General features: G+C 41.9%; 1 protein-coding gene across 1 annotated transcript; it reads right to left on the reverse strand.

Annotated features, from left to right (window-relative positions):
• Window positions 1-20169: 20169 nt before the first annotated feature.
• Window positions 20170-58692, reverse strand: LOC147899138 (ribosomal RNA small subunit methyltransferase J). Its single transcript, XM_087378117.1, has 7 exons — window positions 58648-58692; window positions 57659-58507; window positions 57393-57491; window positions 44685-44862; window positions 44175-44272; window positions 44021-44088; window positions 20170-20701 (listed from the first exon to the last, which is right to left on the reverse strand). The coding sequence occupies exons 2-7, from the start codon at window positions 58115-58117 to the stop codon at window positions 20587-20589; spliced, it is 1017 nt and encodes a 338-aa protein (XP_087234243.1). The 5' UTR covers window positions 58118-58507; window positions 58648-58692; the 3' UTR covers window positions 20170-20586.
• Between the last annotated feature and the right edge of the window lie 3542 nt (window positions 58693-62234).

Raw genomic sequence — 62234 nt, forward strand, 5'->3', positions numbered from 1 at the left:
GTCTCTTTTTGTAGCCACTCAGTATGTCACTAAGTGGGCTGAAGCTATCGCCCTCCCTGCTGCAAATGGCAACGCAGTTTCAAATTTCATATTTGAACGTATCTGCACAAGGTTTGGGACACCCATGGAGATAATATCTGACCATGGGAGTCCATTCTTAAATGAAGCAGTGGAGTTACTCATGGATCGCATGGGTATTGATCATCACACTTCTAGCATCTATTATCCAGCATCCATGGGTCAAATAGAGCGGACCAATGGCCTCCTTTGTAAAACCATCGGAAAAATGGCCGCAGGGAACAGGAGCCAATGGGATCAGAAGGTCACTGAAGCCGTGTGGGCTTACAACATCACTCATAAAACATCTACAGGTCACACTCCTTTTGAGTTGATGTATGGTACTGAGGCAGTTTTACCACTAGAGATAGAGATTCCGGCCTTGAGATTGGCACATGAACAGAGGATGACAAAAGATGAACATGTAGAGGCCAGATTGGTACAACTTGAGAAGTTAGATGAAACCCGATGCCTTGCACTACACCAAACAGAGATCCAAAAGAATCGACAAAAGGCCCGATTGGATGCTAAGATTCGCAAGGGATGGGAAAGACACTTTGCTGAGGGGGATGTTGTGCTATGCTTTGATAACAGATTGGACCACCAAATGGATAAGAAGTTTTTGCCACTATGGACTGGTCCATACAAAGTCATCAAGGAACGTAGCAATGGGTCTGTACAAGTTCAGGAGATGCATGAACCATATGGCAAGAAGGTGATCAACAAGCATTACCTCAAGCCTTTCTTTGTGCGTGATGGACCCAGGCATGGAAATGCTGTGCATTCCCTGCCTGGGGGGGGGAACTATTATGGATAAAATTGTCTAAGGAAAAAGGCATTAATATGTATGTGTGTTTGTATATGTGGCAATAGTATAATAAAATATGGTGTGCATAGGGCCCAAGGTTGAGGTGGTAGGGCATGACCATGTGCCACCCTTCCATGTAAGAGGACCCATAAGGTGTGTTGTACATAATCCATGATAGTAATATTATAAAATGTAAGGTGGCATGGCTCCTCCATGTGCCACCCCTCCACCTAGGCTGCATTTAGTGAGATATGGCCCAAAGTCCATGGGAGAAGCAATATAAAATAGGTGGAGATGGATATTATATTGAGTTATTCCCTCCATATGGGATAGACCCATGTGGGGGAGGTATAGAAGGTCCAAGAGAGCAAGTTAAATAATGGGGAAAGTAGGATGAGGTGGCAAGATTCCTTGTGCCAACCCTCCACTTGTCCTCCTAGAGGTTTGAACATATTATAAAATTGGAAAGAGACCAAGGGAGTATCATAGACTTGAGATATGGGGCTTGATTTATGTGGAAAATTGAGGCAAAGGGTTGTCGCACACAATTGAGAGTGCGTAACTGCCTAGCCCACATGGGAGGCTTTTCCACACACACCATGCATGTGGGAGGATACATTAATTGGGAGAGACCCCCTCTTTTTGCTATAAAAGGATGGGGCTATTCCTTGATGAGACACGCTCTTTCTTGTAAAGCCACCTAGCTAGTATTTTGATATTTCCCTCTCATCCCTTCTTTCAAATAAAGTATGGTTCTCTTCCCTTGATGTCTCCATCTCTACATTCCTCCTCCTATCATGTACATGCTTCTCTTCCCCCTCTCCTTTTCCCCTTGTGTCATAGTCTCCCTCTTCCTTCCCTCCACTTCTAATTATTTTTCCCCTCCTGTGACAATGGTTCGCCCTCACGATCTCCTTTTCTCTAAGGCCCTCGAGCGTCACCATGCTTAGCCTCTAGCCTCTGGTCTTGATTTCTTTTCCGGCTAACAGTACTAAATTGTCTTCTTTGAAAAAAAAAAAAGTAAATTGTCTTTTTGTTTATCCATACTTAGATACGATGGTGGTCTCTTTTCAAAATGTAGAAGAGTAAAACTTGGTTGTATACTACCTGGGTATATAACTTTAGGGACTGACTATACATTTGGCTTTTCTATATAACCTGAGTTTTAAAGCAATAATTTGCCATTTATACGTCCTTGGATATGATTGCTTCACTCAGTTGGACCTTATAATTTGAAAATGTTGCATTTAGTTGGATTCGAAGGTTCTATTTTCTTATGACTTCTTCACTGATGACATGCGATTAGATGTAATTCTAACCGTGTGATGTGTTCTTACAGTCTATCTCAACTGAATGCTAGTTCTCATTCTAAACTTATTGTTACTATAGCCTGATAAACGAATTGAATGCTAATCTAAGCTTGTGAAGTAGATGCAAATTCATTATTATTACAGTCTGATTCTGGCTCAATGCTAATCTGAGCCTGTGAATGATCCCTCATGCACAATCATTGTTATTACAGTCTCATTCCGACTGAATGCTAATCTGAACCTATGAATTAGATGGTACCTCATGCACAATCATTGTCACTAAAACAAGCTCGATGGTTGCTTGGGATTAGTATATTATTTGGGATTTACATTTTCCCTTGTTTGGGATTTATTGATTGGGATTTACTAAAACAAGTGCGGTAGTTGTTTGCGATTTACTAAAGGTTATACTTTGTGGGGGTTGCAAGTAATCCTAAACCAACAAAAATGCATTTCATTGCCAGTGCCTACCTCCTCTGGCCAGTGCCTACCTCCTCTAGCCTTAATTGGTGGTTGAGCTGACCCAATCACGATTGCATGATGTTCCAACCACCGAGCTCTAGTTTAGGACAATCACATTAAGTCCAAGCCAACCACCAAGCTCTGGATTAGGACAATCACATTAAGTCCAAGCCAACCTGGCTTTGGTGTTTGAGCTAAACCAGCCACATGGTTGCATGATATTCCAACCATCAAGCTGGTTTAGGACAATCACATAATTGGTGTTTGAGCTGACCCAACCATAATTGCATGATGTTCCAACCACCGAGCTAGTTTAGAAAAATCACATTAAGTCCAAGCCAGCCTAGCTCTAGTGTTTGAGCTGAACCAACCACACGGTTGCATGATATTCCAACCACTGGGCTAGTTTAGGACAATCACATAATTGGTGTTTGAGCTGACCCAACCACAATTGCATGATGTTCCTACCACCAAGTCGGCTTAGGACAATCACATTAAGTCCAAGCCAAACCTTGTTAGTGTTTGAGTTAAACCAGCCACACGGTTGCCTCATGCACAATCATTGTTATTATAGTTTGATTTCAACTAAATGCTAATCTGAACCTATGAATTAGATGGTCCCTCATGCATAGTCAGTGTCACTAAAACAAGCTTGGTGTTTATTTGGAATTAGTATACTGTTTGGGATTTACATTTTCCCTTGTTTGGGATTTATTGATTGGGATTTACTGAAATAAGTGCGGTGGTTGTTTGGGATTTACTAAAGGTTATATTTTGTGAGGGTTGCAGGTAATCCTAAATCAACAAAAATGCATTTCATTGCCAGTGCCAATATGCGGAGATGCCCAATGTGTGGCTTATATCCAATGAATGCTTCATAAGGTGTCATACTTGAATCGGTTTGGTAGGAAGCCGATTAAGAAAATAGTTTACAGTGGCTATTGCTTCTACCCAATACTGATTCGAAAGATGCTTCTTAGTAAGCATTGCTCTAGCACTATCTGCTAAAGTACCATTCCTCCTTTCAGCTCTTGCATTCTATTGAGGAGTATCTGCACATGTGAATTGTCTTTGAATGCTGTGACTTCTGCAAAAGTTCATGAATGTTGAAGACATGTATATGGCTCCTCTCTCTGATCTCATTACTTTGATCTTTCTACCTATCTGGTTTTCTACCATGGCTTTGTATTCTTGAAATTTGGAAAACACTTCAGATTTCTCTTTCAGAAAGTAGACCCAACATGTTATATTTGTTGTAGTCGTCGATGAAAGTCAAGTAGTAAAGTGAACCATTGATGTTGCATGTCTAGGCATAACCCCATACATTTGTATGAATCAAATCAAGAATACCTCTTGCTTGAGAGGTGCTTCTGCCAAAGTTGGTTTGCTTTTGTTTGTCGAAGCAGCATGCTTCGCAAATTTTTCCAAGAAACCGTAGCTTAGGAATCCCGATTGCCATATTCTAATTCTTGAGATCTAGCAAGCTCTTGAAATTAACATGACCATATCTCTTTTGCCATTTTGCAGAGTGGCATTTTTTGCGGGTGAGATGACATGGCATGCAAATTTGGTATCGTAGGTAGCATTCTATACAAGCGTCCTTCCTTGACTCCTTTTCCTACTAGGTGAAATCTTTTGGATATTAATGCATTAATCTCCATCGAAGATGACTCAGTAGTTGTGTTCCATCATTTGACCTACTAACAAGAGGTTCTTGCTGAGCTTTGGAACGTAGAGTACATCTTTCACAAATCCTTTCATACTAGTGAAATTGTTCATAAAGATGATGCATGTCTAGATTCATTGTATTATTTGCTGTGTAGATGACATTCTTTTGACCTTTGGAACCATTCCAGTGTTGGAATTTCTCATTGGATGACAATTCACTGGACTAGATTCTCATATCCTAGTCCATTCAGGATGACTTGAACCATTTTTGCAAGATTCATAGTCTCTCCTACTGCTGCGACTTAATTGTTGTAGTCTTTGATCATGAGTATGTAAGCATGACCGGTTTCGCTACTGCTATTGCAAAAACTCTAGCTGATTTGGTTTCTCAATGTGAGAATCTTGGAATTGTTCTTTGACTCGTAGAGAGCTGCAAACATGTCCCATGCTTCTTTTGATGTCTTGTTGACCTATCCTAGCATGACATCTTGCATATTCTGCTTGATCAGATGATATGCATACTTATCTTTCTTATCCCATTCTTCCTGTGCTCGGGCAATGGCAAGATCTTCTATGAGTGTGGAAACTATTTGTGTAGCTGGAGATCCCATTGTAGATCTTACTACTAGTGCTATGACAACAGGTGGAGTAGAGCTACTACTGGCTGGACCATCCAATGTTGTAGGTGTAGATCCATCAACATACTCTGATTTGTCCTAAAGTACAAGAATGGTCTCCATTCAGTATTTCCATGTGCCATAATTGGAGTTCTCTAGCTTAGCAGATGCCTCCATATTGAGGTTGCTAGTCATAGACATGGTGTAAGAAATGTACTCAAAGAGTCGTGAAAATCACTGTCTGAATTAACTGCAAAACACTGATTGTGGCAAGTGAAATCTGAACTATCGATGAAGGTAGAACTACAATATATATAATCCAATCTAAATTACAAGGCTTGTGGAAAATGATGCCAAGAATAGCCAAGAGTAGATGGAGGTCAAGACGAGCTTTCTTGCATGGGGATTTGCATGAGGAAATTTACATGGTACAGCCGGAAGGCTTTGAAGAAAAGAGAAAAGAGCATTTGGTTTGCAAGCTAAAAAAGAGTCTCTATGGTCTTAAGCAAGAGCCTAGAGAATGATATCGAAAGTTTAATTCTTTCATTCAGTCTCAAGGTTTGAGAAGAAGTGAGATTGATCTCACTGCCTCTACACTAAAAGGGCTAAGGATAATAGCCTGATACTCCAGACACTTTATGTGGATGATATGCTATTAGCTATCAAGAATAGTTATGAGTTGGATACATTGAAGGCCACATTGCATGAGGCCTTTGACATGAAGGATTTGGGACTTGCAAGTCATATTCTTGGTACGTGCATCACGCATGACTAGAGTAGGAAACTCCTTTGGCTTTCAGAGAAGGAGTATGTTACAAAAGTATTGCAGCATTTCAATATGGAGAGGGGGAAGGTAGTAAGTACTCCATTGCCTCCATATGTGAAACTTGTGTGGACTAAATGCCACTGTACCTTAACCCCAGTTATGTACAATACTCAAACACATATATATATGGATGACATAGAAGATTAGGATGTTTTGCACCCACTAAATCTTGTGTGGCTCTCTTCTGGTTCTCCCTCTCTCTCACCTTCTTCCATTCTGCTACTGTTATCAAGATCTCTCAACTAGTATCAGAGTGCAGGTGTTCTAGCTAAGCCCACATGTGAGCTTGGAGCTTGAAGTCTATTGCTACAACTCTATGGAAGAAAGGAGAAGCTCTATTGGGTGATTTTACCTGCATCCTAGTGTGCAGAGACCTTGCTAAAACCTTTGGAAATTCTCTGAGTGTTTTTGGAGCAAAAAGAGACATTTTTTGATAATTCCCATGTTCCTTTCGACTACTACTGAGAGTCCGGAATGACCTGTAGAGGAAACCATTACCTCCTTTTGGTGTCCATTTCACTTTGGGAGTTTGAAAACACCTTCATTCTTGAATTTGGCATTATTTTGTTGGATTTTTGACTCACTGTCTCTGCTTTAACATGTTTTTGCCAGTGTGTTGAAAGTCGAGTTTGAAGCAACCATTTGCAAATTTGTCAGTTTTGGTGGACTCAAGAGGTCCTAAAACTTTTATGTTGCTCATCATTTGCACTCCAGTGGTGTTTACAAATAGGTCTATTTGCAAAAACGTTTTTTGGTTCGTGTGTTGGACCTGGTGATTGGGACCACAATTTTGAAAACCATCTATTCCATTTTTTTTTAGAGGAAAAAAAACCCCTACCTGCCAGCTCTTACATAATTCCATGAAGATTTGGAGAATTTCCGTCTCTCTAAGGCACCGAATCGTCTATTTCTCTGTGAGTTCTCTGTTAAAAATCCATTCAAAGGTTCAAACCTTTTATTTTTGGATTATAGGTCAATTGCAAGGGTTGTTGTTTCCCATTCATCGGTTGAGATTTGGAGTTCCACCAGCAAAAGAGAGATATTTGCATATTGTCTTGCTAGAGAGTGAGAGAGACAGATTGATTGGCCCATTAACATCTTTCTTTGCTTTCTATGTAGATATCTTTCCCTCTATCAAAGTTGAAATCCAACCTCTGGATAGTCTCACGGCAATATTTCAAGATTTCCATTCAAATATTAGGGAATTAATGTTCTCAGGATGGAGTGTTGCCTCCTTGACAAAGTCTAGTATTTTTTTCTATAATTCGTGTTACCAAGTTCTTCAAAGAGAAGGTGCATATGGAAGCCTACGTCTTATTCCTCTCCCTAGCTTTGATAGTCCAGAATGGCCTCTTCCTGATCCATTCTCTATAGATGCATTTAGAATGAAGATGAGATCAGATATTCAATCATCACTGACGTTTACTTTCAGTTCAGATGACATGGCAGATGATGTGGTTGTGATGATGTGGTAGTCGATGATGACATGGCAGATAAGGTGAGATGATCCTATGTCTCGCATGAGTCTTCGTATAGGGAGTGGGTGTTGATAATGTTGCAATGGTAGAGTACGAGGGCTTGCTAACTAGAGTTGAGGTAGCAAATGCCTTCATCTTGGGAAGTTCCATATTGGCCTGCATAAATATGAGTGCCCCAATGCTGTAACTAATCTCCAAGTTGTGTAGGGGTTCATCCCAACCCAGGTGGGGGCTAGGAAATTTGGACTACGAACCTAGGACTAAAAAGAAGTCGAAATGCATTAGGAAAAAAGGGAAGTCATTTTGGGGCCTTTGGAAAATCCCTCTCCACCAATCATAAGGGGGCCAAGGTCACATTGAGAAAAGAGAGAAAATACAAAATAGTTTCACATAATAAGAGAAAGAGACAAAACTTTATGGATGTACAATTGTATAAACCTGACAAGGATTCATTTTCAAAAAAGATCACAGACTCAAATATGATTTCCCTCCTAAACAAGTTTTTGTGCTTGTACAAATCAAAGCTTCAAATGTGCTTCCTTGAGTCTAGGATTGGGCCTATTTTTCCCTCTAGTTCTCCTATTTGCACTTTCCATCCATGGCAATAGGCACCCCAAGGTGTCTTTCTTGCCTCAATGGTCTTTGTTGCTTGTGTTCATACTTTTCCTCCTAGTTCTCTCGCTTGCATTTCACCCATTTGCAAGTTTGGTTCTCTTGAATCATGAATCATCCATGGCAACAGGAAACCCAAGGCATCCCAATGTGAAGCGGTGTGTAACTCAGAATTTAGAAGACTAAGACATAGAGGTGAGAGTTTCTTCTCGGCAACCTACAACATGCATATCATCTATAGAGTTTGCCGATAGGATGAATGTAGATGGTCGCTGGCAAAAGATGGTTGTGTCGAAAGGTAGTTGGGTGCTAATGCAGCCAACAAGGTAAAACTCAATGTATGCATACCAATCACTATTTTTGTTGACCTGTTTAACAAGTATCTAATCAAGGTGTGCAAAACAATGATCATCTACAAAACAACTGGAAATGAAGAGAACCTTGACTTCTTGGATGATGGTTGGGATAAATCAATGTCTAACAAGGTCTACTGTGAGGTGGTGCCAAGTACAGTTACCATTAAGTATATGATTGCAAGCCATAATTTTATATTTTCTTTTTACTACAAATGCAGAAGGTTCATTGCGGATATATTAGGACCAAGACCTTAACTTGTTTATCCCTGAAACCAAAGTATTGGAGATCAAGTTCTATGAAGATGGAATATTGGTAAGTGTAATCTCAATAGGACAGTGTTGTATGCTAGTTCAATTGCACCATGACTTTCGTATGGAGATAGGATAGTATTTTGAAAGAGTTCTCATTCATTATCAACAACAAAAAGGTACATAGAATGTTTACACATTGGTTCTTTATTATCTTCATTTGTTATATTTACATGAATTGCATAGGAGGGAGAGCACAATTCAATAGCTATTGCGTAGGAGGGAGAGCACAATTCAATGCAAAAGCATTGCTAGAGAACATGTTTATATTACTTCTCAGTAACCATATTACTTCTCAATAATAATATATAGGATTTATCATGTTTATATTACTATCAGTAACAATATATAGGATTTCTCATGATTTTTGTACATGGAATGTACTTCTCGATGATTTAGTGACCAACAGCCACACTAATCTTAGTGATTGTGTACAGGTGTAGATATCTATTGTGGTCCAACTCATAAAGAAGGCTGATCCTCATTCATAGGCTGTTGCTTTTCTGGATCTTGTTCTAAATGCAATTTCTATTGCTGGCAGTAGTGGATACTTTAAGCTTCCGCTATACCTAGATGCTCCTCAGTATGCAACTGGAGCATGTGATGCACTTGCACGATCCTCTATCTTCTCCTCATGCACTAGCTCCTCCTGTACCATATGCTCCTACACCTCATCATCATATGTTCTTGATCTTTCTCCTTCTGTACTCTGAACTATTGGATAAGCATACTAGAGAACCTCTGCTACTAGTCTAGCTTTGTACTCTCAATTATTGGGGAAACATACTGGAATAGCTGTGCTATTAGTCTAGCTCTAAAGCTATATACATACTTCGAATTATAACATGCCTCTTTTTGTTGTAGCAAAAAGTAATGCAAAATGATTTTTTTTAATCCTATATGAAACTTTTGTACATGAATTATTTATAATGGAAAGCTTATGGTTTTTGCAAATGATGAGGTTTTGATCTTCAATAATTTTACTGATTCTCCATATGCTATCTTTAAAGCCTTGTAAGAAGGTATGCTTGAGTCTTAATATGAATTCAATATTTCTACCATAGACTAATGCTACATGTTATACACACTGCAAATAAGAGAAAGAATAATTCTATGTAAAGACATCCCAAATGGGATTAATCATAGAGAGAAATCAAAACTTATATTACATGTCAATTGTATCAATACAAAATCAGTGATACATAAGCAAAGACATCCCAAATGGGATTGTTGAGAAAAATTTAAACTCATATTATAGGTATTGTATCAATACAATGAGTGAGTCATCATCAAAATCTAAAGTCCAACTATGATGACAATATCTACTCCTATCTAGATGAAGTTGGGGGCTACTATGAAGGCTACTCATCAAGCTATTGTGAAGGCTACTCATCAGGCTAAGGATGCTCATCAAGCTACTTTGGATTAGGCTACTATGGATCCTCTATATGCATCTGATAATGGCCCTCACTGGAAAGCTTCTCTTCCACTTTGGGATTGTAAAATTTTGTGAAAATCTAGAGACAAAGTTGTAGTGAGCTTAAGAGAGCGATTTGGAATGTTGGGCATCCCCCCAAACCTCAGAATCGCTTTCCTAGGCACTTGTGTTATGAGAATAGTTTGTCCTGAAGTAGAGGCATCAATTTCTTCCTATTTATCTATGTTGGAAGCATGTATCATTGTGTCAATCAGTGTTTTGAAATGTGCTTGGATACATTGCTGGTTATGTTATCTTTCAGCTGTGTTGGACTTCTAATCAATTTAGTGGAATGTGAGAGATAAACATATTGTGTCAAGCAGTTTTAAGAAAGAGATTTGGCATGGTGGACAACTCCCAACCCTCCAAATCGCTTTCTTAAGCACACTTTTGCATATGTTTCTTGTTGCATGTTTTATCTTGCTCTTATTCCTCTACATGGCCAATAGGGAATACTGTTGATTTTCTACCTTGCTGGCTATGTCATGTTTCAGTTGTGTTGTACTTATGATCAATTTAGTGGAATGCGAGAGATAAATAGATTATGTGGGACTGTTTTTAAATAATGTGCTTAAGAAAGCGATTTGGACTTTTGAACAACTCCCAACCCTCCAAATGGCTTTCTTTAGCACACTTTAGCATATGTTTCTTGTTGCATGTTTTGTCTTGCTCTCCTTATTCATAGGGCCAATAGGGACTACTTCTCTAATTAAGTTCTTGCTTGTAGGATAGAAGACTATCATGGCAAGGACAAAGCAAAGAACCAGGGTGGGTGGTAAGGGACCTCCCATTGCTCAAGCTACCACTGCTTTTATTCCTAGTGCCACTGTCAGAGGTTCTCATAAGAGGAAAGGGAAGTCAGTGCATATCCTCAAACAGGCAAAGAAGGTTTTTCCAAAAGATATCAATGCTTATGGAGATAAGGAAGGCAAATAAGGCCATGGGATATGCAATACCAAAGGCTCCCTTTCAAAGGCTTGTGAGGGAGATCTGTGATGACAATCAATTAGGATATAGATGGCATAGGTCTGCACTATTTGCCCTCCAAGAGTTAGTGAATATTGAATGATAGAATTCTTCCAGGATAGCATGATTATTGCTTCTCATACTCATAGGGTCATCTTGATGGTGAAGGACTTTGAGACACTAAAGAGAGTTCATTATAGATTTGACAGACTTCTTCATCCTTATGATTGAGTGGACCTAAAAATGAGGGATATTATATTTGTGCCACCAGCAAGGAAACTAAAGGATGAAGGGATACATATAGAGGAGGTAAAACACTATCAAAGTATGTAAGATCATGCTAAACCTAGTGTAAATAGATGAGCATAAGAACACAGAGGCTCAAAGCATAGAAGAAACTCCATGAAAAAGATGATGAGTAACTATGAATCAATCTATTTCAAATCTATATAGACCATACCTGGAGAGAGCATTTAGAATGTTTGTTGTAGAATGCCTTGAGAGATCTTTATAAAGGCAACAAATCATGTTTGGAGAGATTTCTCTCTCTATAAAAGGCTCTCTCTATAAAAGGTTAATTGCCTGCTGGTAGATTTGTTTCTCATCTTGTTGTTGATGTGTGCAATCCATCAGCAGCCCGGTTAAACATTAGTCATTGAGTCGGTTAGTCGTTTTACGACGAAGTCTATCATTGCTGTCCGAGTCTACCTTTGAGTTGCAAGAGGGACATTTCTTGTGTGCATCTAAGTTGAGTCTACAAGCTTGTAGCCGCAGAGCTTACCTTCTCAAAAGGCAACATAGCTCGGATCTCAAATCTCCTAGCTCATTTGTTGTGTCAACAAAGCATTGCTCAAGCTCCTTGTATTGTAGAGAAAGCAGAGGTGGAGCCAAAACATAAGAGAATTTGCCACCTTTGAATGTGAGCAAATGATTGTCTATATAGTCATAGGAATTCCACCTTGCAAATTTGTTTGCTCCACCCGGTCCTATTGCTTGTTTTGGTTAGAGTTTGCAATAGCCTCTTGCAAAGTAGCTTTAGGAGACAAAGGGCATCTTATATGAATTCTACATGAAGGGCGCGGCTCTCTATCGACCTCTCAATCAAGTCTCTCACACTATAGGAATCCAAACTGAGAGGTTCTTGAGCCTAAAGGAAGACCTCTTCACCTTCTATAAGAAGAATGCTCATAAACGACTCTCAATCACCCTAAAACTAATCTAGGCTTAGACTTGCTCTAATACCATGTCAAAGTATGTAAAATCATGCTAAACCTAGTGCAACTAGATGAGCATAAGAACTACGGAGGGTCAAAGCATAAAAGAAACTCCATGAAAGAGATGATGAGCAACTATGAATCAATCTATATAGACCATACAATGAGAGGCTTCTTTTATAGAGAGAGCCTTTAGAATAGTCAAGAATTGTGGGATTCTTTGATCCACATCTCTCCTTGTGGATGTCCTTAATCCACATCCTCACATCATGTAGTCCACATCCTGGGATGGCTACTTTAATACATTCCTACACCATACCTTAGCCTCTAATTATGTGCTCATGGCACCATATCTCAACACGCACAGCAAGGACACAAGGGGCAAGGCTACTTAATGCATAGCAAGGACACAAGGGGCAAGGATACTTATGAGCAGGCCATGATAGAGCAAAGGGATGCTTCCAATAGGCAATCCATCCAAGAGACCTCCCTAAGGGACCTTAGAAATAATCAAAAGATAACTGCATTGGGATCAAATTTTATACTCAAGTTTTAAGATGCCACTTCTGTGAGAGATATAACACTGACCTAAGACTTTTTGTGAGCTTTGAGGTCACAAGGCATGGAGATGAATCGTGGAGTGCGGTTGATGGATTTGGAGCATGCGCGACGAGATGAGATAGTAGAGAGATGATTTGGAGCGTGGGAGCAGAATTAGACAGTAGAGAGCTCGAGTAAATAGACAAATGAGATACTGGGAGAGGTATATGCACCTACCTTCAAAAATAATCAGGCCACATTGGAATGTGTGTACATGTGTGTGCCATAAATAGAAGGAATGTACATTTAGTCCCTAGGTACGACTATCATACATTCCATAAATAGAAGCATGTCATAACAAATGCATCATCACTGAGAATCATGCCCCATCAACAGCTATAGTATAGACCTTGGGAGTCGTGCCCACGGGATACAAGGTTGGACTGGCCTACTTCACACCTCCTACTCTTCGATTCTCACTTCCCTACCTTTGTTCTCCCTTTTGACCTCCTATAGCACCATCGCACTCTCCTCTTTCCCATGACGTACGCTCTTCCACCTCGACTCTGAGAATGCAGCAAGCAGCAACAGCTCTGGCTGCGTTGGGAATGGAGTAGCACCTAGGAGGTATGCCCTGACCAAATGCTTGGAAGAATGCAATTTTTTTCAAAAATGCCTGGCCAATAGGCCATATCCTTTTCTTTAGCACAATCCTAGGATTGTGCTTAAGAAAGTGATTTTAGGGAGTGGAGGCTTGGCCAATAGGCTAAATCGCTTTCTTAAGCACAATCTTGAAAATATGCTTAAGAAAGCGATTTGATCTATTGGCCAGTCCTCCACTTCCTGAAATCGCTTTCTTAAGCACAATCCTGTAAATGTGCTTAAGAAAGCGATTTTGGGCTCTAGAGACATGGCCAACGAGCAAAATCACTTTGTTCAGCACATTCTTGAGTATCCCTTGGATTAGATTATTTCTTAGGTTTAGCAATATAAACTATTATATCTCCTTTCAAATCAAAGGGATCCAGGTAGAGTATCCCAAAAAAGGAGGCTGGATTTCACCTCCTAGATTGTGTCCAGGCAAAAGCCTATACTCAGTAGAATCATCAGTCTTTGTGTCAAGAGTCCTATTCCTTTACTGGTTCTATTTTGACTGAATGTAGATACTATGTAAATCAAAAGTGTGCTTAAGAAAGCAATTTTTCCTTTAGAAATTTTGTCCAATAAAAAGGAGGAGAACTCGAGAAAAAAATGTCCTTGAAAGAGAAACTGGCACACTTGAACAATAGCTAGAGACCTTATGAGGGCATTAAATGTATATGAATAAAAACTGCAAACATTTGCTTAGGAAAGAATAAATTCCAGATTTGTGCGCAAGAAAGCAATTTGGCCTGTTGGACACCAACATCCAAAATCGCTTTCTTAAGCATATTTTAACAATGCTTTGCATCCACATTTAATAGAGGCCCCATACTTCTTAAGAGCACATGCCATTGAAAAGCACACATAGAATGATGAACATAAGCTGGTCCTTGACCCAACTCTAGTAGTCAACTCCATTGTCTTTTCTTATTGGCCTTTACCCTTATCATTTTGATTTGGCAAGCAAACATATTTCAAACGCATAAACAACCAAATAGAGAGCAAAACCACAACAAAGATTGTGTTCAAAGAAGTAATTTAGTAGCATCTAGAGACCTTATGAGGGCATTAAATGCAAACATCTACTTAAGAAAGAACAAATTCCAGATTTGTGCCCAAGAAGCGATTTGGCCCGTTGGCCAGTACTCCAATAGGCAAAATCGTTTTTAAAGCACATTTTAACAATGCTTTACATCCACATTTAATAGAGGCCCCACACTTCTTAAGGACACGTGGCATTGAAAAGCGCACATAGAATGATAAACATACCTGGTCTTAGTAGTCAACTCCATTGTCTTTTCTCGTTGGCCTTTACCTTATCTTTTTGGTCTAGCAAGCAAACATATTTCAAAAGCATAAACAAATAGAGAGCTGAACCACAACACAAATTGTGTTTAAAGGAGTAATTTAACACACTTCAAGAATTGAGCTCTGGTTGGTCATGCCATTGAAATACATTTTCTTTGTCTAATCTAACAGACAAGGGTAAGAGCTCCCAGAAGGAGACCAAGGTAACAACTTTTGATTTTGGGGTCAGGGACCAATCCTATTCTAGGTAGATTGTTTTTTGAGCCAATTTATTGAAGTAATGCTTCAGAATGTGCTAAACATGTTAAAATATCACTTGAGAGAATTCCTAAGAAATGTTCTTAACAAAGCGATTGAGCATGTTGAGCAAGCCTCCAACAAGCCAAATCGCTTTGTTAAGCACATTTGTGATATTTTAACATGTTCAACACATTCTGAAGCATTGTCTCAAGTGATATTTTAACATGTTTAGCACATTCTGAAGCATTACTTCAATAAATTAGCTCAAAATAATGCCTCATATCTTATCAAGTTAAATTTTTATTTGTCTTAAGTACAATGTGTAAGTTTCCTATCTTTTAAAATATGTTTGCTTTATCAGAACCACAAGATAAGTGCAGGGTTTCCTATAAGAGAGCTGTGAACTTCACATCTGATGTTACCCTCATGCATCCTAAACCTGGTAGACTCTCATTTTATGTATCTTGATTTTCTTGTGTTGATGTCTAGGTACGAGTAGATATTGATGAAGAGTTTCAAATGATGTAAGGAAAAGGAAAAGGGGTTCAGAAAGAGTATCAAGCACCCCCAAGAAAAGGACAGAAGGAGAAGAAACAAAATCATGTGATGAACTCCTTTTTGACTTCCTTCATAAGTGCAATGCCCAGCATGATTTCCACATTTTCTATGAAATGTTCCATTCATAAGAGACATGACATTTTGCCAAAGCATGTTAAGGCAAAGTGCAACATGCACAATAAAAAAGTGCAAACATCTGGAGGAATGTTTGGGATTTTTACTATATCTGAAGTATCATCAAGTTGACACTGAGGAAGGCTTGGAGACACAGGAGGATGAGGAAGAAGATGAGAGGCCCTGGGATCAAGAGGAACTCCATGAGGAGGGGGAAGTATCAAAGGAGGAGGATGAAGAGAAGGTGATAGCTGTAGTCAAGGAGAGAGATGAAGCTGCTGCACTCGACCTTGTGCCACTAAGGTCAGACACACTTAAGGCCATTAAGTATTGAAGACCTTGACAGTAAAAGCTGTAGCCATGCCATGCCATTGCTTCCTAGTTTCCAAATTGGAGATATGGAGTATATTCTTGTTCATGACATTCAAGTAATATTTGACTTGAGGGAAGATTACGCGTTGGTATTGATTGCCCAAGCCTGCCATATGGATTGTGAGATCATTGCGGAGGATGACCCTTTCTATGGCATGCAAGACAACTTCAACTCAGGAATGTCTATCCATGTGCTTTGAGGAAGCTCAAAAATGTATGGGAGACTATGACATTGATGATGAGACATTCATGAAGATTCAAAGATACTTTAAATTTAACAAGATCATAAAAAGGGAGACGCACAGAAGAGTACCAAAAAATATCATAGAGAGAAGCATCTTCGTTTGGAAGGACAAGGATCTAGAGAGGCAGATGAGAATATGAAGGTGAGTAATCTTGTCTTTTGGTAACTCTGCTCTCATTTTCCTTTGAGTGATCTTTTCTTTTGATGTCTCTGTTCTCATGTTGCCTTTAATGGTTTGTGCAATTGTATGTTGAAGATGAATCCATCCTTGTGAGGTCTGGTGGGACCAACGAGAGAGGTTTTGGCCACCTTGCGAGCCTCTCTCAGTATATCAAGAGGCTCTCTTCTACAAAACTGTTAATTTGCCACTGGCATTCGAGCATGCCAACTATCCAAGCTTCTTTCATTGATTTTTCAAAAGTCTTCAATTCCTCCTCCAATGCACAGTGAACATTCTTGGTCCAAGTCTGTTTGTCAAAAAAAGTATGTAAAGCTTGTCTAAGGATTTTCATAGTTCTATTTTAACACTTCGTCCAATTTTACATGTTCATGATCGCTAATTGCATTGTGTACATGCCTCCAAACTCCATATTGCAATCTTGAAATATAGCGTAATTGTCTGCTTGACTATCTGTTGCCATGTGGCTATGATAAAAACCTTCTAGCCTTCACTCCACCAATAGATGGCTTGATAAGCACTTGTGTTCCATTTTTTATTTTTTCATATCTGTTGTGATATGAACATCTCCTCCATGGAGACCAATGTCCGACAATACTTTCTCGATTGCTTGAAGTGCCTCCTTCGTATGCTTTTTTAGGACGAAGCTTCCAAGCAAAACCAATGTACAAAAATACCAGCTTCTCGATGATTAGACATAAAGCATGTAATGTGCATGTATGTACATTACACAAAGGGATATTAAGAATGGCTTTGAAATTTGAATCAACCTTATCTCTGTTAGGTGCCTTCCTCCACCATTTGGGATGGTCACTTGTGCAATCTTTTTCTCCTTGACAACTTCACATTCGTCTAGCTTTATAACAAATTTCAGAAGCCCCTGACACTCTTTAAATGTCATATCATAATACTCGACCATTATTTGCACGTGTTGAAGATCGACTAAAATGTTGTTAAAAGAGTTATATACATTGGTTTCCTTATCACTTTCGTACACTCCTTCAATATGCATACAATTTCCAATATAATCATCTACTTGTTGGTTGAGTAGGCCTCTTAACTTCCACACTTACATAGGCTACGGTAAGAGCACACGTTTTCTCTCTTCTAGCATACTTTTCGCAATTGTAGTTGACAACAAATCTTTCATTCGTTTTACTGGAGTGGCATTAGGATCAACATTTTCTTTATGGGGCTCAAGAATTTTCCTACAACAAGCATAAACAAAAGTATTTTTCTAAGCTCAATTGCTATTATCATCGAGTAATCATTGTCTTTGTATTGCATTTAAAATCACAAAAGCAAAAGGAGACTTACCTTACTTCCTAAACTCGGCGCTTACATCCTCCGCTGCCAACTTTCAAATTCACAAGGTTACACTTTTTTCTATTTCTAAGTCTATCTCCTAAGGGTGTGGCTTTTCTTCTGGCTTTCAGCAACATCTTTGTGGTCATGTGTTCTTCAGTTTCTTTTTGTAGCTGCTCTTTCAATTTAGAGCTTCCTAATACATGTTGTAATTTCATTCCCATCTCTTGTTGGTAAAAGCATTTGTACATTTCCACGGCCGTAGATTGATCTTTGACATATCCAAGTATGCCCTTATTGCCATCAATCACAAACTTTAGTAGTGTTGTCGGATTGGAAAATGGAGGAGTAAAGTTACTGATTGGACATTTTGGGTAAATGCTTCCATCACACCATAAATCGATATGTTGTAAGCCTTCTATCCTCATGTTCTCTCTTTGCATTGCACCTACTCGTGGACCCTTCCGTTGTTTTTGCACAAGTGCATACTCTTCTTCTAAATCAATATGGAGGTAGTAAAGTCTCTTCTTGCTGGATTGTTCTTCAGCCGTCATGTGGTCGCATGTTGCCAATTTTTTTAGCAGCATTGTCCCATTGCTTCACACCCTCGTCAACTTTTAGTTAGCAATAGACTTACCACGATAAATCCATGTTACTCTTTTGCGGGAATGTTTAAAAATTTTAAAAGCAAAGATTCTTAAATGTTAGTTATGAGTTTCTTACCACATAATCTTTCGGCATACATAAGTCAACAACGATAAGTCCATATTTACTGCAATAAGTCCGTGTTTATCTTCCATGCGAAGGTTTAAAATTTTGAAAAACAAAGATTCTTACTCGTTAATTATGGGATTCTGACACAAAAATCTACTACCGACATGAGTCGGGACTACGCGAAACCCACTTTAAAGAGAGACTATGATAGGAGCATTTAATGCCACTTCATTTTTTTAGATTTTGGAGCAAAGAAAAATGAGAAAATAGTGAATTTCTTAAAGGGCCCCAAAATGAGTTTCCTTTTTTCCTAATGTGGGCAACGAACTAAAATAAAAGGTGGAAAGGCAGTGCTGAAGAATGAGCAACAAACTGAGCTGACCCTTTGACCTGTCCTGCTGCTACCCACGACATTTTTCTTTCCCTTGTAAAGACGGCTCTTTGTGCTTTTGCTTGCACGGCTTGACCAAAGAACAATATCTTATACTACAAACAATGCTTGCTATAGTACAACTATCTTCCATTGTGGCCCACTTCCAAGCCAAGAGCTCTATATGAGCGGCTACACTACTTTGTTTTACGAACAAACCATAAATTTATGGTTGCAGGGAATAGTATGCCTTACTATACATGGACAAGATAGTAACACAAAGCAACATAATGTGTGGTTCCTTAATAAGCAGTAACAAGTTTTTCAAATCCAAAACAACCAAGTATTCTTTGTTGAATATATGAGTACGGTGAGTATTGTGCCTGTCCACCGGCACCTTGTTTTTGGGAGTGATTTCTAGGACTTGGAACACAAACGTCACTGGTATTTTTCTCTCCTAACATTGGAGTACTTCAACTAGAACCATTGGGAGTGCTAATTGTATGGAAATATGAAAATAACTTGTTTTAGAATTGAAACATCCAAAACCCATGGAAAATGAAACGTTTCACCTTTATAACATAACAAACCTTTATATAATGGCTTGTGCAAGTCCTTTGATTACTATATTGTTTTGTGATATAGAAATCTTTGGAAGAAGCTCCATCATAGGAGTTGTCTCCCACAATGAGCTACTTGTTTCCTTTATATTCATAAGCAAACCTCAATGTAAACAACGAAAGCACATGCCACAACTCTACATTACAAAGACCCTTGGGTAATGGATCTCTCTTGTTAGGTAAATTTATGTGTACCCAAATTTTCCCTTTTGCAGACTTATTATGATTGAGCTACACTCTATTCTCTATGTAGACCATAAGGCTATTACAAGAGCCATTGATAATGTGAAAAGGGGTTTTCATTAGCCTTATAGGAGAAATTACATCAATACTTTGTTCAAGAATGAGTAGGGTGTCAAAAGGAAAAAAGTGATTTGAATAAGAAACCAAGATCACTCGAGCCTCTCCCTATTCCTTTCGAGAGATGTAGCTTATCTTGAATCACAAACGACTCGAGAATGCCTATTCATGGATATCATAGTCTCCCAGGAATCCAGAAGCCAGAATCAGAAGTCCAACAAGGCTGCAATCTATCAGAACTTCTAAGGACATTCAACTAAAGCCTCTAATTGCACATGCCTAGTATGGCGATAGCACCCAGAGACTCTGTTGCTATTAGTAGACTTGTACCGAAACGACTTACTGTTCAGTGGAGTACATAGTCTAGTTGCAATTGTATTCCATGGTCTGAAACACAACCACCCATTCAGAGTCCAAACATTTACTGATCACGGATTCCTGATTTGGCTATATCGTCTCGAATCCCCCATTGGTGAAAAGATTTACACTGGATCAAGTTGAATGAAAAAAATGCCCAGAGTCTCCCAGGCCAAGGTCTTTGAAATACGTGATCACACAGTACTATTTACAGCAGTCGAGAAAAACTTTCTGGCAAACAACTCCCATAAAATACAATGGGCCAAGAATAGAACTATAAAACCCATAGGGGGCAGAAAGAACCAGTTGTAGATTTTCATTTGTTTTAGCTCCTTGCAATACAAGGACAAGTTACTCACTAAGATCAGTAACAGAAGGAAACAGAGAAAACTGGAAATTAATTTCCACTTTATCAACTCACATCTACAAAAATAAGGCCTCTTGCATGTAATCAAAAAAACCTCTGCAATTTGTGATCCAGAAAACCTCAAAACATCCTATTGCATTTAATCAAGAACCCTATATGGTATAATTGGCATCTTAACACTCATTCAAAACTGTCCATTATTCAATCTGGTCTTCCTTTGTTTCCACGTCAGATGGCGACACCATCTGCTCAAGAGATTCCACATCCGCGGCCTCTGAAAGAGTTTCAATGCGCATGCTGTTTGCATCCTCACTGCAAGACGGGAAAACCTGGGTTAGAACACAGAAGAAAACGAGTAGTCATCATCCAAGCCACATTTTGAAGAAAGAGAGAAAAAGCACTACTTAGCAAGCTTTTCCATCAACTATGATCCTCTTTCTGATCAGTGTTTCCCATATAACTGTCATTTTCTCACATCTCTGGAGTCTGCTTAATAACCCACAAATTATATCAAAGCAGGAAATGTTACCTATCCAAGGACTCAGGCATCCATGAGCTATGTCTCTACAGTACCAGCACTTGGCTAGAGTTACCTATCCAAGTTTGCCACCCACTTCACCACTTCCTGGCTCTCTTGATGAACCAACATGTCCAAACTATGTTTGGGCACGTCGCTACTTTCTTTTCTTGAATAAAATTTTGAATAAATTGAAGTCCCTACGGAATCTTCTGGAAGGTTCATATGAATTTAAGGTGCCACCCACTGGTAGGATCCAGTGTGTCTCACAGATCATGTCTCTTGTACCACCTTGAATATGAGGTCTTCACGAACGGCCTAAGAATTTCTGGCAGCCAGAGAGCATCACACATAGCAATATCCCTTTCTTTCAGCAAGTCGATGGATGTCTTTGATAACCACAAAAGCCACCTAGTGTAACAGCCCGAATACTCGCAATCCCATGAGAAGCTCTCATAGTAGAGAGGCAACAAAAAGGCAATTTATGAGGGGACCTGATGCACGGCCATGTGCATCATTCAAGTAGAAAATTACAGCATCTCTAACCTAAAAATCCATATTCTCATAACTGATCGTATGCCCCTCCCAGATCATACATCTTGGCGTCCCACACCACCAAGATATATTATCTATTATGCATTAATTGTCAGCATGTCTTAAATTTAAGGTGTCTCCAACATTAGAGACTCACCCAAAACTAGCAATCCTTGCTAGAAACAAAGTTACATTTGTAGAATTCCAAAAAACATGGCTACAAGGTCAGATAAATTCTACTTCCCCCTGGATTAGTTATGAATCCAAAGTCATGTCTGGATTCTAGAAAATCACACCTGATTTTCTCCTCTCTTTTAAAAATGTATGGACTGGCCAGACCTATATAATCCTCATATACCAACTCGCCTTTAATGAGAGAGAGGATTAAGGGTGGTAATTACGTGTCAACCCTGACATGTATGACTCTGTCCACCACAACATACTTTCACAGTATTGAATTTTTTAATGAAGTTCATAAACCGAACCTTGCTTTCAAACAAGCAAAAAGAAACTATCCAAAGAAACAAGGAATTTAATTCCTCATCAAAAGATTTCAGATCCCATAGAAACCATGGTTGGATAGATACGCGTTTCTAAAGGTTAGAAACGTTAGAAACCTGCCTTAAAATTTAGGGCTTTTGCCCAAGAATTGCACCTTGGGTAAGGTTGACGGCCATACTGTGTGATACTTATCTATTTATACTCTGTGGTACTTATTTATTTATTTATTTATACGTTTCTAAAGTTTCTTAAGTTTAGGTACTTGAGGTAGTCGACCCTAAAACATACCTCACGTTTTGTACCCAATGTTTCTGACAACCATGATAGAAACCTTATAGAACCTCAAAAGATTTCATATCCCTTAGAGATCTCATAAAGATTATAGACAAAAAGATTTGTCAAAGAAAAATATCAACTTCATATAGAGGATAATTTTTACGAAATTCCTCCAAAAGAAAAATAATCCATATACCTAGATGAATCCAGAAACATTCCCAAACTCATCCTCTAAAAACACAACATTATGCAGTTTCAATCTCACGATAGTCACTCATAAGATAGAAAACCATAAACTCCATCACGCATAGCAGGGACTAGCTACTATGACATCCCCACTGACGTCATCAGCGCCCAATAGTGGGTGTAGAACCATAGTATAAAAATATGCTCTCACACATACAATCCACACACCCACACATACTTGAGCATCCATTTATGCGAAGTCTTCGAACTGAGTTTCTGTCGGCACTCCGGAGGTGAAAGGCAGACTCAGCCATGACGAAGGCTAGCACTAGTCCAAAATTTCTTCATTCAAGCTACAACTGCTTGTGAAGTCTAAATGATTTCATTTTAGTCCCTCCCAAACGAGCATCTAAATCTAGCTGATAGGGCAACGCACCATTTAAGATAGAAAGAATTATCACAATACCAACAGGCCGAAACTTGGACGAAAACTTCACAAGGTGAAATTTGCATGTCCGCTAATACTACAGAAGCATATACCTAGATGAATCCAAAAACATTCCCAAACTCATCCTTTAAAACCACAACATAGTGCAGTTTCAATCTCACGATAGTTACTCATAAGATTGAAAACCATAAACTACATCACGCATAGCAGACTATGACATCCCCACTGACATCATGACTCATCAGCGCCCAACAATGGGTGTAGACCATAGTATAAAAATATGCTCTCACACATACAATCCACACGCCCACACATACTTGAGCATCCATTTATACAAAGTCTTCGTACTAAGTTTATGTCGGCACTCCGGAGGTGAAAGGCAGACTCAGCCATGACGAAGGTTAGCACTAAAGGAGAAGGCTAATCAAAAAGTAGCTTGTGAAGTCTAAACAATTTCATTTTAGTCTCTCCCAAACGAGCATCTAAATCTAGTTGATCAGGCAACGCACCATACAAAAAATCTAACAAGCTCACGATTGCTCCTAATTCCCACTTGCTTATAGCACCATCTACATCCAACAGCAACTAAGCCCAGAGCAGCTACATGAGTTGCAATTCTGTTCATGGCACCTACTCAAGCCTATATGGCGGCTTGGCCTTAAAGCAAAACTTTTCTTGAGACTTGAAGCCAACGACTATTCACATAGTCACAATTGTAGGACATCCTATGGTAGTTCTAGTGATGCCCTGTAGGCCATGGTATGTGCCTTGTAGGCATAAATAAAGACACCTATAGTGTTAGTGTCTTTTAGGCCACATAGGACACTTAGTCCTATGTGACACCTAGGACACTTAGTCCTAGCTCTAGGTACTTGTACCTTGTACTCCTTTGTTTTTGATTATCTAATCCAAGTTTAACGTGACGGCTAAGGCTTGTGCTACGTTTTGCTATCTGTACTCTCTCTCTCTCAAGCGATCCTACAGTGGTATCAGAGCTGGTTTTGACTCGTCTTCCTGCCCCCGGACTCCCTGCATCACCTTCTGTACGGACTTTCACACAGGCCCGTACTACGCCGTACATCTTCGGTACAAGCGTACGAAAGGTCTCGTACAGTCCGTACGCACTTGCGCCATACATCATGTTTTGAGTTTCGTACAACGTACCTGAGCAGCCGTACAGAGGTAAACCTGCATCGCCGTACTCGTCAGTACGTTTCCGTACAGGTATCGCACCTACATTCATACAGATTCATACCTGCCATCGTACTTGCGTAGTACAGCTCTGTACTTGAGCAAGTGTACAACTCCGTACTTGCCCTGCATACTTGTTCGTACTCCAAGCCGTACATGCACGTGGGGACGTACTGTTCCGTATACTTTTCGTACCATTGTACCTGTACCAACTCCGTACTCAACCATACATCGTACGATGCACTTGATCTGTACTTGATCCGTACAGTTACTGTACATTGTACTTGAGATGTCCGTACAGCTAGTACATCTTTCAAGGTCCCCGTACAGGTGGTTGCACGTGCAAGGTTACATTCTGGACATTGGTATTTTTTGGCGCTTTCAGTTCATTTCAGCTTCTTTGGTTGCAAATTCCTGCAAGAACATTGGGGCTTTGGGATTTGGTCTGCAATCTCTTGTTGTTTGCAGTACATTGCGTCAGGTTGCAGGACATTTAGTCACTTTTGCAGGACATTGAGTCAGATTTGCATACATTGGGTCACATTTGCAACAATTTCCGCAAAATTTGGGGCTTTTCTGCGTTTGCCCTTTTTTTTGGCCTATTTGCCCTCAATAAATTTGGGGTTTTTGCCAGATTTGCTGTTTTTGCAGTGAACATTGCCTGCTACAGTCACATTTGGGTCAGATCTGCATTTGCCCTTTGATTTGGGTCGAAAATTTGCAGATATTTGCTGTCATTTTTGGACAGCCAGCTTTTTGCAGTGATAGCCTTGAGGCTTTTGGGTTTTTAGGTCTTTTTCAGGGTATCACATTTGCTATGGCTGGAAACAATCAACATTTATTTGGAGTTCTTCGTGAAGATGATAAGTTGGATGGCACCAACTATCCGATGTGGTCTTATCTCATGAAACATATTCTTGTTGCAAAGCATTTGTGGAAAATTGTTTCTAGGGCTGATCTGAGGCCAGCCAATGCTACAGTGGTTGCCTCTACTGCTGCTCCTTCTGCAGGGGGTATTACTCCTGATGCCTCTTCCTCTAGCACTCCTGCTGCTGCTCTTCCAACTCAAGAACAGTCAATATGGGATGCAAGAGATGCAAATGCACATTCATGCATTGCTTTATCATGCAAGAGAATCATTATTCCACACATCCGGTCTTGTAGGACAGCAAAGGATGCTTGGGATAAATTGGCTTCTCTCTATCAGATTCGCAATGAAGCTCGTGTTGCATATTTGAGAAGGCAATTACAGGAAGTCAGTATCAATGAAGGTGAGTCTATGGATGCATACCTGACAAAGGTCAAGGACCTCATGGAACAGCTTGCCAACATTGATGAGGTGGTGCCAAATTCACAACTTGTCAGTACCACATTGAATGGATTGCCATATACATATCAAGGGTTTGCTACAACCCTTCGATTAGTGGCCACGGGTAATCCAGACCACTATTCTTTTGATCACCTAGTGACCTTGCTTTTGCAGGAAGAGCAAAGTAGAGCTAATAGACAAGCCATTATTCCGATCATGCATTTGCTTCACAGCAGACAAGAACAGGCAAGGCTTCCAAGCCTATGGGCAAGCCAAAATCTGTGCATAGCAGCTGCAATTCCTTCCATGCATCTAAAAATACAGCAGATAAGTCAAAGAAGAAAAGATGCAACTATTGTCCCAAGCCTGGACATGACATTTCAGAATGTAGGAAGCGCATTGCTTCGGAGAAAAAGAAAGAAGAATTGACAGTTAATGCCTCACATGCTATTGAATCCCATGAGCCACAACATGCTTCACATGCACATGCTCTTTAGGATGATTCGGCATGGGCTGTCCATTGCTCATTTGATCCCTCCAAAGCTGATGCATTCTTTACTGCTAATGATGCTCAGTCTTGTTACTTTGATAGTGGTGCTTCCAAGCATGTCACATCTTGCAGACAGTTGTTTCATTCTTTAGCTGATGCACCTCGAGAGGGGACTGTCACATGTGCTACTAATGCTTCATATGCTGTTAAAGGAATTGGAGATGTGCAGCTCACATCCATTTCAAGCCATCCTGTTACTCTGACAAGTGTTCTTTTTATGCCTGGAATTGAAGTCAACTTGATTTCAATTTCAGCAATTGCCACTTCACGTTTCAAAGTTATTTTTGATGGCTACGGATGCCTAGTTTATGATCTTCATGATGACAATGCCATAGTTCTCACTGGCACTTTGCAAAAGGGGCTTTATCACCTTGATCATCACTCAGCTGCACTTTCTATTGAAGCATTTGCAATTTTAGATTCACAGCTTGCTGAAACTCATCTTTGGCATGAGAGAATGGGTCATCTCAATTATAGAGCTCTTGCAAAGCTACATTCACAGCAGATGGCAAATGATGTACCTCAAACTCACACACTTTCCAAACATGTGTGTGAGGGTGGTCTTTTGGGTAAGATGCATTCGTTTACTTTTCAAAAGAATTGTCCAAAACTCTGACAAAGGAAATTGCAGCTAGTACACAGTGATGTCTATGGCCCAATGAGGACAAATGCCATTGGGGGGTATAAGTATTTCATGACTCTCATTGATGATTTCACAAGATATTGCTGGGTATATCCTTTAAAAGCCAAATCTAAAGTTTTCTTATGCTTTTAGAGATGGCTGAATATGGTTGAGAATGAATCAGGATGCAAGCTTGTCACCCTCAACACAAATAGGGGGGGAGAGTATATGTCAAAGGAGTTTGATGCATTTCTGTATTCACGGGGCATATTCACTCATGCACTACTCCTAACACTCCTCAGCAGAATCCTGTTTCTGAAAGGAAAAACAGGTCCACAACGGAGATGGCCAGATGCATGCTTAAGGCCAAGTCTTTGCCCAAAAAATTTTGGCTTGATGCAGTAATGTGTGCCAACTATGTGCTGAATAGATCACCTACACGGGCATTGAAGACTGTTACACCTTATGAAGCATAGAAAGGTAGGAAGCCTTCACTTTCACACATGAGAGTTTTTGGGTCTCTTGCATATGTTCATGTACCATCTCAGCTGAGACATAAGCTTGATGACAAGGCAATCAAATGCATATTTATTGGTTACAGCCAGGAGAGCAGAGGGTATCGGTTATATCAACCAAATACTGGGAAGATTATTGTCAGTAGAGATGTAATCTTTGCTGAACATTCAGCTTCTCCTCTTGTGGACTGCAAAGCAAAGCCAGATGTTGACATGTTTGATGCCTTTGAATCTTGGTTACCTCTGCCATCATCAGAAGAGCATTTTGACCAGCAACATGAGCCTCCTGCAGGCCCTCCACTAAGCAATAATCAGCCACAACCTCATGCTGATTTGCAGGTTTCTCTTCCGGCACAAAATAATCCCACTATTCATGATGCAGTCATTGAAGAAAGAGACAGCAAAGGCAAGTTCCCAGATGGCTTCTTGATACATTGAGGGACAGCAAACAAGATCAGCCTTTTGCTGCCCGGACAAGATCAGGGAATAGACAGCATGGTCACTTTCTTGAGTTTGCAGTCCTTGCTACAGCTTGCAATGAAGAGCCTCTCTGCCATAAAGATGCTTTTCACAGCCAAGAGTGGATGGATGCAATGAGAGTTGAGTTACAATCTATTGCCAAAAATGACACATGGGAATTAGTAGATCTCCCTCCCAGCAAGCATGCCATTGGAACGCGGTGGGTCTACAAATTAAAAAGGAAATCTGATGGCAGCATAGATCTATACAAAGCCCATCTTGTTGCAAAAGGGTATGCCCAACAACAAGGCATTGACTTTGAGGAGACATTTGCTCCCACATCCAGGATTACTACCATTAGATGTGTCATTGCCATTGCAGCCCATCATCATGGGCAAGTGCACCAACTTGACATCAAAACTGTTTTTCTTCATGGGGATCTGCAGGAAGAAGTCTATGTCACACAACCTCCTGGCTTTGAGGTTGTTAATTCTGAAAATAAGGTATGCCGGCTTAGAAAAACCCTTTATGGTTTGAAGCAGGCACCCAGGGCATGGTATGCCAAAATTCATGCACACTAACTATCCCTTGATTTTCAAAATAGTCCCACAGAACCCACTCTTTATGTCCGTGGGAGTGGATCTGATTTTTTAGTGCTGATTTTATATGTGGATGATATGCTCATCACGGGCCCAAATACTCAGCAAATTGCAGGTTTCAAGGCTGATTTGCAGCAGATTTTTGACATGTCAGACATGGGACGGCTCCATTATTATTTGGGCATTCAGTTTGCTCATGTTGAGGGGGGTATCATGATGTCTCAGTCCAAGTATATTAGACATCTCCTTGATCGTTTTCAGTTTGAGGATTGCAAGCCAATCTCTACGCCAATGGACCCTGGCTTCAAATTCTCAGCTCATGATGGGAGCCCACCATGCAATATCACTCTTTATCAGCAGGCCATTGGATGCCTTATTTATTTATGTCACACCAAACCTGACTTGCAGTATGCAGTATCTCAGCTCAGTAGATTCATGCACATGCCCAGTTCACAGCATTGGCAAGTAGTGAAGAGAGTCTTCAGATATCTCAGAGGCACTCAGGATTTAGCCCTCGTCTATGGTGATCAGGGTTCACTTACCATGCATGCTTACACGGATAGTGACTGGGCAGGATGTTCCGACACCAGAGTGTCACATACTAGCAATTGTTTTTTGCTTGGCAATTCATGTATCTCTTGGCTCAGCAAGAAGCAACCAACAGTTGCCACGTCTAGCTGTGAGGCTGAGTACAGGGCAGCTTTCACCGCTACAGTAGAGTGTGTTTGGCTTCGACAGTTACTTATAGATCTTGGTACTCGCCAGACATCCTCCACTATTGTCTACACTAACAGCCAGAGTGCTTTGGCCATTGCGCGTAACCCAGTGTTTCATGCACGTACAAAGCATATTGAAGTTCCCTATCATTATGTTCGGGAGCAGTTGTCAGAAGGAGACAGAGAGTTGTCCTATCTTCCCACAGAGGACAACATAGCAGATATGTTTACAAAGGCACTTCCTCGTCCCAAGTTCGACGTCTTTCGACAAGCTTTACACTTGGTTCCCTTTGTTACATGATCTGACATCCCTTGTACATTCATAGGTGGCTATATCCTTTTGGATGAACATGTGCCACAATGACCAGAAAATACCAAGTATTCTTAGACTTTCCAAAAGTACTTCAGCCCATCCCATGGAGGGGGGTTTGTAGGCCATCCTCTGGTGGTTCTAGTGATGCCCTATAGGCCATGGTATGTGCCTTGTAGGCATAAATAAAGACACTTATAGTGTTAGTGTCTTTTAGGCCACATAGGACACTTAGTCCTAGGTCTAGGTATTTGTACCTTGTACTCCTTTGTTTTTGATTATCTAATCCAAGTTTAACGTGACGGCTAAGGCTTGTGCTACGTTTTGCTATCTGTTCTCTCTCTCTCTCAAGCGATCCTACAACAATTAGATGGAAAGACCAAGTTCTTCTATAGCGCCTTTAAACAAGCTCCAGCATCACGTGATTGCAACGCAGCTCAAGGCTGGCTCTAATACCAATGTAAAGACCCCTGCCTTCAAGAACTAACTGTAACATGCAATGGTTATTGATCGTGTAATTGCAGCGAGACCTTCTTGGTTAGAGAGAGAATGTAGACAACACCAAATTCGGTCCCCATACCCACTAAGGGCCCCCTTCCCCAAATAGGGAAGAATTTGCTTTATACTTGAAGAGCTGCAAGATATACAAATAACACTCCTTCAGAGAGCATAGGATGCAACTCATGGATGACCCTTCGACACCGAGAGCTGGCCCACGAATGCCTAAGAAATGACGCAATCTCAACCAAGGCCAACGCTGTCCACAACGTAGATGTAGACCACTATGCAAGGCTATTGAAGAGGCTTATGCTGTCCTCGGTCATGCAGTGGAGCTGCTTTAGTGTGAGAGATGAAGGAAGGACGGCAATCTGAGATATGGAGATTGAGAAAACTGTCTAAAGCTGAGAGAGAGCTGAGTGATAGGAGCTGAAAAGAGAGCTGTGGAAACTATACAAGAAAACTGCAAAGAGCTAATGAAACAACTACCAAACCTTCCTCCGTTCACTGGTCCAAATCCCTGCTGAAGTGCTGCGTATACCTCCCAAGGTCAGGCTGAACTTCGCTGCTATGGTTTTGCTGCTGTTCAGGGCCAAATCCGAGGGCATAGGGGCTGCTCTTAGGGCTGGCTATGAGCTGAGGAAGGCTGGAAGCTGAGTAAGGGAAAAGGGGATAAAGGACCCCTTATATAGGGCTGGGAACCAGCCAACCAAAGGGCAGAAAAATCGACTGGCCAGTCAGTTCTGGCCGACAAGGTTGCTGGCCCTGCCTATAAAACCCAGCCCCTTTGGGTTGGGGAATGCCTATGCAAGGTGCCCCCCATGCCCTCCTTCCACACACTCTGTTGCCCTTGGGGGCCCCTTCTGGGGCTCTTATCATGGGCATCCAATCTACCTAATCCTAAGAGGGACCTACACTAACCTACTGTTCTCCAGTGGGTACTAGTGAACAAGGACTTGAGTTTTGACTTGACGTAAGGCTAAGAGATTGGCCTACATAGCTCATGCCTGACTATCCCTCGACTAGGGCTCACAATGGGGTCACAGTGTACGACAAAATCACCTACAATAGGGATCTACTTGCACTTGTCCATGTAGCCAGTTGTCACCTTGCACCCAAGTGCAAGGGTGCATGGGACACTCCCTCCTTAGCTTGGCAGTAATTGCATGGCCTCCAAGTAGTCTACCAATATCTGTAGGAACAATTGGAAGCCAAACCGCTTCATGGGTTCCTCAATCTCGAAACTTCATGTAGAATTCGCGGATCCATCGTCCTGACCCATGCTTCCATTTGTGGAGGAGAATGTGCTCCGGCATTATAACTTTTGCATTGTTGATCACTTCGGGTTGCTGCTCATCTATGATATCACTGAGTGCTGGGCGAATGTATTGGCTTCAAGCATTCCAAGTGAAAGACTTTATGCATTGTTCAAATATCTAGTAATCGCAGCTTCATAGAGACGTCGTCGATCTTCTTAATGATGGGAAATGGTCCAAAACTTCTAAAGGATAACTTGGGGCATCGCTTGCCCACCTGCTTTGACCTTTGCTTAATGATCCTTAGATAAACCCAATCACCCTCTTTATAGTTGACATCTCGACGGGACTTGTTGGCTTGGCACATGTACACTGCTTGTGCTTTCGCCATGCGATCTTTAATTGACTCCGTAATCTCGGCCATGGATTCTGTGGTTTTATTGGCTATGAGAGATGTCGATATCATCTTGGTGAGGAGTAAAGAGAACCTACTACCAAAAGCTGGTTCATACGGTGTACAACCAATGCTCAATGAATATGTACCATTCAGTATGGCCTGTACGAGTGGAAGATATTGCTCCCACTTTTACTGCACATCATGACAATAAGATTTTAGTACGTCAAATACCAATTGATTATATACCTTTGATTGCCCGTCAGTTTGCGGATGAAAAGCACTGGACATCTGGAGCTTGGTACCAAAGTTTTCGCACAAAGCCCCCTAGATATGCAATGTGAATTTGGAATCCATGTCCATGGTAATGGTCCGTGGCAATCCTCCAATCAAGTACCAATACCTTATAAATAAGCACTACATCTTCTGTGCTATCTGTCTGCTTGCACAGAATAAGCATACAAAATTCCCTAAAACGATCAACAATGATTAGACATTAACTGTTTCGCGCACCCGCAGATGCGAGAAGGGGTCCCACAAAACCCATCATGATGTCCTAGAAACCAAGATACCAGACAGATACTAGAAGTGAGCCAATTTCGACTGTATGCCCAAGACAACATTAACATATTGAATAAAGAGGAGACATTCAGGCTCTGGCAAGAGGATTCCAAGCAGTCATGAGCCACGAACAAGGTTCTCCATTCTAACGATAAAATCCCAATTCCAAAGCTAGACATACTTCCATCTGGTAATGACAAAGGAGGCCTACACATATGTGTCTGAGGAAAAAGGACAAAAGACCAAACACAGTTATAGTCAAGCTTCTAACCAAGACTCAAAGCATAGTCATAGAAGCAGGGCTTCATGACACCAGTCACACTATCGGAACGAGGAACATTTAGTCTTGCTCCACGGTCAAGGAATCAAGCATTGAGTCTTGTACCAGTACAGGGGTGCAGCCATACACATCATCAATGACCAAGGCCATCAATACCAAAGGTTCTAGTAACTAGTAGGCAAATACCAATGCCTTCACCTACTCGAGGATGCCGCCATAAGCACGTCCACACAGGGGAATTCTGCCATAAGGATGACAACAACATAGGTGAGGCACCTAAAAAACTTGAGTTGGCTACTGTTAAGGTGAAACTTGCCACTCCAATCAATGTCAAATTCTAGGATTTCAGAGGATTGAAGATGAAGACCCTTACAGTCACTAGTAGAGTTTCCTATTAGTTTGTCATATCAACGGTGTTGTAACAAGGAGCAGTACATGAACTATTTTCCATGCACACTCACAAAAATAGCTCGACGCTGGTTCAATAAATTTCCTATTGGTTCTTTTGAGGATTGGCAGCAAATGTCTGAGGCCTTCCTAAAGAGATTCAGACAAGAGATCAATGAAGAAGATGTTCATACTAAGTTCAGTGACCTAAAGCAGAAAGAGTGTGAATCTATCCAGGACTTTGTGCTTAGACAACGAGCTCTGATCAATCAGCTTAGTACAACTCTAGATGATATGTGAGCTTGGTTGATTACAAGATGTACTCAAATTGACCTTCTCCAAAGATAGCCAATCTAACAATGACGTACAAAGAATTGTTGAACCAAGCTACTAGAAAAGAGTGCACCTTTCAGAAAGAAGACCAAAAAGAAGATTGGAGCAAGTGATGACGACGATGCCTCGACCAAGCCTGATAAGCTGAAGTAGACACTAGGAAAGGCACTAGAAAAGGCCTTCAAGGAAATGGGCTTCAGAGAGAAGTCGAGTCAGGAAGAGAAATGGTGCAATAAGTGCTCCAAAAAGGAACACACAGAGGATGATTATAGTACAGAGTACTACGGGATTTGTTCTAAATATGGGCATGATTATTCTACTTGATGGTATGCTAATAAGAATATGCCAAAAGCGAATCAATTTGAGCCCGAGTCTAAGAATAAAGAGACACAACCACAAACAACCAAGCAAGGTAAGAGTTAAGGCAGATAAGAATCAAGATCCTTCACAATTCACTGTTACTTTTGTAATGGTAACTGTAAGGAATCCTAGATTTACTATATTTAGAAAATGTGCTAAGGAACAGAAAGGAGACTGAGATAGCAGAGGACAAGGAATAATTGTATTGCTTGAATGTTTGTAGGGTGGATGTAGTTGTCATCCATACGATTGGGCCTCTCCTATATAGAGAGTGAAGAGTCACACATGAAAAGGTGTGTACTCCAAAGGGTATGTGCATGAAGAGGTGTGTACCCCTTGTGAAGGGTGCGACCCTTAATGAGAGGGTACATTACAATAGAAATGTCTCTTCAATAGGATGTCTCTTGTGAAGGGTTGTGCCTCATTAGAAGTGTTCCGTCGAAAAGGCAAGTGTCCCGTCGAAAGGGCATACCCTTCCACAAGTGTCCATTCATCAAACCATCCATAAGTCTAGAAATAGAGAAAGGAATACGTCACAGATCGTGACATCCCCTCCCACTCAAAAGAAGACCCTGGTGGAGATAATGAACTGATGTAGAAAATATCACTGTAGATTCTGAAAATACTGCTGTAAAATGTCAGGGTACTACTGTAAGTCTTCATCAGACTGCCAAGTAGCGTCAGAGTCGTCCAGATCTCGCCAAAGAACAAGGAATTCCGTGATAAGTCGATGTCGAGTCTCTCCCTGTCGATGGTCCAGAATACGCTCAGGAATAAGGAGAACATAATCGTCTTCGATTTCTGGGACATAATCACCTGCAGGAGGAACTGCTTCATCGCCTGGAATGTACATCTTTAGCCAAGAAATATGAAATGTTGGATGGATTTTACCCCATGATGGTGGTAATTCCAATTTGTAACTTAAAGGTGAATTTTTCTTGACAATCCGGAAAGGTCCATAGTATCTTGGTCGCAACTTAGGAAACACCGACTTAACCGTCTTATAGCGATGCGGGGCTACAAATAATAGCACCATGTCACCAGTGTTAAATTCCAGGTGACGTCTATGTTTGTTGGCAGACCGTTGATACCGCTCTTGCGCTTTTCGCATATGATCCCTGACTTGCAGTAGAATGTCTTGCATTTCTTGAACCAGTTGATCAGCTAGGGCCACTCGATGTTGAAGTACAAAATTCGTTGGTACAATCGGAGTGTGTCCAGAAGCTGCTTGGAATGGAGTCATGCTGATGGCACTATGGAAAGAGTTATTATAAGCAAACTCAAGGAGTGGTAGATACTCTTCCCAAGCTGCTAGGCGTGACTGAACATAATGTCGAAGCATTTCTTCTAGAACTTGGTTGACTCTTTCAGTCTGGCCATCTGATTCTGGGTGGTAGGCTGAACTGAACAGTAGAGTTGTACCCAAAGATTCGAACAGGGAAATCCAAAAGTGACTGGTAAACTTAGGATCTCTGTCGGATATGATATTCTTGGGCAATCCATGGTGTCGGAAGATGTGTTGTATGAAAAGTTTGGCTATGTCCAGAGCCTGTGCACTGCTTTTGCAAGCAACAAAGTGTGCCATTTTGGACAAGCGATCAACAATTACCATAATCTGAGTATTACCTCTAGAGGATCGTGGTAGTGTTGTAATGAAATCCATGGAAATACTTTCCCACCTTTCAGTTGGAACCGGAAGAGGCTGAAGAAGTCCTGTTGGAAGTCGTCGGCTTGCTTTCATTTGTTGACAAGATAAGCAAGATGTAACCATTTTGATGACGTCGCTTTTCATCTGAGGCCAGTAGTATGTTGCACTGAGTAACCGATAAGTCTTATTGATGCCTGGATGGGCAGCATAAGGAACTACATGATGCTCTTTTAACAAAAGACGTCGAACATCCTTGTCATGTGGTACACAGACGCGATCTTGATAATACAGAAGGTCGTCCGTATAAGAATAGGAAGAGAAAATCTTTTGTTCGGAAGTCGAAGGTTGATCTTTGGAAAGAACCTGTACTACTGTGCCGAAGTCTTTATCATTGAAATACTTTCCTTTGAATGAATTCGGAACATCCACAGATAATGTAGAGATTACCATAGCTTATGCTAGAGGTAACCTGCTGAGAGCATCTGCAACTACATTGCGTAGTCCTGGAATGTACTCAATGGTCATGTGAAAGTTGGCCAGAAACTCAACCCAGCGTGCTTGACGAGCGTTCATGACTGGCTGAGTAAAGATATACTTGAGAGAGTGATGGTCTGTCTTGACCACAGAGTCGGCACCCATGAGATAATGTTTCCAAGAGCGATAAGCATGTACAACAGCAAGAAACTCCTTATCATAAACCGGATATCGGGTTTGGATATCAGAATGTTTATGGCTGTCAAAAGCAATAACTCTGCGTTCTTGCATCAAGACTGCTCCTATAGCGATGTCGGAAGCGTCGGTCATGACCTCAAATGGAAGGTTTGGGTCAGCAATAGCCATAACTGGTGTGGTAGTGAGTGCTTGCTTGAGTTGTTGGAAACTATACTCTGTTTCACGAAGCCACTGAAAAACAGCTGTGCTTTTCAATAATTTGGACATAGGAGCTGCGATTTCAGAAAACTGATAGACCTTTGTATGGTAGAAGTTTGCCAATCCGAGAAAAGAGCGGACATCATGAACATTCTTAGGAGTAGGCCAGTTTCGGATTACCTCGACCTTCTTGGGATCCACAGAGATGCCTTGAGCGGAAATAACATGTCCCAAATATTCGAGTTGGGTTTTGAAGAACTCACTCTTCTCAATGTTGATGTAGAGAGAATTTGCGCGGAGAACTTCAAAAACTTGGTGAAGATGTTGTTTGTGCTCAAGTAGGGATCTGCTGAAAACAAGGATGTCATCGAGGTAAACGATGACGAACTTATCGAGGAAAGGCCTGAAGATGTCGTTCATTAATGTCATGAATGTGGCCGGGGCATTGTTTAACCCAAAAGGCATGACCAAACATTCATAGTGTCCATACTTTGTTCGAAAAGCTGTCTTGTACTCATCGCCTTCTCGTATGCGAATTTGATGATAACCTGAACGAAGATCAATCTTTGAGAAGTGTGTTGCATGTAGAAGTTGATCGAAGAGGTCATCGATGCGAGGCAATGGATACTTGTTTTTGATAGTGAGCTTGTTGAGGGCTCGGTAGTCGATGCAGAGGCGCATTGACTTATTCTTTTTTTCCACAAGTAGTACAGGAGATCCGAAAGGGCTGCGACTGGGCCGAATGTGACCTTTGTCGAGTAGTTCGGTGACCTGTCTTTGGATTTCTTCATTTTGAGTGAGAAACCCAATAAGGAGGTTTCGACGGTGGATTACTGCCAAGAATAAGTTTGATTGGGTGATCCACTGGTCGTCGAGGCGGTAACTGCTTTGGCAATTCCTATGGAAAAAGGTCCAGGTAGGGCTGGAAAAAAGGTTGGTTAAGGTATTCAGGAGGATCCTTTGTTGGTGTCTCCTCTACTGCCGTAACCAACAGAAGTGAAGTCTTTACTTGGCGTTTACGAACCCACTTCTTTACTTGTAGGGCAGAGGCAACTGGGGTTGAAGGAGAGTCCCTAGAACCAGTTAGCTCAATAAGTTTTCCCTAGTGGACAAACTGGATAGTATGGCTGCGAAAACTGATTGATGGATCATAGTCGTAGAGCCACTGTTGTCCGAGTATGACATCGCACCGAGAAAGAGGCATGATGTCGAAGTTCAACTTGTCCATATAGTGTTGGATGCGAAAAGACAAGTTTTTGATCATGGTGTTGCACAAGAAAGTCGTTCCATTTGCGAGTTCAATCTGATAGTCCACGAGACTAGGACTGGTGGTCAACCGAAGTTTATCGACCACAAAACTGGCTAGGAAATTATGAGAGCAGCCACTGTCGATGAGGATAGTGACCGTTGTTCCACGAATCGATCCTTGAACACAAAATACTTGAGTGGCCAGGGAAGGTTCGGGGTTGTGGGCAAGGCTCAGGTGGATGGTATTCGCCATTAGCATGCAGAATTTGAATGCCAATTGGCTCTCCAATGGGGAAGAGTGCCCTTGTGAGAGTACTTCTTTCTATTTCGACCTACATGCAAGCTGGGAGAGAGAAGGCGGATGAATGCAATGTGGTAGAGAGAATGCTACATGAGATTCACAATGAAGGGTGATACCCTTTCATTAATGTCCCTTGAGATCACTCAAGTTCCATCTTTCCATTTACACCTACCCTTATCCTATGACCCATGCATCTAACCCCCTTCCCTTTCCTATTGCCCCTAGAACCTAGACACGTGTGTGCATATCTTTATTACTAATCATTGGCCAATGTTACATAATTTAGCCGTACTATTTACACCACTTGATCGATCATAAATACAAGCATGTAACCGCACCATCAAATTGGCGCCTAATAATAATAAGGTTCTAATAACTATTAATTAACTAAATAATCATTTCTCTTTGTCATGACACTCCTCCTGCTTGAGTGAGCAGAAGTTCTCTTCTGGATTATTGCTTGTCTCTTCCTCTTACAGGCACTTTCTCTTATTACTGCTGCAATTGCATCGCCACTTTATAATCTGCGAGTATATGTGGAAAATCTGTAAAGAACTCTTCTTCCATCCATTGCATCACTAGCTGGCTGGTTTTTAAACTTCAATAAATACATATATCTCTTCTTTCCACAGGTACTCTTCTCTTAATGGTACACAATCTGTTCCGGAGTAAGAACTTCAGTCCCATCTTCAAGTTCACATTCTTCTTGATGCTGAGTATCCAAAAACGCAGGCAGAAGTATCGCCATGGTATCTCTTCAAATTGCTCACATGAAAGATATTCTTCATACACTAGTGGGCTGGTAATTTCAACTCATACACTTTGGATCCTTCTTCTAGATATAAAGCTGCTGAAATCTGAAATGGACCATAAAACTTCGGTGCTAACTTGACATGTTTTGTACTTCCTCTCACTGACTTGATTCTTCTTTTATCAATCTTCAATAAAACCCAGTCATCCTCCTTGTAATAAACTTCTTTTCTTTTCTTATTGGCTGACTTGGATTGTTGAACCTGGGCCTTCTTAATATGTTCTTTTACCTGTGAGACATCCTATGCAAACTGGTCAGCAGCAAAAAATCACTCGCCCAAGTGTGTTATTGGAGTGGGTAAACATTGCCCATACATGATTTCGAATGGGGCTTTCTTGGTGGAAGTATGTACAGTGTTATTATAAGCAAACTCTAACATAGGTAAGAATTCTGGCCATCTTCTAGGTTGGTCATGGACATAAGCTCGAAGTAAAGTAGTTATGGTTTGATTGGCATCCTCACTTTGTCCATCTTCTTGAGGATGGAAGGTTGTGGCAAATTTCAGTTTGGTTCCGAGATTCTCTAATAGGATTGTCCAAGAGTTGCTAATGAAACGGCCATTATTATCAAAGATAAAGATTTCCCTAATGAATAACCTTGCTATTTCAAGAGTAGACGACAACTTTTTGCAGGGAATAAAATTAGCTTGTTTACTCAGTCTATCTATAACCGTGAAAATCTGCTCAAACTGACCAACCTTGGGGAAACCTGACACAAAATCCATTGTAATGTGTTCCCACCTTTTAGATGGAATACGCAAAGGCTGCAAAAGACCAGCAGTCTTTATTGTGTCAGATTTAATGCGCTGACATACGTCACATTGTTGAAGGCTGAAACTTCTCTGCAAAATTTAGGCCAATGGAAGTACCCCTCAATATTATCAATGGTCCCTCTAATGCCTCTATGTTCAGAATATGGACTCGCATGTAACTCACTCATGACTAGATACTAGAATGTTTTGGGTACACATATGGCATGTCCCAACAATAGGTATCCATCCACGATGGAATAGGCCTCTAGATCCCCAACCTCGTTACGCTGAATCTTCCCATAAATTTCAGCAAAGTCCTCATCTAAAGGATAAGCTTCAACCATCGGTCCTAGTGATTTCTCCTTAATCACAGAAATGTAATTAACTTGGGGCCGTCTACTCAAAGCATCACCTACTAAACTCTCCTTTCCTCGCTGATATTCAATATTTGGTTGCCCAAAGGATTGAATATATTCAGCCCATTTGATACTTTCATAATAAGTCTTAATCTTGAAAGCAGAACCATATAGATAATGCTTCCATAACTTCAAAGCATGAATGACTGCCAGTAACTCCTTCTCAAGGTGAGGTGTGTGTGAGGTGTGTGTGAGGTGTAGAGGTGCCTTCTTTGTTTGGCCACCGCCGCTGCTCCTCTTCTCCTTCTTGCTAGCTTTCCTCAGCAAACTGAGCTTCCCATAGCCTCTCTCTTGCTACTCATCACGACTCTTTCAAAGGCTCCTCTATTAGTGACCTGCTCACAATGCTTCTATCTGTTCATGGCTGTCTGTTCGTTGGTATCTCTTACACTTGCCTCTTACGTTCAGCAGCTCTAGACACCGTTATAGGGGGTACTTGGTGCGTGGATCACCCCCTTAAAATCTTGTTTCAATCCAACTTCCCATTAGGGAGAACACCGGGGGGTCTCTTTTCCTCACGGTTTAAGAGTACATTCACACAGGGGGAGTCACCCTGTTAGGACACCCGTTCCCCGTCCAAGAGCAAAATTTTCCAAGAAAGCCCTTGTTTGAGACCCTTAGAAATTCAAGGTTTGGAAGAGGGGAGAAGTTTTATTTGTAGCACAAAATTCAAGGTATGCAGGAAACACTGTTTAGAGCAAGTACGTATCAGAGAAGTGTTCCTTCACTGGGTCGTCGTTTATGATTGATCAAGCGGTTTTAATAGTACCGCTAAAGTATGCAACATTGGTCAATGATTAATAATAAAGATGTGCACACACATGTCTAGGTCCTAGGGGCAATAGGAAAGGGAAGGGTACGTTAGAGTGCATTAAATGGTAGGTGAATGGGTCATAGGATAAGGGTAGGTGTAAATGGGAAGATGGAACTTGAGTGATCTCAAGGGACATTAATGAAAGGGTATCACCCTTCATTGTGAATCTCACGTAGCATTCTCTCTACCACATTGCATTCATCTGCCTTCTCTCTCCCAGCTTGCATGTAGGTTGAAATAGAAACAAGTACTCTCACGAGGGCGCTCTTCCCCATTGGAGAGCCAATTGACATTCCAATTCTGCATGCATTGCACACATTCGCATTCTCGAGAAGTCTGGCTTTCCACATTTGGTATCAGAGTGGCGACAGTTCACGACCACGTAGGGAAGAAGGAGAGAGAGCAGCAGCGCGCGGGACGGGCAGAGGTCGACGCGAATCAGGAGAAGGGAAGATGAGAGAAGCACAACCAAGAGTGGCGGACGTGATGATGGAAAGGCACGTGTGAAGGGACGGGACGGTGCGTGAAGATATGTGGCGACAAGCAGTGCACGACGTGCGAACAGGGGGCAACAATCTGGAAGTGCGGAGCAACCGCACCATCAAATTGGCGCCTAACAATAATAATGTTCTAATGACTATTAACTAAATAATCATTTCTCTTGTCATGACAACCATTAGGGAGACTATCTTCCATAGTGGACGCTCAGGGGTATATGTGGTGCCTTATGGAACGTATTCACATTTGGTGAGTACTATTCACATTTGGTGGGTACTCACTCTAGCATACTCTAGAGTATGCCAACTAGTCCTTGGTAAAGAGGACTTTACAATTGTCAAGCACATGACTTCAAATAGCAATCTCTCCTTGAGCCCCCTCACAAGGAGCACATTCCACTAATTGTCCCCTCCATGTTCTAGTCATAGCTTTGGACTAATCATTGGCCACGAAAGATATCCTATTTCTTCTCACTAGGGTGGTCCATGGAGGCCTGTCCATTGGAAATTTGCTTGGGTAGATGGGGAGGGGTAACACATTTCGCTATTGTAGGGGCTAGCGATAATTCTATGTTGTTTTATGGAGCTGTCCCACGCGCTTACAGAATCTCGTAGTGTTCACTCAAGATCATCTCACATTTACAGCACAGTCCGCAAGTGCCCACCTGGGAGATCATATCTTGGCTCACACAAGGCTGGCACACCTTCCAAATTGCGGTTAATTCCCTTGCTTACTCAGTGAGCATTGAGACAATAGTGCTCCAAGAGATCCACAAGGTCACGTCCCCAAGTAGCATACATCTCACCTTTTGGAAGAAAAAGTCTAGGAGACCACGGCCAGCATGGCATCCAAGTTGCAAAGTGCAATCTTGTGATGGAAGGGGCAGCAGACTCGTCCAATGGCTGCCCTTGTCAAAATATTATTTATATCTTATGCTCTATATGGGAGTGAGGTAATGAGAGATCTGGGATGACCTCAAAGCATTGTAAGCATTTTTGCAAGGCTTAGCCTGTAGACACTTCAATATTCTCACAGAAAGAAGAATGTGCTGGTTGTAATGTCCCACCATGCTAGCTATTTGCACATACTCCAAGGTTACCTTAGACAATGAGCTGGAACCTACTCTAATATTACCTTCCACAGTGAGCTGGAAGGTGTGGAACCTTAATATTCAAGACATAGGCTGTAAAGCACCTGGTGTCTAATTCTTACCCGTGCCCTTACAGATAGCTGAGCTTGATTCAAAAATAATTGTGAATTCGATGTTTACAACAACATATAGAATGGGAAAAATGGTCAATACAAGTATTCCAGCCAGAGGAAGCTCCGAGCCACCCGACCGCTGCCATCAACTGAAGCGGGTTACCTCTCCGACCAAACCTTACGGAGGATCTTTTTACCGTAGTTCCCACAGGAGCAAGGAGGCAAGCTAGTACAGGAGTAAGTAGCAGAGAGAAAGTGATATGTCAACAATTAGCTTCACAACAAGAGTTAGCTGGCAATAGAGATTGGACATCAAGCCTAGAGCAGTCATCCCAAATAACGCTTGCACCCCCCCCTCCACCCCGTCTTACCATGGCTACTGGCTGCTAGGGCTTCTTCCTGGAGTCTTGTCACAATCGCCACCAGACAAAAGAGCTTTACAAGAAGCATTGCCCCTCCTTGCTAACACGTCACTTTTCACTCACTTGTGCGATTTTGCTGGATGAGGCTTTCACCCATTGTCCAATATTCCCCACTACTGCCTCCCCACGAAGTCTAGGCCGTATTTGGAAGGTTCCCCAAGATCTCTTCAACACTTGCTGATCCTACACTTGTTGGTTTGCTTTCCCGAGAACAGCATTGAACACTCTCTGCTTCTAGTTCGTAAAACTCCACACTTGATCCCCCCGGTTCCGGTTCATAAAACTCCACACTAGAGTGGTGCATGGAGGCCTGTCCATCGGACATTTGCTTGGGTAGATGGGGAGAAGTAACACATTTCACTACTGCACAGTAGGGGTTAGCGATAATTCTACGTTGTTTATGGAGCTGTCCAATGGGCTTACACGAATCTCGCAGTATTCACTCAAGATCATCTCACGTTTACGACACACTCCGCAAGTGTCCACTTGGGAGATCGTACCTTGGCTCAAAGAGGGCTGGCACACCTTCCAAATTCAAGCTATCTCCCTTGCTTACTTGGTGAGCAGGGAGGGAGACAATAGTGCTCCAAGAGATCCAGAAGGTCACGTCCCCAAGTAGCATACATCTCGCCTTCGGGAAGAAAGTCTAGGAGGCCATAGCCAGCAACACATGGCATCCAAGTTGCACAGTGCAGTCTTGTGATGGAAGGGGCAGCAGACTCCACATATGGCTGCCCTTGTCAACATACCTTACACTCTAGATGGGAGTGAGATAATGAGAAATCTGGGATGAGCTCAAAGCATTGTAAGAGCATTTGCATGTAGATACTTTTCACAGAAAGAAGAATGTGCTGGTTGTATCGTCCACCACACTAGCTATTGGAACCTACTTTGACATTACCTTCAGCAGTGAGCTGGAAGGGGAACCTTAAGAATCAGACTGTAAAGCACTCAGTCTCTAATTCTTACCAGTGCCCTTACAGATAGCTGAGCTTGATTCAAAAATAAATTGTGAATTTGATGTTTACAACAAAAAATAGAAGAGGAAAAAAGGTCAATTCAAGGATTCCAGCCAGAGAAAGCCCTGAGCTACCCAACCGCTGCGCTCACTGAAGCAAGTTACCCTCCGACCAAACCTTACGGAGGAGCTTTTTACTGTGGTTCCCACACAGAAAGGAGGCGAGCTAGTAGAGGAGTGAGAAGCAGATAGAACGTGATATGTCAACAATTAGTTGCACAACAAGAGTTATCTGCCAATAGAGATTGAAAGACAGGAAGTCTTGCACAGTGCAGTCATTCCAAATCACACTTGCCAACCCCCCCCCCCCACCCCCGTCTTACCATGGCTACTGGCGCAGAGTTCGCTATGGCTTCTTCCTCGAGTCTTGTCACAATTGCCCACCGGAAAAAAGAGCTTTACAAGCAGGCTGCAGCATTGCCCTTCCTCACTACACATCGCTTTACACTCACTCATGTGATTTTGCTGGATCAGGCTTTCCCACATTGTCCGATATTCTCCACTACTGCCTCCCCACGGAGTCAGGCCGTGTCTGGAAGGTTTGCCCTGCTCTCTTCACAATTGCTGAGCCTGCACTTGTTGGTTTGCTTTCCCGAGAACAGCATTGAGCACTCTCGTGCTTCCGGTTCGTAAAGCTCCACACTTGATCCTCCCCCCCAAAAAAAAAACCCAAAAAGAAAGGCTGCTCAACGTCACAATGTCCCAATTATTTTTTTGCCTTTTTTAGAATCAAAAGCAAAACTTTGATACGTGTATGAAAGAGAAATTTGTACCAAAGACAAGACATGAGAGAACTAACTAAGAAAGAGGATAAGATGAGGGACATTACTCAGTCACTCCAAATATTTCCTTAAGTTTCAATGAGCTCCGGCATGTCGTTGAACAGAACTCATCAAGCTGGTTCAAAAGGAAAAAGGTCAGAGAATGCTTTCAGTAATTTTCTGCAGGCCACAATAATTTGGCAAGTTTGTGATAAGTTATACCTCTGACAAGTAAAATAGCTTTGTAAAAAGTGCTTGAACCGCCGCTTTCCGTTTCACCCCCTTTTCTGTCAGCCCTCTTGTATCCATCAATACCGGACCTGAGATTACCACAGAAAAAAAGCTAGTCAGCCCAACTTTTGGTTACAACACAACTCGCACCATGAAGGAAGACCATTAAAAAATATTGCGTTGTAAATTTCCACGTAAGTTATAGCTATAAGCGTAAGTTATTTGCTAGCTCTTTTTGAGCTTTGATTTCTTTCATGTATTTATTGGCATGATGTACTCCTGCATTGAGCTTGCTCCTGAGGTTTTCTTTCATACTTAATAGAAATACTTTTTTTGCTATATATATATATATATATATGAAAAGTAAAATCTTTCACATCTCGAAAATAAAAAATTTGCAGCAAGCTTGTAGATTTGATCCATCAAACTCAAATTATAAGCTACCATTAAACCTGAGCTTGAGGCTAAGGCCATGAGTAGAACTAGCTTTTAACATTAAACCTTTTTCTTTGACTATCCGTCGAGAGACCTCATTGAGTAGCTCAACAACTTTCATATCTTCTAGTTGTGAAACTTTTCGTAAATGAATCAGATCAGCTACCAAATCTGGGTTAAAAGGCCTCTCATTCAATGCATAGCGTATATACTTGCGTAGAACTTCCTGTGTGTCAAAATTAGTCTGCAGAAACCATAAAAGTAAGATTCAGCATCCTTTCATTCCTTAGAAGATGGATGAAAAACTTCATTTATTACAGCAATTCATTGTGCATACGTTAGAGAAAGAGGGAGAGAAATGTACACACCAATAGGATCCACTACCCAGCCATTGAATCCATTGAATATTTGCCTCGTTCCTCATGCACGGAAAGGAAATTATAAAAGTATATTATGTACGTCCATGTCCTTTTCAAGCTAGATACAAGTCTTCTAATATCATTTTGATTCTCATAATAGGACAATATCCGCTGGCCTGATCTCAGATTCGTTGTCAAACTTTTGGAGACACTTTTGCAAAAGTTTGGCCTTTCTTCCAAACACATAGAATGCACATATTACACTTCACATATGAGAACACGTAAGCACTTCCAAAATACATGTTATCACCTCCTGAAACCATTGCGATCAGTATTCAGGATTCGTGAATCATATACGCAATAAATGTGAGATCTACAAAAAGAGAGGAGAGTATAATACGATCATAACCTCCAAAGTATTATTCCACAAGAATCCTACATGCAGTCTTCATTAAGATAGGGTCCAACTCAAATTACTGATAGAACCCTAAAACGTAATAAATGCCTTTTCATAGGGAGGAGAGGCCCTAACCCTAAACCTAGATGATAACGTTCAATTCTCCCACCATTGTGGATACCATTTCTGAAAATAACATTTGAGCTTTGACCATCAACAAACTGACTGTGCACTAGCTCGAATTTGACACAAGGGTGCACAAATGCCTAACCAACACAACTATATATATATATCTAGATGAATCCAAGAACATGCCCAAACTCATCCTCTAAAAACACAACATAGTGCAGTTTCAATCTCATGATAGTCACTCATAAGGTTGAAAACCATAAACTCCATCACGACGAGCTACTATGATATCCCCACTGACGTCATCAACACCCAATAGTGGGTGTAGACCATAGTATAAACATATGCTACACATACAAATTCACACACCCACGCATACTTGAGCATCCATTTATGCAAACCTTAGCCTCATGCCAAAGCAACCTATTATGGTATACACAAAGACTGTTAAACAACTCTCAAAATGATGGCCATAGCAACGTACTCAATGTAAAACCATAGCAGATCCCTCCCTTGCATGCTTTACAAAAGAAAGCTGTACCGTTTCGGTGGGGACCAAAGGAAAATGCAGCTTTTGAAGAGCTGATGCAAAAGTTGTGTTCTGAACCCGTTATTATCTTGCCAGATCTTGCAAAACCCTTTGCTATAACTTGTGATGCATGTGGGAACAGCATAGGAGGCACTTTGATGCAGGATGGCAAAGTGGTTGCATATGAGAGTAGATTTCTCAAAGATGCTGAATTGTACTTGCAGACATACGAGAAGGAAATGTTAGCAGTGATACATGCTTTGACCACATGGAAACATTACCTTCTTGGAGCTGATTTTTATGTGCAGATAGATGATCAGTCACTTAGATATTTTCTCGCGCAGAGAAAATTATCTGAAAAGCACATGAGATGGGATAACTTCCTCTCAATGTTTCATTTTCGAATAGTACATGTGCCGGGTAACAAAAATGTCGTGGCTGATGCACTTTCCAAGAAACCACAGCCTGAAGCAGTCTCCAAGAAACCCAGTGTTTCAGTAGTGAGCATTGCTTACAACAATGTGTTAGATGTGATGAAAGATCACTATGTAAATGATGCTGATTTTTCAACTATTTATGATCAGCATTCTGATGGTCAAAGGCATGATCACTATATGTTGAAAGAGGGTTTCATTTTGATGCATGGACGACTCTGTGTCACTGATCAGATGCGACAGAAAGACATAATGGAAAGTCATGCTCCTCTATATGCAGGACATAGGGGAATTACAGCAACAATTACAGCAATGGAGCGATACTTTTATTGGCCTTCTTTGAGGAATGATGTGGAAGAATATGTGAGAACATGCATGGTTTGTCCGAAAGTAAAGTTTGACAGGCAGAAGGCACCTGGGTTGTTACACCCTTTGCCAATTCCCGATAGACCATGGCAAAGCATAGCTATGGATTTTGTGTTTGATCTTCCACGTACTCCTACTGGACATGATGGATTGTGGACAATAATTTGCAGGTTTAGCAAACAAGCCCACTTTGTGCCTGTAAGAAAGAAAATTACAGCAGATCAAATGGCCAAATTGTTTCTGCAGCATGTCTTCAAGTATCATTCCTCTCCTTTCTATCCTGCAGCCTGCTTCAGCCCTCCATCATCATCTACTCCCCTCCCTTGCTGACGTGGCGTTTCCCCATTTCAGCCCTCCCAAAAATCCCGAAACGTTTCCGTTTCCGTTCCCCGTTTCCCCTAACAATGCTTCAATGCCCGTGTAGGTGATCTATTCAGCACATAGTTGGCACACATTACTGCATCAAGCCAAAATTTATTGGGCAAAGACTTGGCCTTAAGCATGCATGGCCATCTCCATTTTTCCTTTCAGAAACAGGATTCTGCTGAGGAGTGTAAGGAGTAGTGCATGAGTGAATAATGCCCCGTGAGGACAAAAATGCATCAAACTCCTTTGACATATACTCACCCCCCCTATCTGTGTTGAGGGTGACAAGCTTGCTTCCTGATTCATTCTCAACCATATTCAGCCATCTCTGAAAGCATAAGAAAACTTCAGATTTGGCCTTTAAAGGATATACCTAGCAATATCTTGTGAAATCATCAATGAGAGTCATGAAATACTTATACCCCCCAATGGCATTTGTCCTCATTCGGCCACAGACATCACTGTGTACTAGCTGCAATTTCCTTTGTGAGAGTTTTGGACAATTCTTTTGAAAAGGAAATCGATGCATCTTACCCAAAAGACAACCCTCACACACATGTTTGGAAACTGTGTGAGTCCGAGGTACATCATTTGCCATCTGCTGTGAATGTAGCTTTGCAAGAGCTCTATAATTGAGATGGCCCATTCTCTCATGCCAAAGATGAGTTTCAGCAAGTTGTGAATCTGAAATAGCCAATGCTTCAATAGAGAGTGCAGCTGGATGATGATCAAGGTGATAAAGCCCTTTTTGCAAAGTGCCAGTGAGAACTATAGCATTGTCATCACGAAGATCATAAACTAGACATCTGTAGCCATCAAAAATTACTCTGAAACCTGAAGTAGCAATTGCTGAAATTGGAATCAAGTTGACTTCAATGCCAGGCACAAAAAGAACATTTGTCAGAGTGATAGGATGGCTGGAAATGGATGTGAGCTGCACATCTCCAACTCCTTTTACAGCATATGAAGCATTATTAGCACATGTAACAGTCCCCCCTCGAGGTGCATCAGCTAGAGAATGAAACAACTGTCTGCAAGAAGTGACATGCTTGGAAGCAGCACTATCAAAGTACCAGGACTGAGCATCATTAGCAGTAAAGAACGCATCAGCTTTGGATGGATCAAATGAGCAATGGACAGTCCATGCCCAATCATCCTGAAGAGCATGTGCATGTGAAGCATCTTCTGGCTCATGGGATTCAATAGCATGTGAGGCATTAACTGTGGATCCTGCTTTCTTTTTCTCTGAAGCAATGCGCTTCCTGCATTCTGAAATGTCATGTCCAAGCTTGTGACAATAGTAGCATCTTTTCTTCTTTACCTTATCTGCTGTATTTTTAGATGCATGGGAGGAATTGCAGCTGCTATGCACAGATTTTGGCTTGCCCATAGGCTTGGAAGCCTTGCCTGTTCCTGTCTGCTGTGAAGCAAATGCATGATCAAGAATAATGGCTTGTCTGTTAGCTCTGCTTTGCTCTTCCTGCAAAAGCAAAGTAACTAGCTGATCAAAAGAATAGTGGTCTGGATTACCCATGGCCACTAATCGAAGGGTTGTAGCAAACCCTTGATATGTATCTGGCAGTCCATTCAATGTGGTACTGACAAGCTGTGAATTTGGCACCACCTCATCAATGTTGGCAAGCTATTCCATGAGGTCCTTGACCTTTGTCAAGTATGCATCCATTGACTCACCTTCATTCATACTGACTTCCTGTAATTGCCTTCTCAAATATGCAACACGAGCTTCATTGCGCATCTGATAGAGAGAAGCCAATTTATCCCAAGCATCCTTTGCTATCCTGCAAGACCGAATGTGTGGAATAATGATTCTCTTGCATGATAAAGCAATGCATGAATGCGCATTTGCATCTCTTGCATCCCATCTTGACTGTTCTTGAGTTGGAAGAGCAACAGCAGGAGTGCTAGAGGAAGAGGCATCAGGAGGAGTACCCCCTGCAGAAGGACCAGCAGTACACGCAACCACTGTAGCATTGGCTGGCCTCAGATCAGCCCCAAAAACAATATTTTGCAACAAGAATATGTTTCATGAGATAAGACCACATCGGATAGTTGGTGCCATCCAACTTATCATCTTCACGAAGAACTCCAAATAAATCTTGATTGTTCCCAGCCATAGCAAATGTGATACCCTGAAAAAGACCTGAAAACCCAAAAGCCTCAAGGCTATCACTGCAAAAAGCTGGCTGTCCCAAAAATGACAGCAAATATCTACAAATTTCAGACCCAAATCAAAGGGCAAATGCAGATCTGACCCAAATGTGACTGTGACAGGCAATGATCACTGCAAAAACAGCAAATTTGGCAAAAGCCCCAAATTTATTGAGGGCAAATAGGCCAAAAAGAGGGCAAATGCAGAAAAGCCCCAAATTTTGCTGAAATTTTTGCCAATGTGACCCAATGTATGCAAATCTGACTCAATGTCCTACAAATGTAACTTAATATCCTGCAATCTGACCCAATGTACTGCAATCTAAACAAGAAATTGCAGACCAAATCCCAAAACTCCAATCTTTTTGCAAGAAATTGCAACCAAAGGAGGTGAAAAGAACTAAAAGCCCCAAATTTTCCAATGTCCTGCAAAAGCCCCAAATTGCACAAGTTGTTGACGGCTGATCTGCACGTGAAACCGTACGAAAGAACGTACGGAGCAGATACGTGGCTGTCCAATGTACGGTACGCAAGTACGGTGGCTGTACGGTGTACGATGCAAGTACGTGGGTGTACGACGTACGGCAGCACATGTACGTTGTATGGAGCAATACGTGGGACGCTGTGTACGTTGTACGGAGCAATACGTGGCTGTCCAATGTATGGTACGAAATATGCACGATGTACGGATCATGTACGACGCAGTGTACGGAACACAAGTGTACGGCGATGCAGGTATCCGTACGTGATAGTACAAAACGCAGTGTACGACGACGCAGATATCCGTACGTGACAGTACGGACGTCTGGTGTGCAGGCTGTATGGTGGCGTAGGTAGATCTGAGATCTGTATGAGGTTGCAGAAGCTGGGCGCCTGGACCTCGAAAAAGCTGCGGCAGGGCCTAGAAGTAGTCGCCTCTAGTGGAAAGCAGCAATAAGGTAAGTTATGGCGACAAAAATGGCTCTGGAAGCCTTAGACAGCAGTTGAAGATCCTCGAACAGGCTGGAGATGTGACAACCAGCAGAGCAACAGACTCCCAATGAGCAATGGAGGACTCGGGGGGCTGGGGAGAGCTGGAAGACAAAAGCAATACCCGCTCTGATACCACTGAAGGATCGGATAGAAGAGAGAGAGAGTGCAGGTAACAAAGAGTCGCAGAAGAACACCCGTCATGTCAAATCTTAGATAATGAAAAGATACAAGTACAAGGTACTTGTACCTAGACCTAGGACTAAGTGTCCTAGGTGTCACATAGGACTAAGTGTCCTATGTGGCCTAAAAGGCACTAACACTAAAAGTGCCTACACTTATGCCTACAACACACATACCATGGCCTATAGGGCATCACTAGAACCACCAGAAGATGGCCTGCACATTAGATGGCAGTAGCTTCTACGCAGCAGGGGGTTGGTGGTGGGCAGCAAGCCACTTTTGATGACATGTTGGTAGATTCTTTGTGTTCATACAAGGCCCTACCTGAGGCCATCAAACTTGAGATGCCCTTGTCCGATTATGTGAACCTCAAGCGTGATGATGCCCGCACTTCTGGAGGTTACACACACAAGAATTATGCAGCCAAGGATATCAAGAACAAACTCACAGCGCATAAGTTTAAAGGGGACACTCGCACTCCCAATGAGTTGGAGGAGTGGCTCACGAAGCTGGAAGACTATTTTCGCTTCTACCCCAAGTCTGAGGAGGAGTGCATCATTTTTGCACGTATGCATATGTAGGACTATGCCCACACATGGTGGTGATACATGAGGGATTCGCCTCGGAGACCAACCACACTACTTGGCTGAATTTTATGCCTTGTCACAGACCGGTACGGTCCAAGAGTACTTGCAGCGCTTTTGGAGGCTTTCCCTGTTTGTGCAGGGGACATATCTGAAAAGGGAAAGCTACTGCGTTTCATCCATGGGTTAAATTCTTCTCTCGCTGCAGATGTGAAGGCACACAACCCTCAAACAATTGAGAGGGCAGCTCAGCTTGCAGAAGTATTCGAGCCTAAATATGCTGGCAAGCACAGAAATGCCATGGGCAGCTCGCATGCTACGGGGTATGACGCTGAGTTGAAGCCTAAATTTGCTGAGTGGATTGACAAGAAATCTGGAGCAGCACCATTTCCTCGCTTTCCTACTGTCTCGGGTAGTAAGATGCCGTATGCCAGGCCTTACAGGTATCCAGATGCCAAGCCTGGAGGCAAGCCTACTGCTGGAAATGAGCAGGCTGAGATAAAACAGCATACACGGGCAATAATGGACAGCAAAAAGAAGGCCAACTTATGCTTTAAATGTGGCGAGAAATGGACTCCTGAGCACAGGAATGTGTGCAAGATGCACAACAGTGGTATTGCCAAGCTCAACATGATCATTGACCTCTCAGATGACGAGGAACTGTTAGATGCCCCAGGTTCTTTGGATACGTATCAGGATGAGATGGCAAATACACATGATGCACATGAGGCTCCTGACACTGGAGCCACGAAGGGCACTAGCTTTCCTTTTGATCCTGGTGGTGCTACTGCGCATGACAATCATGCTTCGCATTCGTATGAGATTCTGCCCACTGGTGGCATGAGAGGTCGTAGGCCAACACTCTTTTCTGTGAAGCATCAGGATGCGATACCTTTTTATGCACGTGAAGATGCAGGTGGTAATGCTCCTAAGAACGAGGATGAGGATTATTGGGATGCCCAGCCAACACTTTATACTATTTCCATGCATGCCCTGATGGGTGCCAAAAGTGCTGATACTATCAGATTAACAGGGATGATTAATGGAAGGATTGTGCATGTGTTGGTGGGCAGCGGTAGCACCCACAGTTTTGTGAATTGCAAGACCTTACAGAGGTTGTTGCCAAGATGCAAGGATTAAGTTCTCTGATGACTATACTTTTGCAGGTGATCTCTTGGCACTTGACATGGGCCCAATAGATGTTGTCCTGGGCTGTGATTGGTTGCAATCACTGGGCAAAATCAGCATGGATTTCAATGCCTTAACACTCAGCTTTGTCCACAGGGATGGATCAGTTACATTGCATGGTATTGCAGCTCCTAAATTGCAGGTCATTTCAGCAAGGCAATTGGCCAGAGAGCTCAAGAGGGGCAGCACCATATATGCATTAAATGTGTCAGTAACTAAAGAGGGGGGCACTCCCCGTGTTGATGATTGTGATATGCAGAGATTGCTCTCAGAGTTTGCAGATGTGTTTGCTGATTTGCCATCACAGTTTCCTCTGAGAAGAGATGTAGATCATGCCATAGTCCTAGAACCTGACAGTAAGCCAATCAATAAGGCCCCATACCAACTCTCTAAGGTAGAACGGAAAGAAGTGGCACCTCAAGTGAGGGACTACTTCAAAAGAGTTTCATCACGCATAGCACTTCTCCTTATGCATCCCCTGTGCTCCTGGTGAAAAAGAAGGATATACCTAGATGAATCCAGGAACATTCCCAAACTCATCCTCTAAAAAGACAACATAGTGCAGTTTCAATCTCATGATAGTCACTCACAAGGTTGAAACCCATAAACTCCATCATGCATAGTAGGGACTAGCTACTATGACATCCCCACTGACGTCATCAACGCCCAATAATGGGTGTAGACCATCGTATAAAAATATGCTCTCACACATACAAATCCACACACCCACACATACTTAAGCATCCATTTATACAAAGTCTTTGTACTGGTGAAAAAGGATGGTTCAAACTATATGTGCATACAACGCATTGACTACAGAGACTTGAATAAGGTCACCATCAAAACCAGGTTTCCAATCCCCAGGATAGATGACCTGTTGGATGAACTCAAGGGAAGGAAGATCTCTAAGCCTAATTTGTAGGTCTCTCATATCTATTATTAATTAATGTCTGCGAAAGACCAAAAAGGCCTACAAGACCAAAGTCTAAAAAGCGGTGGCCTGGTTATGCCTTCCCAATCGACAAGGTTTCCCCAGCTTACCGGGAGGTCCGCCGGCTATCATCAGATTAGAATGAAAGTTGGGGATGAGCACTATGTACTTTTTTATGTGACTTCTTATTCCTATCTACTCCCTTCTCCTCCCTCCTACGTGCTGCCTACACTCTCTCTCTCTCTCTCTCTCTCTCTCTCTCCCTCTTTCCTTCTCCCTTCTCTCCCAATCTCTCTCTTCCCCTCCCTCTTCCCCCATTCCAAATATGGAAGCTGCCTTAGAATCCTGCATGTATTCTTCCTGAATACCATGAATCCACTCCTAGTAGTGGTAGAAATGGTAGACAAACTGCAAGCCCACATACGGGATAAGGCATCTGCAACCACGTTTTCTTTCCCTGTCCTGTACTCAATGTCGAAATCATAAGACTGAACCGTAGCCAACCACCTGTTCTGCTTCATTGACAAGTTGGGCTGCGTAAGGAAATACCTAAGTGTCCTATGATTTGTCTTAACCTTGATTTTGCTACCGTATAGGTAGTGGTGCCATTTTTCGAAAGCATGGAGGATAGGCAACATTACCTGATCATACAAATGATAATATAGTTCCTTGGCATCCAATTTCCTGCTTTCAAAAGCAATTACCCCATGTTCCTGTCTTAGCACAGCCCCTAATCCTTTGCCACTAGCATCTGCCTCCACAATGAAAGTACGTGAAAAATCAGGGCATACCAACACAAGAGCATGAGTGAGGGAGAATTTCAGGTCTTCAAAGCTGCGCTGTGCGTCTATAGACGACATAAAAGCATCCTTCTTCAAAAGGTCTGTCAAAGGGGCTGCCCTCTTGGCAAACTTGCGAATAAAGCGCCTGTAGAAGGAAGCAAGACCTAGAAATCCCCTCAACTGAGTAGGGTTGCGTGGCTGCAGCCAATCCTCAATGCATTTCACCTTTGCAGGATCCACTCGAATGCCATCCTTGCTCACAATGTGACCAAGATACTCAACCTCTTGTGCCATAAAAGTGCATTTGCTGGCTTTAGCATAAACCTCAAAATTTCCAGCACTTGCTTGACATGTTTGATGTGCTCCTGCTTATCCTTGCTGTAAATGAGGATGTCATCAAAAAATACCAGCACATATCTAAAAAGGAGAGGCTGCAAAATCTTGTTCATGAGTGCCTGGTTTGAACTCATACAGTCCCCTCTCTTTGCGAAAAAGCCTTCAATAGCTGAACTCTGGTGCAATCAAACAACCAAACACTTCCCAGCGGGTTGCCTCAATCTAAAGCCCCCTTGGCCACTACCCAACAGCATAAATTGACCCTTCTTCGCGAGGAAAGAAACCCAAACGCAATAACTAGCTAGCAACAAATCAAGGAACGGCAAAAGCAGGCCAAAAAGCAAGCCTCCTTCTACCCAATATCCACAGAGCTAGGTCATCGAGGCTAGAAAACCCAAGATCCTGCAGAGAAAAGCTGATTCCGCCCTGGCACAGCCCAAAAGCAACCTAGAATAGAACGCCCACGCCTGGAAAGATACCAAAACCAGCCACAACACCCAGAAAGCTTCAGAAAATCGGGTCGAAATCTCTTGCTGAGACTAAAAGCCTAGAAAAGTAAGTCGCAGTTCACCCGGAGCAGCCTGGTCAAGTCCAGAACTCCTGGAACAGCCCTAGAACCAATCGCAAGCACCTAGAACAGCCTGGAAGAGCCCAAAAGCAAATTGCAAACTGGAACAGACACCGTAGTAGAAATCGCCACCTGCAGGCTGCAACAGGCTCCTAGATCAATTGCGATTTGCTCTGGTAGGCCTTGGATCACCTGGAACTGGCCCCTGGGTAAAAACGAATTTCCCTAGCAGGCCCTGGATCACCTGAAACTGGCCCCTGGGTAAAAACGAATTTCCTTAGTAGGCTTTGGAACACCTGAAACTGGCCCCTGGGTAAAAACGAATTTCCCTGGCAGGCTCTGGAACCTCCTAGTAAAATAGCATCACCTAGCAGCTCCGAACTGATGATCTAGCTCCTCTGGAACTGATGATCTGGCCAACTGCCTCTTAAATAAGAGCTCTAGGCCCTTTTTGTAGTCCTGTGCTAAAAATAGACATTTTTAATTGCACCACTCTTTTGGCCCCCCTGTTGCACACTTTGGCCCTACGAATTAATTGCCTAGTAATTGGATGCACATTCACTATTTCCAAGGGCCCACTAGGAATTTTAATTCCCGAAGTCCCGCCCCATGGCCGGACCCTCGCGCCCCGGAGGCTCAAGGCAGTCACGCGCAAATTACGGGAGTCGCAAATCAAAAGTCGCATAATTTCACATCCTCGTGACAAAAGGGTAACACCAAAACGAAGCTTGCTCACAGGTATTACAGTCCCGGCCTATGAGTTGGAGCTACCCAGAACCTCCAAGATTAATAATGTTTTCCATGTATCCTTGCTGAAGCCACATCTTGGACAGCATGTCCAAGTCCTTCCTAAGCTACCACCTATGGATTAGGAGGGCCACATACTCTTATGTTCCGGAGCGCATCATGGGTTTCAAGGATCACATACTCCGAAACAAAGTCTACAGCAAGTATCTTATCAAGTGACAGGGACTCCCTGAGGATGAGAACTCATGGCAGCCAGAGAGCATTGTCCAAGATAACCCCTGTCTCCTACCAGGCTAATTATTATGTGATGTTTGATGCACCTATAACAGCCCGCATATGAAATTTTGAGGGCAAAATTCTATGGGAAGGGATGGCTGTAATGAAGGGGAAAAGAGGCCAAGTTAGAGGCCCTTTAGGTGGAAAATGTGGAGGGACTATATAAGTCTCCATCCACACCCTACTATGTACTTTTTTTATGTGACATCTAACCTTATCTACTCTCCCTTCCTCCTTCCTACCTACGCCGCTCACTCATTGTCTCTCTCTTTTCCCTACTCCCTCTCAATCTCTCCCTCTCTTTCCTACCTCATTCTCTCTCTCCTACCCCTTCTCCTCCCTTCTTCCCTTATCTCTCTCTCCTTCTGCTAGTCTATTCCCCTTTTTCCAAATCTGTCCCTACCCCCTTTTCTACACCCAATAAGTACTATGCTTTCATCGTACCGGTTGTCATACACAGCACATCGATAACCATCACAGAGAACCCGAAAGCCATTCAAGGATATGGCTGCAATGGAGATGAGGTTCTTCTTGATACCTAGGACAAACAAAACGTCCATGAGCGTGACCGTATCACCTGAAACTGAAGTGACCTCGACCTGGCGAATCCCTCTCACAGGATATGATGCATTGTTGACACATGTCACTGTGCCATCATGTGGAGCAGCCCCCAATGTCTGAAAGAGTGATCTGCAAGAAGTGATGTGCTTGGAAGCACCACTGTCGAAGCACCAATCCGACTTAGAATCTAAGACAAGCAAGGCTGTCTCTGGATTGTACTGGCGTGTCACTGTGAAAGCCCACTCATGGTGAGCAATGTTTGTTTGCTGCCTCTTAACCATGATCGGGGGCAGCAGCAGTAGTAGTGACAGCAAGTCCCTTTTGCTGTTTTTCCTGAGGAGTTTTCCATTCTTTTGTCTCATAGACGCAAAATTGTAGACCGTGTGAAGCATCCCTTCCTTGTCGGGTCTCCTAAAGAGGGGAGAATATGACCCTTTGCAAGGGCTTGAACTTCTTTGGAAGGAGACGAAAAATAACTTCAATGCTGCATATACGTATTAACGGTTCCGACAGTTACTTTAGAGTTTCTCAAAGAGGAGAGAGGGAATTGCACTGTACAAGACACGGTAGTTTCCAAAGCCGCCTAAATCTGAAAATGACTCACACAGGCCCTTCAGTCCAGCGTATTTGAAACGTTTCCTAGCCTTAAATTCACTTTGCTGCTAAAGCTGTTATACTAGATCCACGATCTCAAAATGACAATGAAGATTGCCTCATGTCCTAAGTCATCACACTGAGTTTAAAATCCTACATAATCTTGACCAGCTAAACAAAGCCAAAGATAATGCAGGGCTCATGCTTGTCATTTCAAAGACCCAAGAGCTATAAAGAAAAAAGCGTGGCAACGACCGCATACTACAGAAATGATGACGTGGTCTCAAGGATGACTCGAAATCTTGCCTTGCTTTCGAGTGTTTTCAGCTGCTGAGTGTCTAATTCCGCTCGTCTCAAAGGAAAATAATCGTCTAACGATTTACACAAAAATGCATTCTTGTCAACCTGCAGTCCAAAACCGAAAGGAGAATACTTTCATATAACATACAATCTTACCCTTCAAAATTATCGAAAACATCTACAAAGACTACTTAGTAAGCAAAGCAGAGCCTATGTATCAAAAGGGTTCCCAACCAGATTTTAGATATATATGTTTTTGAGAAAGAGCTTACCAGTCGTCGACGTTTCGATTTCGTAGAGTTGTATTTCAATATAGTTTTGACGACTGCAATAACAAATGTGATGCTAAGATAGCCTATCGGCACCGCTAGTAGCCACGGCACAGAGGTGTTTGCCACCCTCGGCCCGGGAACACGGTTTACAGCTTCCGACGTCATCTGGGAAAAATCCTCTACCTTTTCTTCGATCCAGGACATTTCCGACTCCTCATACTCTTCTTGCGGAGTGGCAGGTTTCTCTTCTCTCTCTTTAAAAGCAGCATCTTCTTTTGACTCTTGCCGAGCTCTGGCTACAAGAGCACGAGACGTTTTGAAGCTGCCGGATGATCGAAAGAGGAAATTCGAATCGAATACAAGACGAGGAGGATGACGACGAGCCGCAATGGAGGGATGAGGCAATCGAACCAGAGAATGGGAGAGAGAAGAGTTCAAGTGGAGGTAAATGGATCCCATCTTCGCTTTCTCGACCGAAGAAGCCCCTGCCTGTGAAGAGAATTCCTGTTCTGGATTTGTTTATCTTAGTCCCTGAACTTTTGACATGATTCTTGCTGATCTTCCGCTCGCCATGCTTGTTCTGGTTGCATTAGCGATGTTCCCAGTGCCCAAAAAACCAGATTGCAACAATTTGCCGTGCCCAACAAAATCTTACCAGATTGTAACTACTTGCAGTGCCCAACAAAATCTTCCAACACCAGATTGCAACGACTTGCAGTGCCGAATGCTAAGATACGATCCTGCAACTGTTCACACAGATTGCAACTACGTGCAGAGCTGAATCCGAACCAATCTTCCAACATCAGGTTGCAACTAGTTTGCAGAGGCGAATGCGTTTGGCTGCTGCCACTGTTACACACACAGATTGCAAGCGTTTGAAGAGGTGAATGCGATTCCTGAAGAGCGTAAACAGAATATATATACGCCTTATCTTGTTCCTATCGCCAAGAATGAATTCTTTCACAGTAAGACAGGCTCCAAAGTCGTACCTGTCCTCTCTATACTTGGAGCTAAAGGGCCTTTGGAGCCCCCTACCCGAAAGGCGGCTCAAAGAGTGTTCACAAAAAACATTTTTCTCAACAAATCACAAAATCTTTCAGGTTTTTTAGCTTAAATATAACTAAATTGCCTAAATTTTTATACAGTTTACAAGGGCGGGGGGAAGAGGGTCGTGGTAATGTCATTTGTCGTGACATGGCACATTAGTAGACGTCAATGGTGAGACACGAGCGGCGACCTTGCAGTCATGGGCAAGCCCAAAGGATCTGCGGTGCGGGCAAGCACAGAGTACTATACTGTGACTATGAGAGAGAGAGATTGCAAGAGCCAGCCTAGCAATGCAAGCACACTGAGCGGAGCTGCGAGACGTAGGGACCAGAAGACTGCAAGAGGCAGGGACATACCGTAAGCAATGTTGTTAAGTGTATTGTACACTTATGATGTGACAACATATGTTGTTATTTTTTGCATTGGTCCAAATATGGTTAAGAGGTATCCATGGAAGTTTGTGGGTATATTAATGAGTTGCTCCATCTTGTGTGATGACACAAATTGATACATGCTTGGGCTTGTTTTGGTATAGTCAATGTTGAAGTCTCCCAAAATGTAAGTTTGAGTGTTAAGTATTATTTCCATGATCAATTCTAATGAGTACTTTTATGCTTGCCCTTGGTGATTTGTATACATTAAGAATTGCTAGGCTTTATAGGTTTAATGATTGAAATATCATTAGCAAGCACTCAACACCTTGGTTGAAGTTGTAGCATGTAGTACTAAGCTGAAAATATGTGGCGAGCCCTTGTCCTTAGTCATGAGAAATGTGGATGAACTTGGGAAGGCACAACCTCGTTGAGGGTGCTACATGTGTTTCATGGAGGCAAAGTATTGTTGCTGCAAGAACACTTTGGTTGGAGCGTATGTCTGCCTTGTGATAGCTGAATGATCCAGTACAACTGTTGTACAACTGTTGCTGAGTGGTCCGATATTTGGGCAAAGTCAATTTGGTCAAGTTTCCATGTGCATGCGGATTGGAGACAGTCAACTTCTTGGAGGACTATTGAGTCAACTTTGATACGTTTTGTAGCTCAAGCTTTTTAAGAATGAAAATCTTTGAAGAGTCACATCTTCAAGAGAGCGTTGTGTAAACAAGGCCATGCAACTTAATATTGGAGGGGTCAAAACCCAAGGTGTCCATAGATAGTCTTTGTGCTTGATGAATTGTTCACGCACCGACCAGCTAGATAGGGTAGCTATGTGTTAGGGTGTTTAGCTGGTTTTTCCCTTTTTGGAACTTTGGATATATTTTAAGATTAGAGTCCATGTGGGAACAATATCACGTTCGAAGAGGAATGCATTGCTATTGCGAGCCAAGGGTAGTCACTATATGAAAACCCATAAAACACCTCCGGGAAAGCACATATTTAAAATACCCCTATATTTTCCATATTTTAAGTACTGCTATATTTTAAATTTTAATTTTTTGTCCAAAATTATTTACCCCTCTTCTCCATGTATACATGTTGTATTTTTTATTTTAAATGTCCCCTCCTTACATTTTATATACCATAGTTATATTAGGAAGTTTTTTTTTAACCCCCTGTCCATAGATGGCCAATAAGTCCCCCAAATTTAAAAATCCCCTTCCATGAACGAACCATCTTACATCTTTATAGAGTGACCGCCCCAAGATTGCGAGCAACTACACCATTAACAAGACCATCCTTAATGTCCAAATTGTTGGAGCGAATCTCTATTATCATGCCTAGTTTTAGCTTTAGCTAGTTGTGCAAGCCTACTATAGCTTTTGGGTCTATTGGTATGTGGATTGTTTTTTTGCAAGTCTTGTGTTTAGAGTGTTTTTTTTAAAGGGTAGAAATGTTTATAATTCTATAATCATATAAGGTTCATACATTGACATTTTAGAGTAACCAAAAATTCTCTCATATGAGAATATTTATAGACATCTAAACAGACTCCAACGAGCGAGTATTTAAAAGGCTCCAAGAAGGCAAAAGCACCCATGCTTGATTCTCTTGAGATGGGATGAGCCGAGCAGTGTTCAAAGCACTTCTTTAACAAGAAAAGAGCAAGGAATGACATGGTTCTACAGAGACTAAATAATGTCTTTGCAACTGCTAAAAATGCTATTATGTCCAGTCTACAATTGAGCAAGTGCTTAATTATAGTCAAAGATGTCCTAATCAAGGAGCCACTTAGCCTGAGAAAGCATTGCACCAATAGATTAGTAAACAACAAGTTGACATGGCACGTTGAGCAGAGGACAATGAGCAATCAATGGCGAGACACATGCAGGGACCTTGCAGTGACAAGCAGGCACAAAGGACGTGCATTGTGGGCCAACACAGAATACTATAGTACAACTATGAGAGGTAGAGAGCTTAGGTGTCAGACTACCAATGTGAGCAGACTGCATGGAGCTACGAGAGCTAGGGACCAGAGACTATGAGAGGCAAGGACATACAGCAAGCACAGCCCAAACTACAAGAGGCAGGCAGACACGCATGGTGAGGCGCAAGAGGTGGCAACATGTGTTAGATCCCTCTAACGATTGTCGAATGGTAATTTGGTCCAAGGTCATTTTTTGCCTGTGAGAATAATGATCTGTCATTTTTTAATGCACTCACCCACTTTTTAATGGACATTTGAGCTTGATTTCAATTAGGATGGGTGTAAGATCAGACGGTGGAGATCTAATCTCCATCGGTGGAGGCCCTTGATAGATTTGAAAGAAGCAACTTACAAAGCTAATTACAAGCCTCCAAATGTAGTTTCAATTTAGTATTATGTGAAGTGTATGTTGTTAAGTGTATTGTACACTAGGAAATGATCTATGATGTGACAAAATATGTTGCTTTTATTTGTTGTGTTAGTCCAAATATGGTTAAGAGTTGATCCACAGATTGTTGTGGGTATATTAATGAGTTGCTCCATCTTGTGATGACACATGAATTGAGAGACTTGTGACATCCTTGGGGTGGTTTTGATATAGTCAATATTGAAGCCTTAGGTGTTTGGTATTATTGCCATAATGAATACTTTTGTGCTTGCCCTTGGTGATTTGTATACATTAAGATTTGCTAGGCTTTGTAGGTTTAACTATTGAAATATCATTAGCAAGCACTAAACACCTTGGTTGAATTCTAGTGTGTTGTACAAAGCTAAAGCTCCTTCTTGTAATATGTGGCAAGCCCTTGTCCTTGGTCATGAGAATCGTGGATGAACTTGGGAAGGCACAACATCATTGAGGGTGCTACATGTGTTTCTTGGAGGCAAAGTATTGTTGTTGCATATCTCTGCTTTATGACAATAGAATGATCCGATGTTCAGTGATTGCAATTTTGCTAAGTGGTTCGATATTGGGCAAAGTCAATTTGGTCGAGTTTCCACCCGAATGTGGATTGGAGACAGTCAACTTCTTGGAGGACTATTGAGTCAACCTTGATGTGTTTCTTTTGGAGAATGAAAGCTTCGAACGTCTGGTATTTGATAGAGCATTGTGTAAACAAGGCCATGCGACTTAGTGTTGATGGGGGGTGGAAGCCAAGGTGTCCATCAA

This window comes from Dipteris shenzhenensis, chromosome 8 (genome assembly GCF_047967505.1).
Source record: "Dipteris shenzhenensis isolate YYH24624 ecotype China chromosome 8, Dip_SZ_1.0, whole genome shotgun sequence".
NCBI classification, from domain to species: Eukaryota; Viridiplantae; Streptophyta; class Polypodiopsida; order Gleicheniales; family Dipteridaceae; genus Dipteris; species Dipteris shenzhenensis.

Coding starts and splice junctions, on each gene's coding strand:
- LOC147899138 (XM_087378117.1), bottom strand. CDS start 58,117: ATGGGATCCATTTACCTCCACTTGAACTCTTCTCTCTCCCATTCTCTG. Junction 44,273..44,684: donor ACGGATAGTCAAAGAAAAAG/GTTTAATGTTAA, acceptor TGGTAATCTCAG/GTCCGGTATTGATGGATACA. Junction 44,089..44,174: donor AGCTATTTTACTTGTCAGAG/GTATAACTTATC, acceptor CTTTTGAACCAG/CTTGATGAGTTCTGTTCAAC.